At 35.8% G+C, this 72,089-nt stretch overlaps 4 protein-coding genes across 7 annotated transcripts; 1 reads left to right on the top strand and 3 right to left on the bottom strand.

The window, feature by feature from the left end:
- The first annotated feature begins 27,177 nt into the window (after window positions 1-27,177).
- On the top strand, window positions 27,178-32,865 carry LOC142543373 (vesicle-associated protein 2-2-like). 2 transcript variants are annotated; one of them, XM_075650594.1, is made up of 9 exons: window positions 27,178-27,405; window positions 28,073-28,133; window positions 28,570-28,640; window positions 28,781-28,862; window positions 30,538-30,653; window positions 30,761-31,021; window positions 31,417-31,647; window positions 32,031-32,108; window positions 32,586-32,865. In XM_075650594.1, the coding sequence occupies exons 2-9, from the start codon at window positions 28,085-28,087 to the stop codon at window positions 32,697-32,699; spliced, it is 1,002 nt and encodes a 333-aa protein (XP_075506709.1). In that variant the 5' UTR covers window positions 27,178-27,405; window positions 28,073-28,084; the 3' UTR covers window positions 32,700-32,865. The 2 variants fall into 2 exon arrangements, with proteins under 2 accessions (XP_075506709.1, XP_075506708.1); XM_075650593.1 differs by having other exon boundaries at window positions 27,183-27,405; window positions 31,411-31,647.
- Window positions 32,866-34,454: 1,589 nt separating this feature from the next.
- Window positions 34,455-35,273, bottom strand: LOC142543372 (uncharacterized). The gene has a single exon (XM_075650592.1). It carries the CDS (start codon window positions 35,196-35,198, stop codon window positions 34,632-34,634), a length of 567 nt encoding a protein of 188 aa, XP_075506707.1. The 5' UTR covers window positions 35,199-35,273; the 3' UTR covers window positions 34,455-34,631.
- A 121-nt stretch (window positions 35,274-35,394) lies between these two features.
- Window positions 35,395-41,419, bottom strand: LOC142543371 (sodium/hydrogen exchanger 1-like). Of its 3 annotated transcripts, none has more exons than XM_075650591.1 (16): window positions 41,362-41,419; window positions 40,899-41,045; window positions 40,192-40,442; window positions 39,931-40,049; window positions 39,305-39,402; window positions 38,453-38,509; window positions 38,333-38,379; window positions 38,059-38,253; window positions 37,917-37,963; window positions 37,725-37,791; window positions 37,508-37,608; window positions 37,295-37,396; window positions 37,035-37,173; window positions 36,891-36,953; window positions 36,631-36,714; window positions 35,395-36,280 (listed from the first exon to the last, which is right to left on the bottom strand). In XM_075650591.1, the coding sequence occupies exons 3-16, from the start codon at window positions 40,363-40,365 to the stop codon at window positions 35,894-35,896; spliced, it is 1,680 nt and encodes a 559-aa protein (XP_075506706.1). In that variant the 5' UTR covers window positions 40,366-40,442; window positions 40,899-41,045; window positions 41,362-41,419; the 3' UTR covers window positions 35,395-35,893. The 3 variants fall into 3 exon arrangements, with proteins under 3 accessions (XP_075506706.1, XP_075506705.1, XP_075506704.1); XM_075650590.1 differs by lacking the exon at window positions 41,362-41,419 and adding an exon at window positions 41,170-41,330; XM_075650589.1 differs by lacking the exon at window positions 41,362-41,419 and having other exon boundaries at window positions 40,899-41,157.
- Window positions 41,420-44,868: 3,449 nt separating this feature from the next.
- Window positions 44,869-49,523, bottom strand: LOC142543370 (putative serine/threonine-protein kinase At1g54610). The gene is made up of 7 exons (XM_075650588.1): window positions 48,394-49,523; window positions 48,014-48,298; window positions 47,569-47,886; window positions 46,115-46,342; window positions 45,893-45,993; window positions 45,632-45,749; window positions 44,869-45,362 (listed from the first exon to the last, which is right to left on the bottom strand). The coding sequence occupies exons 1-7, from the start codon at window positions 48,808-48,810 to the stop codon at window positions 45,057-45,059; spliced, it is 1,773 nt and encodes a 590-aa protein (XP_075506703.1). The 5' UTR covers window positions 48,811-49,523; the 3' UTR covers window positions 44,869-45,056.
- Window positions 49,524-72,089: the final 22,566 nt, after the last annotated feature.

The following is a 72,089-nucleotide window of genomic DNA, read 5'->3' as shown; positions in this document are numbered from 1 at the left end:
GAAAAGATGAAGTGTTGCTTGAAGAAAGGGACCGCACCCGCGCCTAGAGAAGCACCGCACCCGCGGTGCATGGACAGAAAGTTGGCCATTTTTACAGTAGGGTCACCGCACCCGCGGTCCAAGAAAGAGTGCACCCGCGGTTGATAGACAGAGAGTTGGAGATTATTTACAGAAATGACACCGCACCCGCGGTGCAGAACTAACCGCACCCGCGGTCGATGTTTATGAAAATGTGGATGGACCGCCGAAGCTTGAGCGCACCCGCGATTCATGAACTACCGCACCCGCGGTCATGCGTGTTACTTGAAAAATATGACACTTGCCCCTCAACATGCAAGATATATATATATGACTTGTACGTCCTTTCTTCATTCTCCAGCTGCAAGGAACGAGAGCAAAGTTCAGAATTCCTCAACTCTCATTATAACTTAGATTTTGAATTGCGAAAGATCGAGCCACCCGAATTTCGATCCGACTTCGGTTCCGTACTCCTCTTGTTACTATCTACAAAAGGATGTAAGTATTTCTACATTTCAACATGTTTTGAAGTTGAGATATTGGAAGAAATCAGATATGATTATTATTAGATGTTCTTGAGATTATAAGCAACGTATATTCGCAACCGGATTGAAGAACGGACATCTTATGATATTGTTATTATTTTTCAGCACATATATGAATGAGATTTTACAGATTTTGAGGTTAAGGAACATATTAGTGATGATTATGAGTTATTGTTATGATTATTGATGTTTGAGATGACCGGTATCGCAAGATTACGCCGTTATGCCGTTGAAATGTACCGAGATTGAATATTGATCCGTATGTGTATTGAATTGAGTTAGAGATTGATAGAATGCATCTTGAATATGTCGTTTCAGATTGATATTGACAGATTCGACAACGAGACTTCGACTGCTACGAACGACAAGAAGGTATAATGCATGTTTTGTTTGGGGAAGACACAACTCAAATGAGATTCAGTTTGAGTTTCCCAACAAAATCACAGTACTAGAATTATTGTTTATCTTTTGATATGATTGTGATTTGTTTATAGACTTATATTCAAATCTCTTGATATGATGATGTCTTGTTTATAGATTTATATTCAAGCCTTTGAGATAGGAGAGTCATTGGCAGACTTGCCAAACTAGATGTTCGGTGGTATCGACGCTTCGGATCAGATTCACTCCGATTGTAGACATTCGATACAGACATGACCGAAGTCTAGGAATAAGACGTACAGTTACCCCGATTGGGAGGGTAGGTGACAGACAATGACGTCTTACTCACATCGGGATCCCTAGAGTAGAGTCGAGTCGAGTCAAGACATGATTTGATTTGAATTGCATGATTATATAGATTGGTTTCATAGACTATGAGGCCCATTATTATTGCTTTGATTCATGATTTATGATTATGTATCAGCATGTATACATGTTTTATACTGGGATTTGTTCTCACCGGAGTTTCCGGCTGTTGTTATGTCTGTATGTGTGCATAACAACAGGTGGGGCAGGATCTGGGTCACGTCAGAGATGAGATCAAGATAGCGTGGTGACTACGGGCGCAGAAGATCACTAGTGATATTGTACTAGATTTGTACTACTCGTAGTTTATGGTTTGTATTAAACATTAGTGATGTGTTTGTAGTAAAACATGACATGTATATTATATGTGTTGTAATTAAATAAAGAAAGATATTATGCGTAGTATTTACATTTGAATTAATGTTAAAAAGCGAAAATTTGACCCACATTTTGAATAAAGATCCAATTAATCCCGAAAAGAATTGAGTTAGAGCCCGGGTCCCCACACATTCTTTCTATATGATCATTAAATTTCAATGGTGGCATGTCTTTAGCCAAAGTATCAGCAATCATCAATTCAGTGTTAATGTGTTTGATAAGTAACTTCTTATCTTTAACACGTTCTCGTATGGCTAAATACTTAATGTCGATATGCTTGCTTCGACTACCACTTGTTATTTTTAGCCATAAAAACAGTATCTGAATTGTCACAATATATTCTTAATGGTCTAGATATAGAATCCATAATTCTAAGCATCGAAATGAAACTCTTCAACCATACACCATGCGAGGTTGTCTCAAAACAAGTTACGAACAGCTTCCATAGTGGAAGTAGCAGTCAATGTCTGATTTGCACTTCTCCAAGATACAGATCCACCAGCTAGCATAAAAATATATCCTGAAGTGGATTTTCGTGAATCAATGCAACCAGCGTAGTCTGAATCAGAGTAGTCAATTACTTCCAAATTCTCAGTTCGTTTGAACATAAGTATATAATATTTGGTCCCTTGAAGGTACCTCATGACTTTCTTTGCAGCTTTCCAGTGAGCATACATTAAGCTTCCGACAGCAGAAGCATAAGGAATGTTTTTCATTTGTTCCCGCTCTAGATCATTCTTTGGGCATTGGCTCAAATTGAATTTATCGCCTTTCACAACGGGAGCTATACTTGGTGAACAATCTTTCATCCGATATCTCTCTAAAACTTTGTTGATATAGGTTTCTTGAAACAGACTTATAATACCTCTAATTCGGTCTCTATGTATCTTAAAGCAAATGACATAAGATGCATCGCCCATATCCTTCATATCAAAGTTTTTAGAGAGGAATTGTTTCACCTCATATAACAGACCCTTATCATTGGTTGCAAGTAATATATCATCCACATATAGAATAAGGAAACAAATCTTACTCCCACTGACCTTCTGGTATATACATTTATCCATGAGGTTCTCAACGAATCCGAATAAAGAGATAACATCATGAAATTTTAAATACCATTGACGGGAAGCTTGTTTCAATCCATATATAGATTTCTTAAGCTTACAAACCAATTGCTCACCATTACTAGAGAAAAATCCTTCAGGTTGTTACAAACCAATTTTGAATCTCTTGCCTATACAGATGACCGAAGAGTGAAGTTGATTGGGCATCACTTACAAGAAGTGGCCAAGAGTTGGTGGCTTACAGTGAAACGAGCCCTGGAGCATAGAGGTATCGATATTACTTGGAAAGTATTTAAAGATGAATTTTATCAACGTTTTTCTTTCCAGTGTCGTATCGAAAAGACAAATGGGCCGAATTCGCCAACTTGAGACAGGGGCAATGGAACATAGAGGAGTATGTTGCCAAGTTTTCTTCTTTGCTCCGATTTACAGCCACACGTGGCAGGAAATGACGAAGCGGTCGCCGATCAATTCATCAATGGTTTAAATCCAGACATTTTTACTTTGGTGAACACGGGACGACCTAATACCTTTTCTGATGCGCTGAATCGAGCGAAGGGAGCCGAGGCTGGCTTGATTAGGCAGCGAGGAGCTTCCTATAGTGTTCAGGGTCAGAGACCGCCACCGTTCGCCACACAGTTTCCACCACCTCCTCCTCGATTTGATAGTGGAATCAGTAGTAGTGGGAAGAAAGATTCTTTGAAAGCTAAGGGTAAGCAGTTCAAGAGAGCAGGGAGCAGTTCATCGAGCTCCAGTGGGTCAAGACAGAGAGGTTCTGGCCAGAGTACAGATATGACAGGTGTGTATTGCACTACTTGTGGAGGCCGACATGCCACAGAGCAGTGTCAAAGAGTGATGGGCAGATGTAACATATGTAAGCAACATGGACATTTCGCCAGAGTCTGTCCCCAGAGAGGTGCACAGAGATTTCAGAGTGCAGGGTCATCAGTATCAGTGACTCAGCCTGAGAGGCAAGCTTCGTCTGTCCATTCCTTCCAGCCCACGCTTACACAGTCCCAGCCTAGAGCCAGAGGTGGCCAGACAGTGAGCCAACCTCCCAGACAACAGGCTAGGGTGTTTGCACTGACCGAGGAGCAAGCCCAGGATGCGCCAGATGAAGTTATTGCAGGTAACTGTTTTCTTTGCAGTTATCCTGCATATGTATTGATAGATACAGGTGCATCACATACATTCATATCAGAACGTTTTGCATTGACACATGCATTGCCTGTAGAGTCATTATCTACTGTAGTGTCTATTTCTTCTCCGTTGGGAAGTGGTCTGATATCTGTGACTTCAATTAGACATTGCTTACTACAGTTTGAAGGGCATGAGATCGATTTAGAATGTGTTGTACTTGGTTTATCTGATTTTGATTGTATTGTCGGGATTGACATGTTGACTAAGTACAGAGCCACCGTAGACTGTTTTCACAAGATTGTCAGATTCAGACCTGAAATGACAGAGGAGTGGAAATTCTACGGTAAGGGTTCCAGATCTCGGATTCCCTTAGTATCTGCTCTGACTATGAGTAAATTGTTGCAACAAGGAGCAGAAGGGTTCCTTATTTATTCAGTAGATTTACTGAAATCGAGCCCGGCATTGGCAGATTTGCCAGTAGTACGGGAGTTTGCAGATGTATTTCCTGACGAGATTCCAGGGTTACCTCCAGCTCGAGAGGTAGATTTTAGCATTGAGCTCATTCCAGGTACCGTTCCTATTTCGAGAGCTCCGTATAGGATGGCGCCGATAGAGTTGAAAGAATTGAAAGCACAACTAGAAGATCTTCTAGCCAAGGGATATATCAGACCTAGTGTATCTCCTTGGGGCGCTCCAGTACTTTTTGTACGAAAGAAAGACGGTTCAATGAGATTGTGTATAGATTACCGACAATTGAATAAAGCAACGGTAAAGAATAAATATCCATTGTCGCGTATCGACGATTTATTTGATCAGTTGCAGGGATCATCTATCTATTTCAAGATCGATATGAGATCTGGATATCACCAGCTGCGAGTACGAGACATTGATATACCAAAATAGCATTCCGAACCAGGTATGGACATTACGAATTTATTGTCATGCCTTTTGGTTTAACGAATGCTCCAGCGGTGTTCATGGGACTAATGAACCGTGTCTTTCAGAGGTATTTAGATGAATTTGTGATTGTTTTTATTGATGATATTTTGGTGTATTCTAAGAATTTGGATGAGCATGCCAATCATTTGAGAATTGTGTTGCAAACATTGAGAAATGAAAGATTGTATGCTAAACTGTCAAAGTGTGAGTTTTGGATGAGACAGGTTGTCTTCTTGGGTCATATCATATCTGGAGATGGTATTTCTGTGGATCCGAGTAAAGTGGAAGCTGTGATCAGTTGGTCGAGACCGACTTCGGTGCCTGAGATACGCAGTTTCATGGGTCTAGCAGGGTACTATAGACGATTCATCAAAGATTTCTCCAGCATTGCGAAGCCGATTACCCAGTTGACGCAAAAGAATACACCATTTGTGTGGTCGGAAGATTGTGAATCCAGTTTCCTAGAGTTGAAGAAAAGGCTGACCAGTGCACCTGTCTTGATGATTCCTTCGGGTACTGGCGATTTCGTTGTATATTGTGATGCATCTCACAGAGGGTTAGGATGTGTTCTTATGCAACGGGGTCACGTGATCGCATATGCCTCTAGACAGCTGAAGCCACACGAGATTCGATACCCCATTCATGATCTTGAATTGGCGGCTATCGTATTTGCATTAAAGATTTGGCGTCATTATCTTTATGGTGAGAAATTTGAGATTTACTCTGACCATAAAAGCCTGAAGTATCTGTTTTCTCAGTCAGAGTTGAACATGAGGCAGCGTAGATGGCTTGATCTACTGAAAGATTTTGATTGCGAGATCAAGTACTATCCAGGGAAGTCAAATGCAGCAGCAGATGCCTTGAGTCGAAAGGTTTGTGCCCTATCCTTATCGACGATAGGTGTTTCGAATTTAGTTGAAGATTGTTGTTTGTCTGGTTTAGCATTTGACACAGATAGTAGACCATTGAGACTTGCCATGATTCAAGTTGAGCCAGATTTGATTATGAAAATCAAAGAAGCTCAAAGAACAGATCAGAATATACAGAAGTCAATTCAGATGATCAGATCAGGACATCAGTCTGAATATCAGGTACGTGATTTTGTCCTGTATGTGAATAACCGTATTGTAGTGCCAGATGTTTCAGAGTTGAAACAACAAATATTGTCAGCAGCACACTGTAGTCGGTTCAGCATTCACCCTGGTGGCAGAAAGATGTACAACGACTTGAAGACACAGTTCTGGTGGAAACAGATGAAATCAGATGTTGCCGAATATGTGTCTAAGTGCTTAAATTGCCAACAGGTGAAGGCCGAAAGAAAGAAGCCCGGAGGTTTACTTCAGAGTTTGTCTATTCCTGAATGGAAATGGGATCACATTTCCATGGATTTCGTGACGAAGTTACCTCGATCATCCCGGGGTTGTGATGCGATTTGGGTTGTGATAGACAGATTAACCAAATCAGCGTGTTTTATTCCGTACAGAATGACGTACAGACATGATCAGATGGCTGAGATATATGTCTGAGAGGTAGTCAGATTACATGGTGTGCCGAAGTCTATCGTATCAGATCGTGATCCACGATTCACTTCTCACTTTTGGCACAGTCTGCAGCAGGCTTTAGGTACAACATTGCACCTAAGTACTGCTTATCATCCACAGACAGATGGACAGTCAGAGCGGACTATCCAGACTTTAGAGGAACATGTTGAGAGCTGTAGTGCTAGACTTTGGCACTAGTTGGCAAGATTCACTACCGTTGTGTGAATTCTCGTACAACAACAGCTATCAAACGAGCATAGAGATGGCACCGTTTGAAGCATTGTATGGAAAGAAGTGCAGATCTCCGTTGTACTGGGATGATATATCTGAAGTTCCAGAACTTGGGCCTGATATGATTCGGGAAATGACTGAGAAGGTGAAGATCATTCAGAAGCGAATGAAGACGGCACAGGATAGGCAAGCCAAATATGCCAATATCAGACGTAGACTGCTTGTATTTGAAAAAGGGGACAGAGTATTCTTGAAGATTTCTCCCTTCAGAGGCATTGTCAGATTTGGCAAGCGTGGGAAATTGTCTCCTAGATACATCGGTCCAGACGAGATTCTTGAGAAGATTGGACGATCGAGCATATCGACTGGCTCTTCCTCCTTCTCTATCCGGGATACATGACGTTTTTCATGTATCGATGCTGCGTAGAAACATGCCAGATTATTCTCATGTCATTCGGCCCGACGAAGCTGAGCTGGATCAAACGTTGAGTTATATTGAACAACCGATACAGATTCTTGATCGGAAAGAGAAACAACTCAGAACAAAGACTATTCCACTAGTGAAAGTCCAGTGGAATCGTCATGGCACCGAGGAAGCGACTTGGGAGACAGAAGCAGATATGAGACAGAAATATCCCGAGTTATTCTCATGATGTGAGTATTTATTCAGCTTTTGATTTTACTGCTGTTTGTACATACTTTGATTAATTGATTTCACGTTCGAGGACGAACTAATATCTAAGAGGGGGAGAAATGTAATGCCCTAGATTGTATGTGGATAAAATGAAAAGATGAAGTGTTGCTTGAAGAAAGGGACCGCACCCGCGCCTAGAGAAGCACCGCACCCGCGGTGCATGGACAGAAAGTTGGCCATTTTTATAGTAGGGTCACCGCACCCGCGGTCCAAGAAAGAGTGCACCCGCGGTTGATGGACAGAGAGTTGGAGATTATTTACAGAAATTACACCGCACCCGCGGTGCAGAACTAACCGCACCCGCGGTCGATGTTTATGAAAATGTGGATGGACCGCCGAAGCTTGAGCGCACCCGCGGTTCATGAACTACCGCACCCGCGGTCATGCGTGTTACTTGAAAAATATGACACTTGCCCCTCAACATGCAAGATATATATATATATATATATATATATATATATATATATATATATATATGACTTGTACGTCCTTTCTTCATTCTCCAGCTGCAAGGAACGAGAGCAAGGTTCAGAATTCCTCAACTCTCATTATAACTTAGATTTTGAATTGCGAAAGATCGAGCCACCCGAATTTCGATCCGACTTCGGTTCCGTACTCCTCTTGTTACCATCTACAAAAGGATGTAAGTATTTCTACATTTCAACATGTTTTGAAGTTGAGATATTGGAAGAAATCAGATATGATTATTATTAGATGTTCTTGAGATTATAAGCAACATATATTCGCAACCGGATTGAAGAACGAACATCTTATGATATTGTTATTATTTTTCAGCACATATATGAATGAGATTTTACAGATTTTGAGGTTAAGGAACATATTAGTGATGATTATGAGTTATTGTTATGATTATTGATGTTTGAGATGACCGGTATCGCAAGATTACGCCGTTATGCCGTTGAAATGTACCGAGATTGAATATTGATCCGTATGTGTATTGAATTGAGTTAGAGATTGATAGAATGCATCTTGAATATGTCGTTTCAGATTGATATTGATAGATTCGACAACGAGACTTCGACTGCTACGAACGACAAGAAGGTATAATGCATGTTTTGTTTGGGGAAGACACAACTCAAATGAGATTCAGTTTGAGTTTCCCAACAAAATCACATACTAGAATTATTGTTTATCTTTTGATATGATTGTGATTTGTTTATAGACTTATATTCAAATCTCTTGAAATGATGATGTCTTGTTTATAGATTTATATTCAAGCCTTTGAGATAGGAGAGTCATTGGCAGACTTGCCAAACTAGATGTTCGGTGGTATCGACGCTTCGGATCAGATTCACTTCGATTGTAGACATTCGATACAGACATGACCGAAGTCTAGGAATAAGACGTACAGTTACCCCGATTGGGAGGGTAGGTGACAGACAGTGACATCTTATTCACACCGGGATCCCTAGAGTAGAGTCGAGTCGAGTCAAGACATGATTTGATTTGAATTGCATGATTATATAGATTGGTTTCATAGACTATGAGGCCCATTATTATTGCTTTGATTCATGATTTATGATTATGTATCAGCATGTATACATGTTTTATACTGGGATTTGTTCTCACCGGAGTTTCCGGCTGTTGTTATATCTGTATGTGTGCATAACAACAGGTGGGGCAGGATCTGGGTCACGTCAGATATGAGATCAAGATAGCGTGGTGACTACGGGCGCAGAAGATCACTAGTGATATTGTACTATATTTGTACTACTCGTAGTTTATGGTTTGTATTAAACATTAGTGATGTGTTTGTAGTAAAACATGACATGTATATTATATGTGTTGTAATTAAATAAAGAAAGATATTATGCGTAGTATTTACATTTGAATTAATGTTAAAAAGCGAAAATTTGACCCACATTTTGAATAAAGATCCAATTAATCCCGAAAAGAATTGAGTTAGAGCCCGAGTCCCCACACATTCTTTCTATATGATCATTAAATTTCAATGGTGGCATGTCTTTAGCCAAAGTATCAGCAATCATCAATTCAGTGTTAATGTGTTTGATAAGTAACTTCTTATCTTTAACACGTTCCCGTATGGCTAAATACTTAATGTCGATGTGCTTGCTTCGACTACCACTTGTTATTTTTAGCCATAAAAACAGTATCTGAATTGTCACAATATATTCTTAATGGTCTAGATATAGAATCCATAATTCTAAGCATCGAAATGAAACTCTTCAACCATACACCATGAGAGGTTGTCTCAAAACAAGTTACGAACAGCTTCCATAGTGGAAGTAGCAGTCAATGTCTGATTTGCACTTCTCCAAGATACAGATCCACCAGCTAGCATAAAAATATATCATGAAGTGGATTTTCGTGAATCAATGCAACCAGCGTAGTCTGAATCAATGATATTTGAAACTCATATTAATGATTTTGGAGTATGTTATTGATTGGAATGAGTATGTTATTGATGTAGATAAAGTTTAATATCAATATCTTCAGGCTACATTAACTGGAAACGAAGAATTGAGGTATGTTGCGATCGGATAACATACGACAGGTATCTGTATTATATGATATATGTCGGATTGATTTGATTGATTGGAATGAGATTATGTGTCTATATGCCTTATTTGTTGATTGATGTGGCATACATGACATTGAGATTGAGATATCGATGTATAAAATAAATGTTTTGTTAACACACATCATTTTATGCATACATCGATACATGACATGCACGTTGAGCTATGATCCTTGGATACCTTGATATGATTGGATTGGATTCCGGGGTTTGTGAACACAATCGCTATGCCGGTATTATATGACCCGTAAAGCATAGACAATTGTGGCCCCATATGATTGGATATGAGATTTGGGATTTGATGGCGCTTTGCCGACGCTATCATACGAGTATCCCATATTGGCCGGTGTGCCAGCTCGAGCATTGATTTGATAGCGATTCGATTGATTCTGACATGTGCTCAGTGGATGGGCATTTGACCCGATACCTCCACGACATACATGCATTGCATACCATATATCATTGCTTAGATATCTGTGGTATATATGATTGGTTGTTCCATACGGAGCTTTGCTCACCCCCAAGGGGGGCTGTTGTTGTCTTTGTGTGTGGACAATGGCAGGTACTCCAGGATATCAGGAGACCGGAGAGGGTACTTCTGGAGGGAGCCACAGCTTGGGCTGAGGTTTTATGTTTATGTCTTGTTCCCAGTATATATGTATATGTATTTATATACCGGGGCATGTTCCGATGATATGAGTTGTTTGTATATGATTGATGTTGATTACGTGTGGGCATGTTTTATGAATTGAGATGAAATACTATTTTTAGTATTCAAGTAAAATGATTTGGGCTCATTGTAAAGAAAATTTAAACTCGTTTTCCGCTGTAATTAATTAACCCTAATCAGATTGCATTGTAATAACGATTAGGAGCTAAGGGCCCCACAGTAGCCAATTACTTCCAAATTCTCAGTTCGTTTGAACATAAGTATATAATATTTGGTCCCTTGAAGGTACCTCATGACTTTCTTTGCAGCTTTCCAGTGAGCATACATTAAGCTTCCGACAGCAGAAGCATAAGGAATGTTTTTCATTTGTTCCCGCTCTAGATCATTCTTTGGGACATTGGCTCAAATTGAATTTATCGCCTTTCACAACGGGAGCTATACTTGGTGAACAATCTTTCATCCGATATCTCTCTAAAACTTTGTTGATATAGGTTTCTTGAAACAGACTTAGAATACCTCTAATTCGGTCTCTATGTATCTTAAAGCAAATGACATAAGATGCATTGCCCATATCCTTCATATCAAAGTTTTTAGAGAGGAATTGTTTCACCTCATATAACAGACCCTTATCATTGGTTGCAAGTAATATATCATCCACATATAGAATAAGGAAACAAATCTTACTCCCACTGAACTTCTGGTATATACATTTATCCATGAGGTTCTCAACGAATCCGAATAAAGAGATAACATCATGAAATTTTAAATACCATTGACGGGAAGCTTGTTTCAATCCATATATAGATTTCTTAAGCTTACAAACCAATTGCTCACCATTACTAGAGAAAAATCCTTCAGGTTGTTTCATATAAACCTCTTCCTCCAGTTCTCCATTGAGAAAAGCTGTTTTCACATCCATTTGTTGTAAATCTAAGTCAAAATGTGCAACTAATGCTATAATGATACGAAGAGAATCTTTCTTAGATACAGGAGAAAAATTCACCTTGTAGTCGATTCCTTCCTGCTGAGTGAATCCTTTAGCTACGAGTCTTGCTGTATACATTTCAATGTTGCCTGATGAGTCTTTCTTTATTTTTAAGACCCATTTACATCCAATGACTTTTACACCATCAGACAACTGAACAAGATCCTAGACTCCATTAAATTCCATAGAATTCATCTCTTCTTTCATAGTATTAAACCATAGTTTTGACTCATTACAATTCATGGCTTGTGAAAATGTTTCAGGATCATTTTCGGCTCCGATGTTAAAGTTCGATTCTTGTAAATACACAACATAATCACTAGATATTGATGATTTTTTTATTCTAGTAGATATCTTAAGGTTGTTTGGTTGATCTACAATTTGTTATTCATTAACAACTTGATCTACTGGAATTTCATCAACGATTTGTGGAACTTCAGTAACTGGTTGTCTAATAACCATTTGGTCTTGAAGGGTGTGAATAACGACCAATATGTCATTTGAATAAGAGGGTTGTGAATTAATGTGAGCATTCTCAAAAACTATGTCAAGATCACTCCCACTAATCAAGTCATTTTCAAAAAATTTTGCATTTCTTGATTCCACAATTCTAGTGTTGTGAGATGGACAATAGAATATGTACCTTTTAGATTTTTCGGCATACCCAATGAAATATCCACTTATAGTTCTTGGGTCCAGTTCTTTTTCATGTGGTTTTGTAAACTCTTATTTCAGAAGGACAACCCCAAATGCATATATGTTGCAAACTCGGTTTCCAACCTTTTAATAACTCAAATGGAGTCTTTGGGACAGCATTAGTTGGAACTCGGTTTAATATATTCACACCTGTCTTAAAAGCTTCAGTCCACAAGGATTTAGGAAGTTTTGAGCTACTAAACATGCTCCTTACCATGTCCAATAATGTTCGGTTTCTCCTTTTAGCTACGCCATTTTGGTCCGGAGAACCAGGCATAGTATATTGCGCAACAATCCCATGTTCCTGAAGAAACTTCGCAAATGGACCAGGTGTTTGTCCATTCTCAGTGTATCTACCGTAATATTATCCACCTCTATCAGTTCTCACGATCTTAATATATTTTCCACATTGCTTCTCTACTTTAGCCTTAAAAACCTCAAAGTCTTCTAGTGCTTCGTTTTTATTAAGAAGCATGTAGATATACATGTATAGTGAATAATCATCAATGAAGGAGATGAAGTATTTCGGACTTTGCATGTCCATATCTGGAGAACAAATATCTGAATGTATGATTTTTAATATTTCTGTACTCCTCTTGGCACCCTTTTTAGACTTATTGGTATGATTTCCCTTAATGCAGTCCACACAATTATCAAAATCAGTAAAGTCTAAAGTAATGAGTACTCCATCATTTACTAATCTTTTAATTCTCTCTATGGAGATTTGTCCCAATCTCCGATGCCATAGTATGGAGACATTTTTATTTATAACACATATTTTAATACCTCCTTGAATATGCATAGTAGTGTTATTATTTTGTAAAGAAGTAGAGAAAATATCATCAACCGTTGTACCATTTTCAATAAGATTTGATTTATAAAACAAATTTATTGATTTATCCAAAAATTGAAATGAATAACCAAGTGGTACAAGTTTTGAAACCGAAATTAAATTCCTAGAAAAACTAGGAACATAAAATGTTTTTTCTAATTTTAAAATGAAACCACTATTCAATATAAGGCAGCAATTCCCAATAGCCTCTACATGCGAAGACATCTTGTTTTTTGAATAGATGTTCCGCTCATTTCCTTGAGGTTTCCTTAGGTTTTGCATACCCTGCAAGGTATTTGTAACATAGATTGTAGAATCAGAATCAATCCACCATCTGTTATAAATCATATCAACCATATTAGATTCATAACAGACAAATGAAATAGGAATACCTTTCTTTTCAAGCCAATTTTTAAATTTAATGCAATCCTTCTTCATGTGTCCAGTCTTTTTACAGAAGAAACACTTGGATTCTTTTTTGATGTCAGGTTGGGGTGGAATTATTCCTTGCTCTTTTTCTTTGACTTTGGCTTGCTTCTTATACTTTCCTTGTGTAGTCATAAATACATTATCACTCGTTTCTATTAACAACCTTCCTTCCTCTTGAACACACATGGTCATTAATTCATTAATTGACCATTTATCCTTATGTGTGTTGTAGAAAATTTTGAAGGGTCCATATTGTTGTTGAAGAGTGCATAAAATGTAGTGCACAAGAAAATTTTCAGACATTTCCACTTCAAGTGTCTTTAGTCGAGCCGCTATATCCCGCATTTTCATTATGTACTCTTGCACACCTCTCACACTGGTGAGCCTTAATGAAGAAAATTCCATAATTAGGGTGCTTGCAAGTGCTTTATCTGAAGATTGAAACTGTTCATCAATAGCCTTCAGTAATTCTTTAATATTATTATGCTGATCGACAGAACCACGCATGCCAGCAGAGATTTTGGTCTTTATGAACATTACTCAGAGTCGATTAGATCGCTCCCATTTTTCATAAAGATCAACATCATCCGAACTGCTATTTTCAGTAATAGCAGATGGTTCATCTTTCCATATAGCATAATCAATATCCATCCATCCCAACTGAAGAATAATTCTTTCTTTCCATATTTTATAGTTATCGCCCTTTAGTTCGAGAATGTCACATTTCATATCAGAAAAACTCGTAGGTTGCATAACTGCACAAAATATCATATGCTTAAAATTTTGATACAATATCATGTTTTACCAATGTAATTCATGTTTTAAAAATCTAGTGACATAAAATTTGCATGTAGGATAAAATTTAAATTCAATAAGATTTTTTTTAACTTTATGATAAAACTATCAAAATGTATTTTCCTTAAGTCCTGTGGGTAAATTAAGAAAAATATAATTTGCTATTTTAACCTAATTAGTTATATAAATATAATAAAAATCCATGTGGGGTAAAATTTATTATGTTTATATAATTAATTACAATTGATGTTCATTGTGTGATCTAAATCCACTTAATGCATAATTTTTCAAAATTAAGGATGTTGTGGCTATTTCTCAATTATTTAAAATTATACGGTTCACCAGAAAAAATTTTGGCTTTACTTTAATATTTTATATAATAATTATTTAGTAACATAATCAACATTTTCCAAAAGTACTCCCAGGAAAGATAGGTAGTGCTAAGACCCTTTAAATACCTAACTCCTAGACAGAGCAACGTTCCTCAGGGAGACCAGTGGCTAGTCAAGGAAGTTTAAACCGATCTATGAAGAACTCCCCTAGATCATGTTTTCTCATGTCATCTTATAATTATTATTTACTTTAATTATCCACATTTATGTGAATCTTTATAAGCCAAATTTTTTCATTAAATAACTTTATATTCACATTTTTACTTAATATGAACAAATACGTTTCTCATGAGTTTTTCTTTTCAATCTGAGTAGTGATAAAGTGAGGATCACATTTACGTGAAAATGTAGGCTCCTCATCAGTTTTTCTCTTTTATCAGAGTAGTGATAAAGTGAGGATTATTTGTTCATTTGTGAACATCTGAAATATTTTATTTTATAATATTATATTCAAATCTTACTTGATTTGTTCATTTCAAATTATAAACAACTAAATATAATTTAATATGAACATAATGTGAATATTGATGTACCAATTATTTTTAAATATTATTTGCATTTTAGATTTCAAGAATAAATGCAAACATAATATTAAATTTGCATGTACACATCAAACACTTATCCATAATATTTGACATTATATAACATGCAAAAATAATATTTAAATATGTATTAGAAATTACGTCGAACTTGAAATTATTTTAATATGAACAAATTATTTGACCAAATGCTATATGTATACCGAATTATACATATAACTTAATAACATATTAATCATTATTTATTTATTTATTTATTTATTATTATTATTTAAATAATAAATAAATTCTTTATTGACAATTGATTCAATTGTCAAATTGTGATCCCGCATTAATTAATTGTGGGTCTCGCATTAATTAATTATTATTTTTTTAAAAAAAATAAAAAATATTATAATAAGAAAAGCATTACAGAGACTTTAATAAGATTCACATAATATGTTTATATCATATTAAATGCTTCAATATGTGAAGACGGATGATTTCTATTCCTTTATATCAACTTCGTCTTCTACCTTTTGTTAAAAAATTTTCAGAAACTTTCGTAATGGTTTTGGAAAACCAGAAAACCGAATATAGTCATTTTCAAGACTTTAAAGAAGAATTTCAAAGTGCAACAAAATTCTCAGGTAAGTTATTTTATCCGACCTTCAAGTTTTATTTTTCTTACGCAAATTCCCTAAAGCAATATCCGATTTTCAGAAAATAAATTTTCAAGGCAGAGGTATCACGGCTCTGATACCAAATGTCAGAATTTTTCTCAAAAATCATGTTTTCACGTACGTATATATAAACAAGATAAATAATATGCGGAAGAGAATCGAGAGTTAACTCCGGCCATTGAAAATTTGTAAATTCTCAGCTTTTCCTTCGATTGAAGTCTTCTAAGTACTTCACACACTCTATAGATGATATATAATTTTCTTATGTGGTGTGTGCTTAGGGACCTCAATCGCTGCTATTTATAGGCATCTCATACCATCAACGAGTTTATTGTGGGAGCTTGATTGTTAAAAGAATAGGTGTGTGCACGTCTCAATTTTCTAAAGTTGAGGCGGCGTACACATCCTTTGGTCAAAAGATGTAGGCAATGGCCGTCTTCCAATTCCTACACGATACTTCTTTCCGGTATGAGCCATTTTTCTTACAGATTATACTTCGAGCAGCATCAGCAGGAGATCAAGCTAGGGTTCTCACTTTTCTGGCTTCAATCGATTGAGAGGCCACTTGGGCTAGCTGGTACGAGCTCCGCCGACCTACTTTCCGGCCGCAAGAGGCAGCAAGAGAGCACACGGGAATGGTGTTAGGCACTGGAAATAATCGAGAATGGTTGGAGGGGAAATGTGCTTCTCTGTTCTTTCTTTTCTTTGTTTAAATCTTTTTACCCAAGACCTCATTCTATTTTGGGATGGCTGCTACATCGATGTTGATTATCCAACAATTAACGATTTACAAATCATGAAAAAATTGAGAAAAACGGAAGTGTTTGAAGTATTTATTAAAAAAAAGGCTGAATATAATTTATTTATTTTATCTTTTTTTTTTAAATTTGTTTAAAAGCTAATTTTTTTCATTAGTGTATTTAAATTTTTATTTTAATTTTCTATATAATAAAATTTATAATTTAATTAAATAAAAAACTTACACGACCCAATCTCACCCAACTCAATCAAATCCACAACTCTCTGGCTAACAATGAGCCTACAAGATATTCGTCAGCAAGAAATCGAACGAGAGAATCATGTATTGGTAAGAATTCAACTTTTTATTTAGAATTTTACTAGGTCGAACTCAACCCATGAATTCGACCAACTCGACCAAGGAGAGTGGATCGAGGTGTGAAGACTCGACCCAGCACCTTGACCCACATCTGGGTCGAGCTCTTCACACTTGAGTCGATCTTGACCCATGTCCGAAGTTTGGGTCGATCTCGACCCTGTTCTCGACCCAAACAAAGAGCTCGACCCAATTTTTTAAATGAACACTATTTAATTTAAATTTTGACAATTAATAAAATTTTTGTTTTTTTACAGATTTACTTCCCCACTAAACTTTCAAGGAATCAATTCTTTGAATGTAAGTTAACTTTAGGATCAAAATACATTGAGATTTGTAAGAAGATTGTATCATTTTTGAATGAGAAAGAAATAGAATATTTGGTCCATCACACAATTCGGTAATTTAATTATATGTGCTAAGGATTATAACAATTCAGATCAATTGTGATGGTTTTTGATGATTAGACAAACTTATGACAGTGGATGTAATGAATTTTGGATAATATATTTTAAACAACCTTTACGGTTTTCATTGTTAGAATATTGTTTGTTAACTATGCTAAATTGTTTGAAATTTTATCATGTGATGCCTGAGGAAGATGAATTTAGGTGGATGTATCTTGGTGGAAGAGACAATATATGTTTGGGAGATTTCATAGTTATAATGGATGAGTACGAGAATGACTTAGGGGAAGAGATAAATGTAGAGAAGTTGAAATTGGCTAGTCTTTTGTTCGTGGCAGGTGTATTGGGTAGACAAAGAAAAAATAAAATGACACAATTGATTTAGAATGGATTAAATTAGTTAATAACTTTGATAGTTTTATTAATTATCCGTGTGGTAAAATAGCTTTCGAAGAAGTACTTTATGAACTTAGAAAAGATCTCGAAAGTAAGTTCAGAAGCTATGAAAATTTGGTCGCACGCCGTGAGAATGTCCCAGATTTCAATGTGTACGGTAGCTTCCATATAAGTGGATTTATCCATCTTTTACAAGTAACTAAATATTGTTCATTATATAAAATATTGTTGTTATTTTATATCATACTAATAAACGTATTTATTTTTCTTGCTAAATTTTGGTCTATGAATATTTTTCAAGCAATTGCTGAAATTTTGTTAGACTGTCAGGAATGTCCCAATGTATCATTACCTCGGATGTGTCATGTGGTTGACTAGGAAATAGAGTAAAAATCATCCCCCTTCCATTGATGATGTGAACAAATCATTTAAAAATATATATACTAAGGTAAATATAAAAAAATCATTTTATTTACTTTTTGTGTTATACAATACATTTTTTTGTTAACTGTTAACTAATTTTCATGTTTAATGTTAATGATTAATATATGATATTTTGGGGATGCTCATTCCTACCATCGATGAGCTGTTGTCTGTGCATTATATGACTGACAATTTTGTTGATTCTAATAATGTGGTAATCAATCGCATTACAGAGTTGATTAGCCAGTGTATTAAAGTAATGTATAGTCAAGATACATTGGGCGACACAGAGGATGAAGTGGGTGTACAGACTGAGGATACATTGGGCGACACAGAGGATGAAGTGGGTGTACAGACTGAGGATCAACAGTTTCCCCGGCCATTCACATATACATATTCCAAATCATCTCGAGAAAAAGTCTGAAAATCTTCTCGACCATCTGGTGGTCCTTCACAAACGAATCAACTATCTCCTCCATTGACTGACATGAGATATACATCTATGCATAGAGATCATACATATCTTGTAGATATGTATAAAGTTCGTTTGACAAGTTTGAAGGAAAAAGTTGCGACGATACAAAAGGACCAAGCCAATATCATAAATCAACTGAAATATATGCAGACATATATCTCGAGTTTGAAGGATATGTTTGAGAGATTGCCTTCAATGAAAGCCAATGTTGGTAAGTTTTATCAATATTTATATGATTTTAATTGTTAGTATGAAAAATGAAAAAATTGTATGTATTATTCTCTTAGATTATGGCGAGTACATGAAGAGACTTCATTTGTGAGGACAGATGAGGTGGATCCAAATACACCACTTGTGAGCGATCTGTCTTTGACTCGTGTTTTTGAAAAAACTTCGGGCCATAAGTTAAGATTATTCACAGTTGAGGAAGAACCTATGATAGATGAGAAACTGCATCATCTTCTTATAAATGATATGATGTCTATGTCTTTTGAGAAGAGAACTAAAATGTTCGCCAATAGATCGTGGGCTCGAGTTCTTATTGAGATTAATTCTTGCATGGAAAATACGAGGATATCTGGGATGTACTCGTCCTACGATAGAACGTGGGTTCTTGAATTGGGGACACCTGCTTGTTGGTTGAATGACACATTGTTTTTTCTTATTTTCTTTTTTGTTTAGTACATTGAGTTAGTAATCAACATGTTTCATATTATCACTTGCAGCGTATTCAACAATTTTGTCGAGGGTTACTCCAATTACAAAGGACGTACTCACATTTAATGTCACAGGACATGTCATTAATGGACGTCAATTTTTATCAGTTTGTTTCGAGTGCTTCAATGAGGACATGCAGAATAATATAGAATGTTTGATGCCTTATGTGAGAGCAGAAATTGGTGAGTGGCCAACTATTGCATGGAATAAAGCCAAAATAATTTTGATATCCTTTCATCTTCCAGGACATTGGGTTTTGTTAATAGTTTTGCCTAACATTAAGAAGATCACAATCATGGATTCATGACCGCAGCGCAGATAGGTCGGACAAGACATTACTTAAACTTATTAACCCTTTGTCGCTTATGCTTCCACACATGTTAGGTGTCAGTGATGCTTCTGAAAGATGGAGCATAGTTAGGCCCCCTACATAAAAAATCAGGTTAAATTTTTTAATTAAAAATTTATTATTTCATTATGGTTTAGTGTATATCAATGTACATTTTATGTTTGTTTGTTTTATTGCAGCGATGAATGTGGAGTTTACTATTTAGCGGCAGCAGCTTATATTATGTTCAAAGAAAATGCCTATCAATTGAACAATGAGAAGATTGAAGAATTTATGCATTATTGTTTTTGTTGTATTTAGGATAAATTATGGTCATTGGATTAAAACAATTATATGATATTTTATATTAAGTTTGAGTTTAATTTATGTGATACATTTAAGAAGTTTTGATTAGAATTTTGTAGTTTCAGTACACTCAATCTATTTTAAACAATGAAAACAATTCATTGGGTGGAGGACGAGGTCGTGTGGGTCGAGCCAGGGGTCGAGTGGGTCGAGCCACACAAAATCTCTTAGGCTCGACCCACACGACCCAATTTTGGGTCGAGCCTAATAGATTTTGGGTCGAGACTGAACATGGAGGTGGCTCGACCCCGTCATGAAGGCTCGACCCACGATCAGTGCACAAGTAATATGGAGGCTCGACCCATTGAGATACATTAAACATTCAGTTCATATGGCTCGATATACATTAAACATTCAGTCAAGTAAACATGTAATGAAATTTGTTATGAATTTTTTAGGTTCTATTGTTATGAAATTTGTTAAAAATTTTAGTGGAATTATGAAAACAATTCATTGGGTCGAGGACAGGGTCGTGTGGGTCGAGCCAGGGGTCGAGTGGGTCGAGTCACACAAAATCTCTTAGGCTCGACCCACACGACCCAATTTTGTGTTCGAGCCTAAGAGATTTTGGGTCGAGACAAGCTCGACCCATCGAACATGGAGGTGGATCGACCCACGCTACCTCGTAATGAAGGCTCGACCCATTAAGATACATTAAACATTCAGTTCATATGACTCGAGATACTATAAACATTCAGTCAACTGAACATGTAATGAAATTTGTTATGAGTTTTTTAGGTTGTATTGTTATGAAATTTGTTAAGAATTTTAGTAAAATTATGAAGTTTTTTAAGAATTTTAGTCGAGTAGAAATTCAACTCACATTGCTAGAGTAAAGGATACATTCTTCTATTATTATTATGAATTTTTTAACTAATATACTTAAACTATAATATATAACTCATATTAAAATGTTTACACAAATAAATTTTTTTTATATTTATGTTCTAATTATATTTAAAGTGAATTATATATTACAACATGATCAAAACTCAAAATTCCTCAACCCTACTCGACCCAAATCTAAACAAAACCCTAAACCAAACCCCAAACACCACCACTCGACCCAATTTCCATCAACTCGACCCAAAATCGACCCACTCACACCCACACGACCCAAACTTAAAAATTGATCGCAACAAATTACAATCTTGTTCACTCGACTCACTCACTACCCACTAGACCCAAACTTAAAAATTCATCACAAACACATTACATATTAATAAAATCAAATTGATTGTCTTTAAATTCAAACAAATTACATATCATTCAACCCTATCTTCTACCAAATTCCCCAATAAATGGAAATATGTTCTGTTTTTTTCTTCCACGTCTTCTCTTGATCACATGTGGCAGTACTAACATGTCATCAAGTGGCCACTCGTTCTGATTCAGAACATGATAAATTGGCTCAGAATAGGCTAAGGATCATATCATAACAGAATAATATTTTGAGCACAAGGAATAAAAATTAACATCATAGAAGTAACTCGCTGCAATTGCATTATAACATGGAATCTTGTCAATATCAAATTCTCTACAAGTACATCTCTTAGATTCCAAATCAACAATCTCACTGTTTGTAGCACTTTGAACATCGAACTCAAGACGGCCCAACTCATAAACTTGATATCCCCGACCATTATTAAACCTTTCATGCAGAATCAACTCAACAGTTGGAGTGAAATTTATTGTTGATGTGATGGATGCATTTCGATACCTTGAAAACCAAGATGTAGTCAATGTCTGCAAAGAATTTAGTAGTGCAATGATTGAAAGTTGTTTTTTTTTTCACGCAATCTTGCATTTATAGATTCAACACCATTTGTTGTCATAATGTTAAACCGAGATTTTGGGATATATGCTCGAGTCCATCGATCCAATGAATTACTTTCATCTAAAAACTTCACAGAATTGGGATATATTTTCTTAAACTTTTCGTACTCCACATCAAAGTTGGTTCGCTTATAAATTTTTCCTAAATGCATAAACATTTCGGTACAACTCTTCTTTTTGCAACAAATTTTCATACTTTCTGACAAGTGCCATGTACAATGGCCATAATGTGCATTTTGTAAACATCAGCAACTGCAGCAATGATACCCAGATGTCTGTCTGAGATAATCACTAACTCTTCCTCATCAACCACTACGTCCAAGAGTTTCGTCAAAAACCAACTCCATAAAGCAATGGATTCTACATCAACAACAACCCAAGTCAAAGGATATTGATGAAAATCTCCGTCTTGTGCTGAAACCACAAGTAAAGTACCATCATACTTTCCTTTCAACCATGTACCATCAATAGATACGACTTTTCTCATGCATCTATATCATCCTGCACATGCGCCATATGCTAAAAACAAATAATTGAATCTATTATGCTCATCTACTACTAAATCTATTATACTACTTGGATTCATTCTCTTGACCATTTTCAAATATGAAGGCAGAATAGCAAAACTTTTTTCAGGATCACCTTTGAAGATATCATGAACAAGTTGCTTACCTTTCAAGATTTTGTAATAGGTAATGTCAACCCCCTTATCCCGCATCAGTCATAACATATTTTGGTTGAGATGTTTTTTGTTGTCCCCGAAAGTTCTCTACCAACATATCACAAATGACATATGAGCTTGCTTGTCGATGTTTTTTACGTATTCCTATCAAGTGACAATTGTGTGTGTTGCAGTATGTACGAATCACAAAATCTGTTGAATCCTCATGTTTTGAAGTTCAAATTCTCCAGCTGAAACGTTTAGTCACACAATGAACCAAATAGATATTTGGGGAACATTTGACTACTTTCAAACTCAAAAGACGAGTTCAAAGAAATTTTGAATAGCACTTTCTTCACTTCAGTCCTGTTTGAAAATCTTTGACCAATAAATAGTTTGAAACCATCGGTAAATGAATATGTATCATTGTTAGCTTGAACATGAGTCTCAGTATCATGAGCTACACTGATGTGGTAGATGTAAGTTTGTTGCATGACATCATTATCATTCACATGCACTGTATCTATGTCCTCCATATCATTTTCTCTGCTTTTCACATCATTCTCTTCCATATTTCAGTTGAACATGAAGTATTTATATATTCCAATACATCATTATTGGTACAATGGTCATTTGAGACAAAAGTTCTTTCAAAATAGTGATCATACATATTTGTTTCATTATCGACACAATCATCATCCAAATGAGTCACATTTAAATCCGCTGACATGATATTTTCACTTTCAACAATATCAAGAGAAACAATATTGAGTTCAAATTCGACATGAAGTACATGTCTTTTTTTTTTTTTGCACATCCAAAATATAAGCATGCTTTCAAATCATTATCATTCTCAATATAAATTGGATGAATATTGCAATGCTTCACATCAGGAAGATAACTTAATTTCAATTTTTCAGTGACGACTAGATTCATAATTCTGTATATCTCTCTTTCTATATATTCCATAGAACAAATATCAGAATCTAAATGAATCGTTGCCCACTTACCACTCGACCGTGAATGTCATTTAAATATATTATCTTCTTTAATTTCCCATTCCTCGTTGTACTCAAAGACAACAGCGGTTGGCATAACCTAGAAACATAGATAAGACATATTATTAGATCCAATTTTATATTAGAGACAAGATTATTTATTAAAAAGAATATACTGTGTGAAGTGTACCGAAAAAAGAGTGCCTAGGCGCTACAAACTAGCGCCGCAGCGCCTGAATTTACGAAGTTCAAACGTCTAGGTGCTAACTATACAGCACCGCAGCGTTACCTCAAAGATATCACAACATGCAACACTCAGACCCATGAATTGCAATACATACACATCACTAGATCCATGAATTGCAAGCTAACATCATTCGACCAGAGCTCGACCCACTCTTCACACCGTGTGAAGAGCTCGATCGAGGGGTCGAGCTCCACTCCTCACACCGTGTAAAAGCTCGACAACTGCACGACACTCGATCCAGGTGTGAAGAGCCTCGACCCACCTGTGGGTCGAGAGTGATGGGCGAAATTTGCCTGAGATTTGGGTCGAGTCAACACACATGCTCGACCCACACACACGACCCACACCTGCTCGACCAACATACGACCCACAAATCAGCACAAACGACCATGCTCGAACCCACAAAAATTTGCACACTCGAACCTACACCAGCACACTCCATCCATCTCTTCGACCCACACGCTTAGCACACTCAAACCACACTACCGTGCTCGACCATTAATATTCACGCTAACCCCACCCACAAAAATTATAACAAAAAACAACCAGAACTAAGTTGAAAAAAAAAAACTAATTACTATAACATAGCATTACAAGTACTTACTTCTCTTACAAATCTTCAAATTTTCAGTTATTTTTTGATTATTTTACTGTGAAGAATATGGAAGAACACAAAAATAACTAAAATGAAAATCGACACGAGACCAATTAAAAAATATTTAAAAAAAAAAGTGAAATCTAACTAAGTAATTAATGAGCCAATTAATGATCTTACCTAACTAACAGGAGTCAACTCCCTTTCTTCGATTTAAAAAAATCAATCCCTTTTATTTAATTAAAAATTAAATAAATCATATATTTTTTATTCACCCCAAATCATAAGAAGATAAATATTTCAAATATATCATAAAACATTCCTACTGACAGACCATTTGTTATTTCATCACACCTAAATATGTACATCAATAAATGTTACACAAATTAAGCACTCTAAAATAACACCTAAATATGTATATATCAATAAATGCTATGCAAATTTTAGCAGTCATTTGGTACAATAGACTTAGAGCTGTATTGATAATATATCAGCCTTCATTTAATGTTCCTTTCGCAAATTAAGAAAACTAATCCAAACCCAATGCTTGTTACAAATAACTATTTGGCCATTAAAAGGAAAGGTATCCGGCTCTTATTCACAAAATATTCTGTTCTATTTAGTGTTTCAAACTCTATTATACTTATTTATACATAGTGTTAAATGCGTTTAATTTTCGATACTTTGTGCAAACAAAACTTATTTGAACCTAATGTAACACAATTTGATATACCAAGTGAAATATAGGATTTCATTCGATGGAGCTCTGAAAAAAATCTATCATAAAAGAAGGAAATGTATAATTGTTGTATCATTTTAAACATAATCCAAACACATGTATTTTATAGACCATTGGAATATCAATGTTACGAATGCATTACTAACTTACGCTCTGACTCAAGTAGCTTGGGATACATTAAATCCGTGTGAATCAGCAAAAACCACCTTATGAGGCTAAATTACACATTTTATCATTTCATTTGGGTACATAGTTTTAATAAATGGACGTTTTATAGAGGGTTTTAATTTATTAAGCTTGTTTATGTAACATTTAAGTTCTAAATAATATTTTTTTAACTTTTATAATTAAATATAATAGTTTACATTAAACGTACAAAGAAAAAAATGAAAATAGCCAAACACGGCTTTAAACATCGCAAGCTGGTGCAGCTACTATTCTGTAGTGCAACAAATAGTTAGGTACAACCTCTCCACGTAGATACTGCGCCATACGGTTGTACATTTTGGATCCACCAAACTACATCAAATATTATTATTTTTAAAATATTCTAGAAAATTAATTGTGTTTAGATAAAAACTTAAATAAGACGGTTTCACGAGTCGTATTTTGTGAGAGGATCTTTTATTTGGGTCATCCATAAAAAAATATTACTTTTTATGCTAATAGTATTATTTTTTATTGTGAATATCGATAGGGTTGACCCGTTTCACAGATAAAGATTCGTGAGATCGTCTCACAAAAGACCTATTCTAATACCATAAATCCAATGTCATTGTCATTAAAACATTTTCCTATTTCCTAATGTGGTATGTAAATATAGCATGAAATTATTAGGATAATTTATACTAACAATAATATAAGATATCAATTGATTAATGCTTGTTATGATATCATAAATTATGAAGAAATTCAATTTATCGTAGAAATCGAGTCAAATAGATAATTAAACAAAACAAAAATTAATAGTGATATCTCTTGCGCCAAACAATGTTTATTAATTACTAGTTATTATGTACACGCGATGCGTGTGTACAATTTTTTTATTATTATCGATGGACTAAAGTGTAATTTGATAATTTATGGAGTGACTAAATTGATATTTGAATTGTTGAAATAACAAAAATAAAAAATAAAAGTGTGTGTTGAAATTTAAAAAAAACAAACAAAATAACAAAAAACAAAAGTGTAATATTAATATCACATAAGGGTAAAATTGGAAGAAAAAGTTGGTATTCTCCTAGTAGTTACTATCATGTGCTCAATCTTAATAAAATAGAATAGAAGAATATATATTATTATTATTTGAGAGACACAATAAATTAATTAAAATTGAATTTTTTCGTGACTATTATGAAATATCAATTGCATGTTTAATTCTGCGTAGTAACTTCTATTGTGATATGATTTCATGAATTTATTTGAATGAAATGGGCCAACTAGATTAATATTTAAAATGTAAAGTAATCTTTTATTATAAAATGTAATATTTTTTTTATGAATAAAATCGATTTGTTGATTCGAAAATCCCAAATCAAAGGTTAGCTCTTCACATCTCATCAGATTTGACCCCCTTTCATTCATTTATATATTATATTTTTCAAAATAATTTGAATACACTTAATTTAATTTTCTTAAGAGTAGATCTCTTGTTAGTTATCCGTGAGACGAGTCAGCGCTACTGATATTCACAATAAAAAAATAATACTCTTAGTATAAAAAGTAGTATTTTTTCATAGATGACCCAAATAAGATATATGTCTCACAAATACGACTCGTGGACCGTCTCACACAAGTTTTTGCCTTTTCTTAATACAAGATTCATATCAGACAGTTTCACATATTTTCAATCTAACTCAATTCATGAAAAAATATTATTATTCATGATAGTTATAGATCAGATCGACTCAATAAACATATGAACCTAATTAATTTCTTTTTCTGAACAAATTAATGTAATTAGCAGTTAAATAAAATTCGGTGGGGTGTTGAGCTTCACAGTTGCACGTTGATGTCACGTAGCTTGTACTCCTTCTTCACCCACCGAAAGGCTAACCTTTGCGGTCATTTTCTAATAGCGTGAATTTTCAGATCACCAACTTTTTCTGGTCTTCTCTCTGCTCCAATTCCTCAGTCGTCATCTACGCCAATGCCAGTTGCATTTCAAATTTCAGTTTGAATTTGAGTTCGGATTGCTGAAAATTATTCTCCAATTCGAGGTTCGTGAAGTATATCAGCACCTGGTGAGTTTCGTCTTTCGTGATTCTCTCTCATTTTGTTTGTGGATGTTTGTGTATGGTGCGAGTGCTGTTCATTCGAAGAGGATTGATTTTGTGCTGTGATCGCGATTTTTGTGCGTCGTGCATCTGGTGTGCTGGTGCTTGTTACTTTGTGGACTTTGATGTTGCTTGATTCAGTTTCGGTTCTGAGTCGTTTTAACTTTGAATCTACTGTTGAAATGGATTTTTTTTTTGAGTCTCCGTACTTGTTTTTGGTGTCTATGAAGTTACGGTACACGGAGATATGCGCACCTTTTTGGCTGGTTGGAATTGGATAGTTGGATAATGAAGTGCATTAAAAGTCTGGCACTTGGGAATGGAAGAATATTTAAAAAATTTATGAATTAATGGGACGCTCTTTACTTAGAATTAGTTTTCGTTATAAATTTAATTAGTCACGAGTATCTTCAACAAATTCCTTGCAATTTCGAGAAAATTTATATGTCAAAAAACATGTTTTTTTATTTCGGTTCTTTCTATTGAAATCAAAAGTTTGATGGTTTTTACACAATGATTCAATTTACTTACATTCTAAACTATATATTCTTTCAACAAGTTTAAGGAAATGGATTATCATGGAGTTTTCTTATTCTTGCTTTATTAAGTTTTATTCAGTTTATTTTTTTTTCAGGTGAAAAGAATTATGAAAACTCAGCTTGTAGAGATTTTGCCTCGGGAAATTAAATTCATATGTAAGTTTGCAAATGCTTGATGATATGGATTGGATAGTTATAGCACAATTGCTGTTTCGCGTGTTCGTTTTCCCTTTAATTTGTTGCTCTCATCTACATGTTTCAAAGCAAGGTGGTAAACTATAAATTTCACGACAACTTATTAGTTGCTGCATTACTTTGATTAAAATTAAAGTGTTAAGAAATCTGATATTGATGTTAAAGAAAGTAAATTACATTAATCGAGATATCAAGCTTATGTTCTTCATGTTGAAAGCAGGAACCCTTCTTTGTACCGATATGATTAGTAATTACGCTTTCTTCATTTCACTGGACTGACTTTTTTCTCTGAGAAATTTGCTAACTGATTTATATCCTGCTTCTCCATTTCAATTTTTCTATGCATTTGATGTACATTCAAAATGGTTGCTGGTCTGATGCTCCGTTGTCTCTTTAGTTGAGGTGAAGAAACAGAGTTCGTCTACTGTTCACCTTACCAATGTCACCGAACAGTATGTAGCTTTCAAGGTTAGGTGTTTTCTGATCCTGTTATTGTATCCTATCTTTATGAAACTCAGACATCGTTTTTATGATTTTTTTCTTTCGATGTGATTATAAATCCTTTTTAATTAGATATAAATAAAAATGGCTGAATGATCGCATTACAGGTGAAGACAACATCACCTAAGAAGTACTGTGTGCGACCTAATGTCGGTATAATCAAGCCAAAATCTACATGTGATTTCGTAGGTACTTTAGTTTGCCTTATTCATATTTCACATTCATTATTTTTGATCTTTTGTGTCGTGGACTGGGGGATGGGTGGTATAAAGGCTCTATTCTATGTTCATCGGCGATGATTTATATGCACAAGTTATTTAGTTGCTGTAAGAAACTTAAGTTCATTTGAGAATAAGTATTTCTCTTCAAAATAAGGAGTAGTTAAGAAGAAAAACTCTGCTTATTCGGGTGTGGCTTTACCTGAATTTAATGGTGGTAGCATTGTTAGTAATTCATATAAGCTTGACATATCTGTAAAATAATTTTATATATGTACCGAAGAGAATCCAACACAATACATTGGATATTGTAAACTGTGCTTGAGCTGAAGTATCTACAGTTTACCCAACGACACATGTTGATTCTTTACATGGACAGTGGTCTTCAACTTATACGGAATCTTTACAGGAAGTTTGATCTGAAGTAATCTACAGTATGGCGACCTACTCTGACTTTTTTCCTAATCAGTGGCAGAGGTGTCGATCCTTATTTCATGCTGTAGGCGGTAGGTATATCTAGACTGAGCCAACCCGAGGTTTTATTGATAGGGAAGGTTTATATAACTGATTCTAGTGTTTTAGATTAAGCATGCATGAGTGAGAGTAGCACCGAGATGAGTGACATCCTAGGAAGTTCTCGTGCGTCAAGTTGTTGGCGTTGGGCCACTTGATCTGGTTGGTTAGGTGAGTCGTAAAAGAGTGACACCAGATTTTAACTGGTGATACTATCTCTGCTGGGAACATGGCCGGCGGTTGAGAAAATGTGATATTGATATCTAAGGGATATTAGACAAAACTAGCAGATAGACACGCATCATCTCGGACTCATGGGCCTAACAACATCCATTAGTACTGAAGTAGGTGCACTCTACGCTGTCACGGATATAAGGAAATAAAATTGCACATTGACTAACAACTATAGCTTTTGGCCTAGTGATATGCGTTTGATCCTAACAATTGGTATCAAAGCGTGGTCACGAGTTCAAGTATCCCAAGAAGCATATTTCTATACTTCTTGAGGGGAATGTTGTGTTAAACGTGCGTGAGTGAGAGTAGTACTGCGTCGAATTTTCTCCTGGGAAGTTCTCATGCGTCAAGCTGTGTGCATTACGGCATTTAATCTGATTGACTACGTGGACTGTAAAAAAGTGATATCAAATCTTAATAGGTAATACTGCTAATTTTTAAAAGAGTGATATGGGCCGACAGTAGAGTGATAGGGCTGACAGTAGAGAAAATGTAAGGCTAATTTTTAAGGAATATGAGACAACACCACAGATAGACAGCACCATCCCGGACTCATGGATCTAACAACTCGATCCATTAGCACCCAAGTAGGTGCACTCACAAATATAAGGAAATAAAGTTGTGTATTGACTAACATGTATAGCTTTTGGCCTGACAGTAAGCACTTTATCCTAACAAAGAGTATCACAAAATTATTTTCGAACAATTCATCACACAAGACTTTTAATGTGGGAATCTGGACATGAAGAATATAAGATGGGCGCATGTGAACTTTTTCTGCATTTAAACATGGAGAAAATAAACCATGGAATTATTGTTATCTTGGCTTTTTTGATATACTGCGACGGTTTTTCAGCTCAGTTTTTGGGTAGTTTTTGACATGTACATCTCTAATGCAGTCACAATGCAAGCTCAAAAAACAGCTCCTCTTGAGTTGCAATGCAAGGACAAATTTCTGATTCAGAGCACAGTGGTGCCATTTGGCACAACGGAAGAGGGGATTACATCTGACATGGTACCATTTTCCAGTAGTTTCTCGTTCTCTGTTGCTTTACATGTCAGAGTATTGGTGGAAAATGACGGGTCATCATGGCTATTTTGCCATTCTTTTTATTCTTGCAGTTTGCAAAAGATAGTGAACATCATATCGAAGAGACGAAGATCCGGGTTGTTCTTACTAGTGCACCCAATTCACCCGGCAAGCTACCAGTTCATGGAATTCTCAAGCAAGAAGAATCTCATGAGAGTTTTTTGCCAGAAGAACCCCATTCACCTGTTCTGCTGCCAGTTAATGGAATTTCTAAGCAAGAGCCATATACTGACCAGTCAGTACAAGTGGCTAAATTGCAGTCTGGAGTTGAAAATTTTCCACCTCCTAATATGGTGAGACATTTCGACATTGCTTTTTTCATGGATGATTAATGACAATTACAGGCTAAGGTGCACTATCCTTTTAGGGTCAAGCATTTTTTACAGTAGTGAAACATAATTATTTTGATGATTTTGCAGTTCCTGCTGTATTAAATATGAACTTGAAAACAATAAAATGCACTTGTCTCTTGGCACCTTGTACCATCTCTTAAAATGTTCTTATATCAGTCAATTCCTGTGAATTATGGCCTTTCTTTCATGGGCATAAATTATTTCTTTTATTTGCCTGAAAACTCAACTTCAAAATTTTATAGCATGTTTTTTAGCAGGACAGGTTGGTAATTAAATCAAAGAGTGTTACCCCATTAACCTCATCAAAGTATGAATTATTTGTCCCTTAGGTGCAGTCAATTAAGAAAGGGGATGCAACCAAGATTGTTAATAACCTGGAAGAGTCTATATCACCGAAGATTAAGGACAGTGTGAAGTCAGTTCCTGCCAAGAGTGATGAGTTCTACCCTGATAAGAATGACGAATCAAAGCAGGCTAAAGACGTGGAAGCAATGGAGTTCAAGCTAACAACAAATATCAAGGAGTTACAGTCGAAGATTAGTTCCTTGGATTCAAAGCTAGTTGAGGTTAGTACTTAATCAGGTAATGTTGAAATTTGAGGGTCATGTCCTTTGGATGTGCGGATGGTTCATTCGTGGGAACTTTGTGGTAAAGGAGCATCGTCTTACATACTAGATACTCGGTACATACTAGATACTTGAGACAATATTTATTTTATTTTCTAAAATATATATTTTTTAAAATTCAAATTTTAGTAATTAGTAATATGATTAACTTAAGGTACATTCCTGATATGAAATATGTGATTTAACTTGAATAAGTTATGAATAACGGTTAAATATTCTGGTTTTACTAAATTCACACATCCAAGTATAATGGATGGAGACTAAATTAATGTTCGATGAGTGGATCTTTGAAATGGGAGTGGTAACATTTTTTTTTTTTACAGGCTGAAAGCACCATTATGAAGCTAAAAGGAGAAAAGATTAATACCATTTGTGAGACGGAAACCCTAAGGCAAGAATTGGTTGGTGAATCTAATACTCTATTCCGTCTCTTCACATCTTCCTTCTAGTTTTGTTTAGTCTGCCCCTAATTTCCGTCATGACTGAACAGTAAATGAAACTATCTAATGTTTATCCTCATTATCGTCATCATAAATCACATTGGTCTATTGTGTTTTTAGATACCAACACACACATGACTATGGACCGGAAAGATGTCCTGGTCAATTTTGTTTTTTTGGGGAAAATATTTCGCATAAGTTTGAATCTTTTCATTAAAGGGGGCTGTTTTTTGCCGACTTCGCAATATAAACCATGACAGAACATAGAGAGATTGCTTCTCATTCTCCTATGGATAAGATGGCCATTCTGCATGGGTTTAGACCGAGAATGTATGATTATTAACTATACAGCATCGGGATTGTCGTCAGGAGGATTTCATAGCCTACGTCCTTCTTGTTTTAGTAACTTTGCTTTCTGGTATTTTTTCCTTCTCGCAGGCAACGTCAAGGGGAAAGAGTGGTGGAAGAAAAGTTCAAGTTGGTTTCCCACCACTATTTGTATGCATGATATCTCTGATTAGTCTGATGATAGGCTTCTTGTTTCGAGCTTAGCAGGATATATTTTTTTTGCACTGGCATTGGTCTAGATATCGATTTATTTGATTTTACCAGGTCGAGGGGTGTGATTTTGTGAGACACTTGTTAATAATTTTAGTTGAAACTTTGAATATGGATATGTAAAGAACTGATTTTATCGAATGAAAGAAGGAAAATGTCATGTGTTGGGTAAATGTCACTCTGTTAAAAGCATGAAATAAATGATGACATGCCATTACAAAATATGGGAATAGAATTATGAAAGATCCATTTGGGGTTCTTCAAAAAGCTAGCCGGGAGAAAACCGATCATCTCCCCGCTCAACCACACCCTCATGGCTGAACTTCAAACCGCAGTGAGACCAAAAATCTTGCTACTACGCTAACTATATTCCAAATAATTATCGAGATTATGGACTTGCAACTAATTCTACCTCAAAAGCCTCTCAAGGACATTTAATACAACTTTTTTATGTCATGAATGAATAATTAGAGCGTGAATTTTAAATTGTGATAACTAATACAATTCAATCCAACCAACGTGAACATCTACACATCTCCTTCACACCAGTAATGAACAATTGGAATGTGAAGTTTAAGTCGGGACATCTAACACACTCCGTCACATACTAGCCAGTAATAAACAATTAAAGCGTGAAGTTTAAGTTAGAACATTTAATTGGAGCGTGAAGTTTAAGTGGGTATCATAGCGTGCAGTTTCAATGGGTAATCGATATAGGACAGTCCAATATATAATGGTGAACCTGACTCTGATACTATGTTGAAATTATGGATTTGCGTCTAACTTCATCCCAAAAGTTAGCTCAAGGTGGAGATGATTGTTTAAGTCTATATATACAACTCCTTAGAACTTAATCCGATCAATGTGAGACATCTAACAAGAATAAGATCTATGGAAAAATTCCAAAGATTATGTGCAATATAGGGCAAACTCAAGGCAGAAAAACTCTACTTGCGATTCCTAATACTATTGTGCTTCTCCTTGCAAAAGATGCACACTTTGTTCAACTCCAAAACGCAACCATTATTTTGGCTGCCAATTTAACCGTCAGCCCACAAACAAATTTTCTCGGTAAATAGTTTCATATTTCAATCAACTCTTCAAGACATAATAATCACATAATCGCTTCTTTCCCTACTTTTTATACTAATCATGAGTATTTTATTTCTTCTTTTTTTTTTATAAAGAAATCATTACAATTTTCAAAATTTACATCTCAGTACTATCTCAGAATCATTTTGAAATGCTTTTGTCGGAACTTTTGACGTCACCGTTATATCCTTCGAGATATCCATTTATGACATATACCTCGTCTGTTTTCAGCAGCAGAACCCTCAACAACGTGAGCTTTTGTTTGAAAACAAACCCTTTTATCATGTGATGGACAACCATTTTTTCACCATGTAGCACACCGGTGGAGCATATTCATTTCCTTGTTTTAATAGTCGTATTATACAAAACGGCGTTATTTCGTATACAGGTATAGAAAGTAAAATCTGACGCATTCATCCTAATACAGTGGAACTAAAATTTCCAGATTCAAACTCATATTTCATGTTATATGTCAAAAGAAAACACATCTGAAACTACCGAGTGAAAAATTCTCGGTAGAAAATGACGCCAAAGGGGGGAAAGCTTTAAAAAATTCACTCACAACTTTAATCACCAGAGATTATATCATTACTTGTTTCATATTTTCACCCGCTGCTCAAGATTTTTACCATTCTCAAGATCATCAACACATAAAGATAACATAAAAATATGTAAATATTCCCACATAAAGATGGATTCTGATTAACATTCAATTCCAGTAAGTCTCGTTACATTCAAAAGCCAAATCAAATTACATGCTATTACTAAAAATTTGATCCCTCAATCGAACAATATTCTAAGAACACCCCACAACTTCCTTCTAGACATGCCACCTTAAAGATCATCCTCCATCCTCAAATACTCCCCAATATCGGCATGCCTATGCACCACAATCCCATTAGGATCCATCTTCCGGCAATCCACCGTGCTCTTCGCCGCATCACCGAATCCCAATGGCACATCCGCCATGGAGAACACCACCACCCCATCATTCACCTGAATATTCTCCGTAATCCTCCCTACCCCGCCTTTCAACACACTGTTCCCGTAGAGAAAACTCATTTCAGAAGTGGGTTTCAACCAAACCTTGTGCTTTGCATTCGCAGCCAAAAGATTCAAGCTTTGGACCGTGAGATGAAATTTCCCCACTTTGGTGAATTTACCGATCTGGGTTCCAAGGGAGATTAACTTTTCACGCTTGATATTGGTGGCACGCCTGACCAGAGATTCGGATACATAGTACACCCGGGCTTTTTGGAGGCGGAAGCAGTATCGGCCGGGGTTTGAGTCCGGTCCTTCGTGCGATTGATTGTCTAAAACGATGTTTTTGAGGTTTCCACCGACGAATTTGTGGAGTTTGTTGAAGACTTGGGTGGTTTCCTTCTCGTCCAGTGGTCTCATCGTGCTCTGCTTCTCTCAGTTAGTTCACCGTTCCTGATTTGCGAGGGTTTTAAGGATTCTAGGGTTTTGGTGGTCCACAAAAATTAACGACAAATGGGCTTCTGAGGATACGAAAAATGGGCTTACGTTGGCCTTTTCAATGTCAAATTCAGTTCCGGCCCCAATTGAATTTTGGGCCGTGGGTCATCATGTTATTGACACCAATTCATTTTCAAAATATTTTAATAGTATTAGATTTTACATATTGCAAGTTCTTGTCATTTTCAAAAGACTAGCAATTCTTATGAAATCATTATTGTGATGTCAGGAAACAATGAAGCAATAGCTGCATGAAATGGCAATCGACATCCCCAAAACCCCACATTCCATACGTCTAAACCTAGCAAGATTCTTGACAATATATCAACACATAAATTTAGAATAATCTTAGACATGAGATTTAACTTCAGTTATTTTTGCTTGGAAAAAATTATTCCCCGAGTTGGAGTTCTTCAAGAAACTAGCAGGGAGAGAACCAATAAGCTCCCCACTCTCTGAGTCCGCAACACCTTCGCCGCTAAACTTCAAACTAACATCCCACTACGAGACCAAGTATTGCGATCTAGGCAAACTATATACCAAATAATAACTACTCTAGCAAAAAGCCAAAGCTGAATATGTGCAAAACCAGACAAACTCAATGCAGAAAAATATCCCTACTGTTGAGGTTCTGCTTGGGAAAGATGCGCACTTTGTTCGGTAGGTGAGCCTGGAGCATACGGAACGAAACCACGGCCACCGAAAACAGGACGCATGAAAGCATCATCGAATTTTCTCCAGTAGTAGTGGACAGTACGATGAGGGGTCCTCAGTAGCATCTTCAAACTGTTTGGATGGAGAAGTGTTCTTGGGCCACCTTCACGAGCTCCAAAACAAGTTTGCCCATTTTCGGCGAATAGTTCCGCTTCAGAATCCTGGTACTCGCCGAGAAGTGGGACCATGAAGGATTTCGGGGTGAGTTGCTCTGAAGAAATCATTCTGCTTAGATGATTTGACGGGGGCATCAATAGTCTCACTAGAGGCTTTGTCATCAAACCAAATACCTGCATGGTGTGTAGATGTTAAAGAATGTTTTTGGTAGCTAGTCAAGTAAAGAAATGATAGTGCCGAAATAGTAATTTCAATTGAAGCGAGTCATGAAAAATGAGATAAAGATAGACTATAAAGTTTTTTAATCTAAAATTGGATAGTGGATTTGCGTTAAATATTGATTCGTAATATATCATACTCAGTTATCATAAGATGCCAAGGAAAATGAAGAGAAATCTAAAAAAGTGCAGACATTCAAGTACTTATTTATTCTTTCTTCTATCTTGGCCGAATGGCTACCTATTAAACAGGCCAGCCTAGCAAAAGTCTAGCTCAATGTTAATAGAAGAGTAAAAGGTCTTACCACATTGCTGAAAAGCACCACCGTTATGGTACTTGTAATCAAGATAGCATTCCCCTGCAACTGGGTGTGACCTGCTCGAGTAAACTGCATGCGAAAAAATAATTAATTAGGTGTGCAAATTTTTGGAATACATATCCACTACTACCCATTATTTCTTATATTTGCAAGGAGGCGGCAATAGAAAATTTCCATGTAGCATATTGATTTGAAGACCGTTCCTGTTCCTGTTCCCGATTTAGTAGATAGAGCTGAAATTTTACCTGGTTGTAAGCGAGGGCCATGGAAACAGCACCTCGCATAAGACCGGCCCACCATATAGTAACCTGAAAGGCAAAATTAGCAAATAGATTTGCCTTGTGAATGAATGTATTGTACGCTAGAAGCAATAATTACTAAGTTCGTACCTGCTGCTTGAAATCAATTCTCTCATTTGGAGACTTCTTGGACAAATTAGACAGGAAAGATAAGGGGAAAACAAAGGCTGCTCTTCCGATCAAAGTTAATCCCAGTAGGGTTGCACTAACATAAATTGAAGTTTTAGGGCTGAAAAAGGAAGGAAAATGATAATGAACTCTGTTAATAATAGATAAAATCCAAATGATATAGTATATATCGTGATGATGTTACAATGAGGTGCATCTACACACACGCACACACCCCATACCTGTGGCTTACAAATCTCCATTTCTCGATGTCTAGAGCATCCATGCCAACATAAAGAAATATGAATATCTCTGCAACAAATGAAAGCGTTGCGAATGTGTGCCTGAAAAAGGATTGGAGATATATACATAATGCATCAATAAGAAAGGTAATTGTTACCGAGTAAAAGTAAACAACTTTTCACAAGGTTTTCAACTGTAAGGAAATATCATACTTGGTGGTAATTCTCGAGTTCTCGGTCACATTGTGCCAGGTGTAATGCGACATCACGATTCCGCAAAAGAATACAGTGAGGATGCCACTTAAATAGAATAACTGCAAATAAACTTGGGTCAGAAAATGATTTCACGCTTACAATTCAAGAAGGGATACAACTTATTTCAATCACAGACAAAATGCCAACTTCAAAAGACTTTTGTCTAAACACTTACTTCAGCCAACATGTATGAAAGGTAAGCCATAAGCATCATGATGGCAACCTCACGATCAGTGGAATGACTGTAGTTGAGCAGATAATCAGGCGTGAAGAACAGATAACACTATTTGTGGAGGTTTTAGGAATGCCAGCAATATCAGTTCACAAGTGATTTGTACAAGATGTTACACAAGTAAGGGACACGCACCTTCCTAAATAGAGCTTCTTAATGACGAATGCGCTAAGCAATCCAGTCTGCGGCAGAAGACAACTGTTAAGATCAAATAATTCAGAGTAACCTAGATAAATGATCCGGGGAGAGAGATAGAGAGATAGAGGGAGAGCCATACAATAACTCCCAAGACAGTGCTGGTGGTAAATAAATAAGTAAAGTTCCCAATTAGCTCCAACGCTACACTAGCATTAATATTAGACAGGTCAAAGTTCTGGACTGCGTTAAAAAGCACCACAGATGTTGCATCATTCACAACACCTTCCCCAAATACCAAACTGTACAGCAATGGTGTCTCATCCTGATTTAACACCTGCAGCAATGGATGTATTGCATTAGGCCAGAAGAAAATACCTCAGATCATCACACTGGGGACAGGCTGGTAAGGATACCTGCAATGTGCAAACTGAATCCGTCGCAGCGAAAATTGCTCCGATTGCTGGAAATAAGCAGATATTGTTAGAAACGGAGGAAACATGTATTGCACCCGTGGGAAAAGGAGAGAGGGCTACCAAGATAATCTCCAATTCCAAGACCAAGATCCATTTTCTGGAAGAAGACAATAGCGCCTGCCAAAAGAATTAAGAGATGTAGGAAACAATCAAACAACACAATAATTTATACTCCACAAACGAGAATAACCTTTTAGGCAATTTTATAATCCAAAATTTGTGTGATGGCTAGTCGTCTTATTTTTTCTGCCTCTTACTTGTTTTCCCTAGAAAAAATTTATTCCCAAGTTTTGGAAACAAGTATCACTTAAGTGAGCACAAGCAATAATACAAGTAAACCATGCTAGAGTAAATTGGTCCTCATGCAATAAGAAATAGTATATTGTGCTGAGGTGGCATTGCATTAAGAATCTAAAATTAGGAGGAACAATAATAATGGAAGATCAGCAGCAATTGAAAATTGAAATATAATGACATGTATATCCAACAGTATCGTGTTTTTACTGCATGCACTTTCTCTCAATCGAGAAATGTCTTCATCAAAACCATTTAAAAGGAGATACGGCATGACAACAAACTCAACCATAGAATATGAAAGTTTTAAGAGCATATTCTGCAATTGTAGCTATGTAAACTCTACTTCAAACCGGACTATTTTTAAAAATGGCAAAAGAAAAAAGGGACAAAGCCTAGTAAAGTCAAGCTAGAAGGGCATGGGATGGGATAGTAAACAAAGGGACAAAGCCTAGTAAAATCAGCATGCTTAATTTTTCTCATTGAAAAGGTTCAGCTCTGCACTTACAAGTATAAAAGAGAGGATGATGGAGGAATGGTAAGAGGCGTTAATATTTCCTTTTTAGCAATAATAGATTTCATTGACTGCATAAACTACAATAAATTATAAAACTGTACCTAACGATATGACGATGAAGGATACCAAGGTGCCTAGTGCTCCAAACATCATTATAGTCATGAAATTGCGAAAGAACTGTTTCTTCTTGACCTGAAACCTGATTACAGATTGAGGAAACAGAATGAAACTCGAGAAGACCACATTTAACAAATCTTTAAAGGTCTCTTAAACCATGTTGGACAGATTGGACGTTGATGAAATAGGGTCTTTATCAATTTTTACGTAAAAGATATGCCAAAATAATAACTCAGTTCAGCCTTCCCATGCAATGCTCTCGGTTGAAGATTTCGATCACGAAAGTATCATCCAGATACAACAATAAAGCCTTGTTTGGTCGGTTTCTCGAGTTCAACTCCAGAGCCCAACCATTAATTGGTTACAATTTCAAATGTCTCGCCCATACAAAATTTTTACTCTATAAAACATAATAGTCATGCAATTATTTCTCTCTCGCTATATATTTTTCCTACTAATCATTAAGCTATTTTACTCTTTCCATATAGTCATTACACCAGAGCTCTATCAAATACCACATCGACTTTCAAAATAACACCATCTCAAAATCCATTTAATTATCGTGTTGTATTTTGACATCAGAATGTTGAGTTCAAAACGTCTTCCTTACCCGGCATTAAAAATAATTGGTGGGAGCAGATAGAAGAAGAAGAGGTCCTCGCTGAAAACCAAAAGGTGCGAGCTCTTCCCTCCACTTATAAGTAGAATAAAAACTCCAGTGCATACACCCTGATTATTTAAATAAGTATTAATAATTTCAAATGCGAATGCACAAGCCAATATAAAGAATAATACCATTGCCCAAATCAAATATCTTCAGCATCAAACGTGCTAAGCAAAGCATCACCTGTAAACTCTGTCTAATACTTACTATTACGAGTGCAGTGATAGACTCATTCATCCAACGACTTTCCTCCAACAGATGACCAATCACTATACATCCGCACAAGAGTGTGACAAATAAGGAAATCGAAACCACCGAAGTGTGGTCAGATGATGACAAAATACCCCTGGTCTCTACCATAGTTCCCGATTCAAACCCCATTTCATGCGATTGATGATTGAAGGTATATATGCTCCAGATATTTTTCTTAGATGATTCAGCTTACAGTCAAATTATCCCTGCAAGGTAAAACAATACCCACATTTAATAATCACAGTAACTAATAAAAGCTCCCACTTTCACATGCACATTTCACAAATACATTGCATGTCTATAAGTCAAAACACAAATTCCGACAAGTGACGCAGTAAGTAGAGAAAGACGTGCAAATTTAAATCCATCAAGATGAGCGAACTGGAGATAAAGTAAACCCAAGCATGCTCGTTTGTTTCGTCATAACCTTGTCAACCTTTACGCATATAAATTCAAATAAAAGCAACATGGCCAAAATAAACAAGAAGGAAAGAAATTCAAATGAAAAAACGAAAACGCATAAAAACAAAAACTTCCTCCATGTTTTGCATCATCAAAACAAAATCATGATCAAGGAAAATACAGAATCGAACAACGAACATTAAACCATACGAAAAAAAACTATTTTCAGAATTACTTCGTCAACAGCACGGCAACATTACCTCTTAATTCTCAGGTTTCGAATTCCCGATGCAGCCTTAATCACCAAAAAATGCTTTCCCGAAATCCCTCTCGGAAAAGCACCTTTTCCTCTCCTAAACAAATTCTTCAAAGGACGAAAAATCCAGACCTGCTAAAATAATAATAACCTGAAAATATACAAACGCAGTCAACACTGAATTGAATCCGTCCTCTTATAATCTCTTAACAGAAATACAGAAACAAACAAAAAAAACAAATCAAGCACTGAAATGGAAGATATTTGAGACGAACTTGAAGCATGAAAACGGTTCGAATCTGCGTGCAATAATATCCAACAATACGCTTAGAAAATCACGGGATTCAAGCTGGAACGAAGATTTATAACTGTGTGTTGTATGTGAGGGGGGAAGTTGACACGAAACGAAGAATCCGTGAATCAAAATACGAGTTTTTATATGTGCGAAACGTGGAGATAATAATCACCGTTGATCGAAGAAACGATCGCCTGAAACTGTTGATGGCCGTTGATTTTATTTTGGGCCGAAGCGGAAGGGGATGGGTGCAGTTATGTGAATATATTATTGATGTTGGTGTCATCTTTAATTTTTTTAATTTTTGAGGGGGTGTTTACAAAAAATATTGAGACTTATTTTGATAAATTGAGTATCTATGATAAAAATGTTAAAAATCTAATAATTATATTCAGTCATTTTGTGTAAGTGTCTTGTGAAACTGTCTGATAGGCATATATTCGTGACATACTAAGTCTCTTATGAGGCTATGACCAGAAAAAGTATTCAAACCTAACGTAAAGGCTGAAGAAGCTTTAAAAACTCATATTCATCAAAGATGTTGGCTCGATACAACTTAAACTTTGACCACACATCGCTTAACTCCAGCTGATAATCATTTAATATATCTAAAATTAGAAAGTATATTGTGAGAATGTATCACATATATTTATCCGTGAGATGATGTATAAAAAAAATCGTGTTTTTTGCTTGAAGAAGGAACGGCTTGACGAAAAACTTAGTATTGGAAGAACCGATCCTACCGTCAGAGCGTCGAATGCTCAACCACTAATCAGTTCGCTCTACTGGTAGTCGTGGGATTTAGCCATTGAGCCAGAGTCGGTCCAGTTGTGATATTTGTTATGACCCTTGATATCAATGAATATTTCTGCAACATATATATTTGTTGAGATATCGATTTTCTCGTGTCCAAATCGCAGCGGAAGTTTAAAAAATTTTATTTTGACTTTCAAAATATTTGGACACTCATATGGTTTAAATTAAATATAAACATACAAAGGATGTTAGTATATATTTTTAGTGAACAATCTTCACTTGGCTCCAACTACTCCGGTATAAGCGGACGTAGCTCTTGTTGTAAATTCCTACGAACTTTCTTCAAGTCTCCTTCTTCAATCTTCGAATCAGGTCCACGAACGGATTACTAGTTCTTTTTCTAACTTGAATTAGAAATTATAGAATATATTTTACGTAGAGATAGAACACGAAGATGAAATCGACTCAATACTATTTATTAGCATTGGCCGAATTTTTCTTGCATATAAGAAAAGGGATTTCAAGAGCTTAGAATTTTTCTTGCAAAATTCCAAAAGTTTCGAATAAATCTTGTGCCAAAAAAATAATCAATTCTTATTATTTCTTTAATCCATCATTAACTTAATTAATCTAATTAATTAAGTTAACTAAAGATTCTAAAATCCATGCCCAAATCATAGCCAAATCTCGATTTTTAATACATATATCTTTTCAAGAATATAATGCATTAATTTATTTTGCTTTGTGTGCAAGTTACTAAAATCATGGTATCATTAATATTTTCATATTATATAAATCAATACTATATTTTATAAAAACTAAATGAGCTATATTTTAACTCAATTAAAATATAATTTAATTATTAAAGCCCATTTGAACTTTAATAAACTAGCATGATGAGCTTATACTCTTACAAGCCGATGATCCATGCTCACATTACATTAATCTCATCATAATCCCGATTGATAATCAAATATCATCGATGCGACAATTTCAACTTGTTCGTTATTATGATTCACACTTTAATTTCGAGATCACCAATGTCTAAATAAGTCAGGTACACCTCTTTGACTGTTTTAGCAGTCATGCTCTCAAAATTTCTATAAGCTTTTATAAACTTTATTTTTAAGCTTATCGATTGATTATATCAAACTTATTTCTTATAAATTCAACTCATTGAATTTATTATCTCAATGGGAACAAATAAACAAGTGCTTGTGTGACCCTCGATGGTTTAGGGACACAGCTAGTCGTTGGTTCACAACTCTTTGTGATTAAGGACAATTTCTTTTATTCGAGGCTTACCCTAATTTGCCAACATTTCATGCAGCAACATTTGATCATGAGAATGTCAAAAACCATTTTCTGATTAAATCCATCGAATCATGGTAAGAGCGTCTAGTAGCATCGCCTCATGATTCCCTATGTATAACTGATAGTGCCTACAAGAACCAGTCGATTATGATTAACGTACAGTACGATCCCTTCATCTCATATATCCTGATCGAATCTCCAACCATTGGTTCATCGAGGGTTGCATATTAATTTGATAGCTATGTGATACAATCATGAAATATTCATAGTGTCATCGCATGTACAACTAGGGAACTCTTTCCCTAATGTACATCTCACACTCTGGTCAGAGATTTCATGCACTACTATTTTGTTAGATCACATAGGATATCCACACCCGTAGGTGAGCAGTGAATCCCCGACTACAATAGACTGACTCCTACACATTTCGCAATTGCACCCAACATCGCCACCTTGTGACCCCCGCGGAGTTGGTAAACGAGTCAAAGCACAATCCTAGTATGTAGAGCTTCAGTGTTGTCCCGAGTCGTAAGGACTAATAATGTACAATCATAACCACAGAATTTTTCCTCTCGATGAATGATAACCACTTGGAAAGTCCGATGGAAGGTTGTTCAGTACAATCATCATATAATTACACATCTGCATGATTGGACATCTCTATGCCCTTACCATTAAATACGATACGCAACATCACATATGCTAGTCTCAAGCGGCTTTTATCCTTATTTTAGGCGACTGAATCGACTAGGAACAAATTTAGAATATACAGTGATTACAAATGAGTTTCAAGATCGAATTACGATTCATTTGTATTAAAGTATCTTTATCTATGCTGATTGCATGTGTATACAGATAAAGCAAAATGAAACCATAAAAAATTTAAATTATATTAAAATAAAGATTTTACACTTAAGTCAATAAATTCCCTGGTCAACCGTTGGTTTGCAAGACATCTACTCTAACAACATTAACGGCAAGGTTATACATATTAGTAGGAATGAAAAAAGCCCTGTGAAACACGCTCCAGCCAAAAAAAAAATGGTTTCAGGTAGAATCAATCTCATTCAAATTGCATATAAAACTAGACCTTCGTCAATAAAAAGAAGACAACATTTACGCTAGGTTTGGAATAATTAAAAATAGGATTTGGAATTGGATTTGAATTCCATGGATTTAGAATTTCATTGTGTTGTTTGACAAATTTTTTTAATAATGGAAAAAAATTCATTTCTGAGACATCAAATTACGTTTTTAGTATTAAGGATAATCGATGATCATAAGAAAAAAAAAATCTACATAATTTTTAAAATATATAAATATTTTCAAAATAATTTTGTCAGCTGCACGATAAAATGTGTGAATTAAACGTAGTGTTTTTTAAGAAAACAATATTTTAATTATTTTTAAATTCATGAAATTTTTTTATTTTTGTTAAAATTCCATTTAGTTATATCAAATTCCACTTAATATCAATCGCGTTTTAAAATTTCATCATACCAAACACTCAAAATGAGATTTCTAATATCAAATTACATGAAATCTATGGAACCAAACATACTTAAAAGCTTCAACAATGCATAAAAAAGGAACTAAAAAAAAACCATAAAAAAGTTCACCGGGATCCAAAAAATTCATATCAACAAGAAATAGCAGTAATTTTTTTTTAAAAAAAATAGAGAAATAAATTAACCTCTCAAAAGTGTACGTTTCCGGCTCAGATATCACACACAAAACTGCAATACCTGCACTTTCATGTGTTGATCTGATGATATATGTACGTAACATAACTCTATATTACACGGTATCTTTCTCCTTACTTCGGATATAATTCTTATCCTTTCGATAATCCTTCTTCGAGGGCTTCAACTTTCTTCTCGGAGCACCAACACCTGCTGGATCAGCCAATGGACCGGACCATGTCTGAATCGGATCTTTTGAGTAGGAGAAGTTCATGGAACTGAAGGGTACATCAGGAGGATCAAAGGTTGGATCGACATGATGTGACGATCCTGAAGGAAAACCAAGCCCCCCATCTTGGTGGGGAGGAGGGAATTTTTCGCTTTTGCTCTTCGCGTTTGAATGAGTAATGAGTCGCCGTCTCTGTTTCATTCGGTTCAAAGAAATTGTAAACAAAAGACAATACAATTTCACATGACAATGACATAGTTAAAAATCGATTCATAAATATATTAGTATCAGAAGCACACACAAAAATAGTTGCCAAGTCACAGCTCTGTGGTGGAAGATTTAGATGTTTTGAAATAAGGTGAAGGGCAAAAAAACTTGTAAATAAGAGATACACTAGTTAGGATGAAATTATGCATATCTAAAGAGGGGGAGAGAGATGTGTTGCACATTAAATGACCTACATCAATATTGGTTTGAAGCTCGGCATTGGCTTCAGGAGCAGCCATTGGCCGCATCCCTCGTTCACGAACACGGGCTTTCTTCCCACCATCGACATGAGCTTTACCGGTAGCTCTTAACCTATGACCGCATAACTCATATCAGATGCTTAACATAAAACAGATCTTAAATTAGCTCATCCGCCTAACAGTAAGAATGCAAAATATGTTGATGTATAAACGCACAAACTTTCTCCATTAGAAATAAAAAAATGTTCTGTAAACCTTCGAGATTCTTCATCACGACGCTTGGCATCAATTTCCTTACTTGGTGGATACTTTGGAAGGCTAGAAGGATCATATGCATAAGGTTTGGTTAAGAAGAACTGTACAAGTACAAAAAAGGATAGCCAATAATCAATTTGAATTATATTCTAAAGGTTATTTTCTTTATTGGACCGAAAACCAGTGTAACAAAAGATTGACAACAGAAGAAAGAGAGCTCACTTCACTCTCGAGTGCAGCTGTAGCCGTTTGACGTTCACTTGGATCAATGGAAAGTAAAGTATCGATTAAAGGCAATGAAGATTGGGGGAAATCCTTAAAAGTCTCCTTTATGCATCTTTTATAGGATTGTTGAGGTTTAAATATGGTTGCATGAGGAAGCCTCGACTTCTTCCAGTATTCTTCAGATGGAGAGCCGCATAGCTTGAAAATCCTGTGCAGTTGTTCCACCTGAGCAACATGTACGCATTCATTCGATAATGGATATAAAGCTGGCGGTTGTATAATACACAAACGTAAGTTGAAACATATCTTACATCTTAGAGACTAAAAACACAAAACTTCAAGCTAAGCTATTGCAGTGTTGTTGTATATGCACGGAACTGGGACAATGGGTAGGACAACTGGACAAATCAGTAGATTACTTCTGAGATACTCACAAATTACGATAACATGTAGACACCTGGTGGGATTGTGGAGCATCTAGACTCAAGCCCATTGAACCAAACAATCAATTATCGGGATTAACACATCTTTCACTAGATTTTTTCCCATACAGTCTGCCTAAAGCTAACAATTTGTGATGGATTTCTCTGCTGGCTATTACCCGTCCACATTATAATCTAACAGAAATTGCATGCCTTTACCACTGATTTTATCGAAAAAGAAGCTGTGATAAACCAAGACACATACTAGAGAGCATATTGTTTCATATGCGCTGAGGTTCTAAAAAACAGGAAGCATGATGAAACGTCCCAGTCAAGCTTAAGTTCTACAAGTTCAAGCGGGTTTAGTACAAGATTTATTGTAAAAAAACAGTTTTAGTTTTTACCATAATTTTGATTATCAAGTCAATCTTTAAACAACACACAAATATACAAAATTAAAGAAAAAATTCATAAATTTTCAAATTCTGAAAAACATAAGTCTCAAATTAACAAATAATAATAGTTTTAATTGTCTAACTCTTTACTCTTCATCTATCTCATCTTCCATGTTGTCCAATGCAAATTCAGGTTTTATTTCAGTGTCTATAAGTTTTTTTGTTCAAAATTTTATATTATCAATATTTATTATTTTAAAACTTAAAAGTTACCTTTCATTAAAATGGATAACTTCAAATTTTATTTAAAACGCTTATGTTTTTTCGCGCTTAATTCTGTCAACCTTAGACTGACCGTTATTTTCTTGCTTCCTCCAAATGGAAGCTTTTTATTTACACTTCATGCTTAATCGTGCTTTTTAAAACACTCCTCCATTACGAAATTTCCAGTTAAATGCAAAAGGCAAACCAATCAATTTCTCATGAACACGGCCATTTACGAAGGCGATCAAGAAAATTAAGAGCGAAAACTGTGATACTCTACCTACCATGAACATAATATGATCTTAAGTAGTACGTTAGATAAAAAATAAATGGTTACAAATGAAATATATTTAGCTGCTACAAAATGTACCTCTGTCCTCCCAGTCATGATGGGCTTTGCAGCAAATAGCTCAGCTAAAATGCAACCGGCACTCCACAAGTCCACCCCTACACCATACTCCGTGGCACCAAGAAGAAGCTCTGGTGGCCTGTACCAAAGAGTAACCACACGACTCGTCATTGGCTGCCTGTTATTAGGGTCAAAAGTCGAAGCCAATCCAAAATCAGCGATCTTGAGAACTCCTCCATCATCAATAAGGAGATTCGACCCCTTGATATCTCGGTGCAACACATGCCGGTTGTGGCAATGCTCAAGTCCAGACAATAACTGACGCACATAGCATTTCACCTACAACAATCATAATAAGATTAAAAAAAAAGACTTGCAGGATCAACTCCAACACTAAAATCCAATCAATAGAAACACAGAAAAGACCGTCGAGTAGAAACGAAGAAAAATGAAAATAAGATCCAACCTGTGGCTCTGTAAACTTGATTCCAGGGCTCGAAGCAAGGCCAGCCAAATCATGTTCCATGTAATCGAAAACCAAGTACAAACTACATGACATTCTTGATGTCACCAATCCTTGCAATTTCACGACATTTGGATGATCCAAGCGTCGCAAAATCAAAATCTCCCTGGCCATAAACCTCACACTCTCAGGCTCCAGATTGTCGAATCTAACCTTCTTCAATGCAACGATCTTCCCTGATATGGCATCTCTAGCTTTATACACATTACTATAAGTACCTTGTCCAATCTAAACACAACAATCGAGAACATAAAACACACAAAACATGAGAACATAATAAACTAGCAAACTCAAATGTGGTAGTATCACCAGCAAACTCTTACCTTATCTATTTTTTCAAACGAATCAGCACGTCGAGGAGTCCATCCATTGATAGCCTCTCCTGCCACAGCAGAGAGCCAAGATGGCCATCCAGCAGCCACTTGCTCACCCTGGATGTGCTTAGGGGGATTACTTAATCTAGGATTTGGCCTAGACCTCCTCCTCTCACCATTTTGCCGTCGCCTGCTTCTCTCTTTCCGCTCTTCCTCCATCGTATCCTCGCCATTCTGAACTTCACCGCTGCAGCTGCCTCCTCTTTCTTCCTCAGATTTACTTACTGGGTCAACAACTACTTTCTCTCTCCTCCCAGAAGGCACAGACAGATCTTTATCTCCTCCCTTACCTCTCCTCTTTCCAGCTACAACCTCGCCACTTGGCTGCCCAGAAGATGAAATCTCTCTCCCAAAAACACACCCCATATCTCGAGAACCCTAAAACTCATTTGTCACCACATCACACTCCTGTATCTCACCCAGAACCCACCAAAATAACACCAACCAAACAATCAAACTCTAAAGCACACATTCAAACTTTTAAATCAGATCAATCCGATACTCTCCACTCAAACCACTAGAGGGCCACAAGATTATTCGAATTTAAGCAACTAAACCAAATGGGCTGTGATTAATCAATCAAATAAACACTTAGAAGTGTACATAACAAGCAAAATTAAACAAAGCAATAATCTCGCAGGTTGCAGCACAGAGGAAAAATCGTAGTTTTCCCCCCCAAAAAGCAGAGTGGCAATAATAATACAGCTAAAGCCCACGATTTATGGAAGTCGAATACGATAAGCTAACTAGCCAATATACCTCCAAAAAGCAAAAACAATAGTATACTGATCAAAACATTAGTAATGACGATTTCTTTGCCCGATAGTTGTGCTCTTTTTCCAAGTGGGAATGGAAAAAAATCAGACAGTAAATTAAAGCTTGCAAAGTTGAATTCCCACTTTCCACTTTGGTCAAATATGGGAAAATATTGAAATTAATGTCAAGAATCGAGTGGAAAAACGATCAAGATTCAAGCTATTCAGATCTGCGTGTTTCCAGTATGTGATTGATCCGTAATAATTACGCTCAAGAATTAAAATATGTAGAGAGGAAAAGACTACATTAAGAGATGGAGAGAGTGTTGAATCTTAAGTCAAAAAGAGTTTCCTTTTTAGTTGTTTTTTATTTATTTTTATATAATTTGGATATTATTTTATTTGGGGGTTGTTGTTCCTATGTTTTGACTATATTATAAAAAATATTAGGGGATATTAATGTATATATATAGGCAGGGAAAAAGGAATGGATAATTTTTTTGTCTACAATAGCACACCATGGTTTCTGAACCTAATTGTTTGTTAAACTATTAAAATTTGTACATAATGAATAAAATATAAAAAAATGTTATTTTTAAAATTATAAATATATATAAAAAATCATCAGTTAATATATATATATATATATATATATATATATTCAAAATTTATCTTATAAATAATTAAGAATGATAATATATGCAGCAGACTGTTCGTCTGTCTTAAAATTTAATTGAAGTGTAGCGATGTATAGTTAATGTAATGTCTTGATTTGAAGATGATTTCAACTATATCAAAATGAATTTTTTCAGCGTGTTTATATCTTTACTTACATGAACTTCAGAAAACTTCCCAAAGTGTGTGTCGTTCTCTTAAAATTGGTTCAAGTCAAGGACGCGTATTTTTAAAGTTTTTAAAATTATGGACACGAGAAAAAAAAAAGAAGACAAGTCTTATTAATATGAATAATTTTTTTTAAGTTTCTCACTTTGGTATGTGTATCACCACTAAGCTTCTCTCAAGTTCGGAAAAAGTTGGTTTGAACTTGGTGTTGATTTCGCCTTTCAAACATAAGTTAGATTCAAGTTTGAATATTGTTTTGTTACCTTCTAATACATGACCCTTTTTTACATGGTAAAAACGGTCTCATGGGTCATATTTTGTGAGACGGATAACTTATTTGGATTATTCATGAAAAAATATTAATTTTTATGCTAAGAGTATTACTTTTTATTGTGAATATCAGTAGGGTTGACCCGTCTCAAAGATAAAGATTCGTGAAACCATCTCACAAGAGGGACCTACTCTTTTTACATTTGCACGTCTCGACGCATTTTAATTCGATATCAACATTTATCACCAATAATTTTTTTTTGTAGAATAACCAACATGTTTTTTTATTCTTTGTTTTTATTATTATGTATTTTGAGGAAGAAGGTTGTAAATCGAGATCTCGTATTCGAGACATCACATCTTTTATCGAAACAATGATAATACTAGATTAAAGATTAGTTAAAACATGCTATTTTTAAAAAACTACATAGAAAGTGAAGTTCAATAAAACAAAATCAAGAAAATTATCTTAAAGTTGACAAAAAAATATACAAATGGCACGCAACGATCGATCACGTAGGGCTTTGTAATTTGTAGAAGTTTATAGGGATTATGACTCCTCGATTTGTTCTCATTTTCACGTCTCCATTTTTATAGCGACTTATGCTTCAATCTAGTTCGTAAAATTTGTCCAATCAACGACTTTATTGTTTATTATTTTTTTACTTTACCAAATCCAATCCAGAACAAAAGCAAAACCAAACAGAAAACAATCTTAAAATTGACAATTGGCAAACTAAATATTGGAAAAAGAAGGATCTAGATTCTAGTGTGGCGTATTGCAAAATGGTAGGATTGACAAATCTTGTCGTTTGTCCCATTTTTTTTCTTTTATATAGAAAAAATTGATGGTGTTTTAACTTTTAATATTTCTCATTATGGGAACTATTTTTTTCGTATTAAACAAGTGGTTTTTCATATTTGTAAATTGCCAAAAATTCTAATAGAATCAAACAATTTAGAGTATTATGGGATTCTTGAAAAGTGACACAAAATGGGGACTACAAGTTGTTTTTTATAATCCAATTGTGAGTGTAAAAATACTATTTCCAAAGACACAAAGTGTGACATAGGGTGTTCATGAGGTGCAATTATTGGCTCTGCTGAGTAGAGCGATCGAACCATGACGTTTGGACTGTTATTATGTTTAAGATTTGAGTTGCACCATTATTACGGTTATAGCTTTCTGCAAAACGACAATCGTTCGATCCTACAATTGGTATCAAAGTCAAGGCCATAGATTCGATTCTCATTTATTACAAGGAGTGCAATTATTTGGAAAAAATTGTTGAGATGTAATAATTATCCCCGCGTGGTAGAGTGATCGAACTATTACGCTTGGACTGCATTGTTGAGATGTAATAATTATCCCCGCGGGGTAGAGTGATCGAACTATGACGCTTGGACTGCTATGCAGTTTAAAATATCTGAGTTGTACCATTACAATTACCTATAATTTTTGGTAAAGCGACGAATGTTCGATCGTACATAAGCATTTCATACCTCTTTCTTTTTCACCAAAAAGGTATTAAAGATAATAGACCATAGTTTCTTGTTTCTAGATGAGCAAACATTTTATAATCTTTTGCATGATATAATAGTATCGATTAAGCCAACTGAGGAGTACTTCAAAAATTAAGTTTAGTGAAAATATCTCTCAATTGGGATAATTTTTTTTAATTATATTTGGAGAAGTTTTCTATTAGAATTTATGACTTTGGTCTATGTGAAGATTTAATGTTTGAGAATTTCCATCTTTATATATTATCAGTATTTACAATTTATTTAAAATCAGAATTACCCACTGAGATTTGGTAATAATTTTCCATTTATAACGCGATAATCATAAATTTAATGGGTCAAATTAATACTTTATATACTTTTCATTAATCACCATAAAATTTTATGTATAATAATAATAAAAAAAATTTAAGTATTATTTTTCCTACCCTATTTATATTAATGTATTGAAGATGATTCTCTATTTTTGTTGGACCAAATAAAATATTTGTATACTTCGGCAGAACATAGTTTGGTGTCTGCATGATTAAGCATGCAGGCTTGGAATTATATCACCATGCTTGTAAATTATTATTATTACCATTATTATTGATGACCTACTTATAATTTCAAAGAACCATGCATGTTTTTTCGGTAACTATTGTAGCGGAAGATGGTTTTTTTTTATAATTAATTTTTTTAAAAAATTATTTCAAAAATAATTTTATTATTTTCACATATACTGTAATTCGTGCTTACGAAGCACGGATAATGCTCCGTGGAATTTAAATCCGTGCTTCGTAAGCACGGATGCTTTAGCCACGTGGAGCAATTCCCTCCACCCTCACCTTTCCTTATCTTTCGACTCTCCTTTCCTTCTTCCTCCTTCATTACTCTCACCTTTTTTTTCCCGTGCCTTTCGAAAATCCTCTCTTCTTCACTCTTCTTCACTGGATTTTGAGCTCATTTCTTACCTTATAACGAAGTTTAGAAGATCGACAACTTATTTCAAAATGACAGACAATCATGGTCCAGAAGATCCCAGTGTCATCTATTTTCAAGCGACATATATGTCATCTACAGTTTCTTCCGTAACCGTTGATGATATTGTCAAAGTGAAGAGATCAAACAATTTGATTTGAAAGTTATACACTGATAATTACATACACAATCGTGTACTGTACTTGCATACTTGAATCATCTGGGTTTTTATGGAGTTTTAGAATGTGGCTCACAAGTTTTTGATAATAATTTGATTAGCACTCTTGTTGAACGTTGGCGACGCGAGACATGCACGTTTTATTTTACATGTGGTGAAGCAACTGTCACATTACAAGATGTTTCAATCATTTGGGGTCTAACAATTGATAGTGAAGCAGTGACTAGAATAGATGTGTCACATAGAGTTGAGGAATGACAACACATATGTTTGGATTTGTTGGGATTTGTGACATCATCAAAACATTTGAAAGATGGTCATTTGTGTATGACTGCACTACACGACCATTGCATGTCTAACCTTGTTAATGATGATAGTTCAGAAGTAGATGTTGTGAAATATATTTTTTGTGTAGCGTTAATGATTATTGGAGGGATATTGTTCCCTGACTATCAAGGAGGGTCTGTGTAATGCCCGGAAATTTAATCCTAGTAATCTGTAATTATGGATTTATAATTTGGTATGATTATGAAAAGATTAACCGAGACACGATTTGAAGTAACGTATGATAATTTATGTGCGAGGACAGTGCCTCTCGCGCACGTGCGCGACGTGATGCGCGCCCATGCGCCAAATGGGCAGAAGACCTCGCGCATATGCGCGACATGAGGGCGCGCAAATGCACGAGCTGCACAGGTCGAGTCCAGAGAGCCTCGCGCATATGCGCGGAATTGAGGCGCGCATATGCGCGAGTGGCTGGGAAGACACGCGCCGAGACATACTGTCTCGCGCATATGCGCCGAGAAGGGTCGCGCATATGCGCGAGACGTGTTGCGCATAGAGTTCGCCATTTCCCTGATGCATGCATGATTGTATATATATATATATACACACAAATGTTTAATCCTTCAAAAACGAAAAAGTCGAAGGAAACTTTGGAGAAAATAGTCCGTGAATCTTAGGATCGCGATTGTGCAAAATCCGTCCGTCTGATTTTAAATCCGACTTCGGTACTGTAATCCTATCGACGTAGGCTACAACTGGACGTAAGTTTTGCTACGTTTTGACATGTTTTGAAATTATGCTATTGTCAGAATTGAATAGGATTCATATATGATGTTCTTGACATGTTAGACGTCATAGAATCGAAGTCAGATTGAGAAACGGACTGATTATGAAATTGTTATGAATTTTTAGGGTATATTGATTTATACCGGACAAAATTGAATTACGACTGGATTACGGATTGTATTGGATATTGGTTATGGATTGTAACTATTATCTGGTGATGTTGTATTGACGGGGATATTGAAATTGTACCGTTATACCGTTGATTTGAATTAAATCCAGATTAATCAGATTCAGTGTTGAATTGAGAATTGAATATTGATATTATGATTCTCAATATATCGTTTCAGATCTACAAAGACAGTCTTGAGTTCAGAACTGAGATTGCTTCAGACCGTGACTACAAACGAAAGGTATAAGTCAATGTGGTATCGGGAGATCGACTTAAGTCGGTTTAGACTTGAGTTTCCCTAAATCACATACTTTACTTTATTGCATCGATATTTGCATTGATTTGATCGATGTACTTGTTTTCTTGATTAATAGATAACAGGTATTAGACGAGTAATCTTGTGACAGAAGTGCCTGATAGTGGCGGGATCGCCACGGGCACATTGCACGATGTCACAAGATAGTGTATTGGCGATAGTGCCAAAGTCTGTCACCGGATGATTGGCTATCGATGTGGATAGAATTTGGGTTTCTTCTATTACTGTTGATCGATGTCGTATCGGTGTGGATAGAATTGGAGCTTCTTCTATTACTGGTGATCGATATTATATCGGTGTGGATAGAATTAGAGTTCCTTCTATTACTGGTGATCGATACCATATCGGTGTGGATAGAATCAGACCTTTTTCTATTTCTGGTGATCGATACCTTATCGACGTGGATAGAACTAGAGTTTTTTCTATTACTGTTGGTCGATATAGGAATGCCAACTTCTGAAAACCGAGATCCCTAGACTAGTATTGAGTCTAGTCTAAATTGTGTAGCTACGAGTATTGTCGACAGTTTGATATTAGTTATGTTTCAGATTTTGATACATATTGCTGTTACCTGTTACATGCTTTATATTTGTTTATATGATTGCATGTTTCGTTGATTTATACTGGGATTATATTCTCACCGGAATTATCCGGCTGTTGTTTTGTCTGTATGTGTACATGACAACAGGTGGGACAGGTTCAGGGTCACGGAGATAAAGAGAGAGATGGTGATTAGAGTGGCGGCTCCGGACTTGGATTAGAGATAGGGTTGGACACTTGATATTAGCTGTTAAACCTTAATTAAATAAATGTATGTGGTACAGAATTGGTACTTTTATATACTGAGATGTATATATGTTTTTATGTCACTACGTTCCGCATTATTTAAAAAAAAAAATTTAGACCATGTTTATTATAATTGATTAATTAGTCCCAATGATGATTAAGAACATGATTAGCGTCCGGGTCCCCACAGTCTGCTAGACTCATATTTTTGCAACTGCTAGGGGATATTGATAATCTAAAGTCTTATAGTTGGGGTAGTGCAGTTTTAGCATTTCTATACCGTGAGTTGTGTAACGCAACACGTATAGAGAAGACTATAATGGCTGGATCTTTATATATCTTGCATGTATAAATAATGTAATTTGATTATTTAACACAATATTTTTGTTACTTTTGTTTAATTATTTTTATTATTATAAGTAGATATGTGCATGGAGAATGATTAAATGTGTTAACCTTGACCAAGATAGGTTAACATTAGTTGTATCTCCCATTGATCCAGATGCTATTATTCAAGTTTCTTCATATGGTGCACATTAATATTTAAAATTTATTATGATAATATCATGTATATCTCTTATAATTTTTTGATATGTAATTGTATTTGTTAAATTCTAGGTGAAAAATTGGATTTAGTTACATACTTTCGCCTACACATGCTATAAGATTTATAAGGGATTCTCTAGATCGTATGAATCAAAATGGGGTATTAAAAATGTTTAGTATTTAATTTTGATTAAATGAATATTAAAGTTTTTATTGATTAAATGAATGTTAAATTATAAAATTTTTTTTTACAATTTAATTGGATTGTTTACCAGAAGAATGACTTAGATGTAAAGACGATTATTGATTCATACGACAACAAAATATGGCGATGTGTTTGTCCCCTTATTTGTTTTGACATCGTGGAGATGCATCATCCTAATCGGGTGATGCTACAATTCAGAAGACGACAATCAATTCCAGGGTCTGTCCTTGACAACGATGATCTGTATAATATCACAAGAACATGTCATCGAAACATAAATTGGAGAGATTATCATCAAAATTCAATTGAGTTGTGGAATACTGGGTTGAGATATGCTGCTAAAGAGGTACGACAAGTGTGATCGATGCAAACTGACGAAGACTACTTTCAATGGTATAATCGAATAATTTTACGGACCATATCACCTACGGTTAATGTCATTGGTTTTCAACCATATCCGTACAATATTTTTGTCGGGCAATTTAATGTCCTACAAAATTTCAGTACGCTTTCTCCTTTTTCACATCAGTCATCATTCCGGTGGGAAAGTGATATTGTTAGGCAACCAAGTCGGTTTGCACTACTGTTCCGCCAATTGAGTTGAATACTGCAGGACCCTCTACTAGTCAACCTGGTTTTTTCAGTGATTCGGGGATTGGTGACTTACATTCGTTTGGTCACCAGGATTATCAGACTCCATCTTGGTCAAATATTCAAAAAAGAAGATTCACAAATCTGCTGAATGTTGGTCCTCAGCAGCTTGTTCATGATATGCGACCACAGAGGAATGTTATTTCACCTATGACGTATCCAGGTTACTCAAATGAGGAAAATCCTAAAGATGTTGGATTTCATATAGGGATGAGAAGACGCAATCCACCCGCTTGTGGAACCAGGAGTCATTTGTATCATTGTAGTTTTGATGATGATTCTTCTAATTGATAAGAAATATATCATTTGTATTGTTGTACCATTTGCATTGTTGCATCGTATAAATGGTATTATTTCTACAAGTTGTTTTAATCGATTGAGGTATAGTACAAGATGTTTTGTCAGACAACAAACATTTTATGGCCAGTAAATTTCCATCAAATAAAAACAAAGAAACACAAGTAAACCAAATTGGAATTCAATCATATAAACAACCACGTCAAATCATCATATCCGCAAAACAATGTTATGTTTGAAGATGTATAAATATTTACACATCGTAACACAAAAAATTAAAGAAGCGAAACATAAGATGACAAATCAGAGGTGACATCTCTGTCCCTAGATTCGTCGTTCTTTGTCCTCGTGATCGATCTTCGCACTCCCGATCTTTGGCTCCTGCGTGTATCTTTTTCACACGCCATACTAGATTCTACTGTGCAAGGAATAACTGATCATGCAATGCGTCAAAAGTAATAAAACAAGAAAAGCATAGGATCACGTACCTCAAGCAGCGAGCATCAGGACTCGCTGTCCTCGCCTGACATCTCAACCTCCTCATCCTCATCATAATACTCATCATCATCCTCGATGGGTCGGTGTGAAAATGCTGGCGGTGTTGGAAATGGCTCATCGGAGGCACTAGTAGCAGGGAAGCGTTGCGCAAGCACACGATTAAAATCATGCACGTAATCCATGTGCTCGCGTGTCATACGCCGTTGTCTCATCCTAATGCGCTCTACGTCATCAAGACGCTGGTGTGAGGTCTGTCCCCTCTCTGCACGTGCCTGTCGTGCGTGTGGTGCCTGATGTGGTTCTGCTCCACTCCTTGAAACCTGGCCCGTACCGCTCTCAATCTGCCTCCATCTTTTATCCCTCGGGAGCTTTGCACAAGTAAGATATCGCCTTTTTTATGCAATACTGGCTCACTGTCATCCCATGTAACCCCAGCTAGGCGGCAGAGCTGCATGATTGTCGAAGAATGGGGCATGATAACTGTGGATGTGCCCCGTGCAACCTGCAAAATCGAATTCATGATCACCCGGCCTGCATCCACTGTCTTGTCGGTGATAATGCAATAGACCAATGCTGCTTTCGTATTTGTTAGCCGATGAACAGTGATAAATCGAAATATTAAAAATATCCCTTGAATCAAAAATAAAACTTAGCTTAAAGGTGTGGAGAGAGTTGGAGAGAAAATTATTGCGTCTTCTTCTTGTTCTTCACATTGAAAAGGAGAGCTTCCTTTCCGCCTCCTTTTTCCCCTAATGTGCGTGATATTGGTTTGGGAGGATTGTTTCTTCTTTTCTTTCTTCATTCTGCCCCCTCCCTTGTTTTTTGTGAATAGTAATCAAAATCAAAAGGAAAAAATAGGTCTTATACGTGAGATAGGTTGTGGCAAAAAAGAAAGATTGGGTCCAACAAGTAATTAGCCCAATAATCTAAAAATAATAACCTAATCACTAAAATTAAAAGATACTTAAAAAATATCCTCCAAGAATATCGAGTTTTTTTATGGAAATAACTCTATCTTATATTTATTTTCTGATATGAAAATTCCTCAATTCTCACTAGACTGTTGAGGAGTAGTCACAAGGTGTGATCACGCCTTGTCCAAAAACCACTTCTGAATTTTCCTGCTTCAAGTCTTCCACTAAGATCATATCGGCAACTTTAATTGTGATATAAAACCACTTTTTTTAGCCCAAATTTATTGCAAGAGCAGAAAACTTCCTTCTACAATAAAATCATACAAAAATGTGTCAATTAAGCATGTTGGTAGTGGTAACAATGAGAGAAATGACAACAAAAATACAAAATATTATGAGCCTATCCAAATCTCGCCACGAAGCGTGATCACGCCTTATCCAAAAACATCTTCAGAATTTTTATGCTCCACGTCTTCCACTAAGATTATATCGGCAACTTTAATTGTGATATAAAATCATCTTTTTAGCCCAGATTTATCGCAAGAGCAGAAAACTTCCTTCAACAATAAAATCAAAAAAAATGTGTCAATTAAGCACGTTGGTAGTTGTAACAATGAGAGATATGACAATAAAAATACAAACTATTATGAGACTATCAGAAATTTAGAACTCATTCGTCGAGGTTCAGAAATCACGTGAAGATTCAATTATTGACGAAAATTCAGAAATCACGTGAAGATTCTCAGAAAATTATTGAGAGAACGTGGAGCATTGTCCATGTTCGTAAGCACGGATAATGCTCCACGTTGGAGCATCTGTGCTTACCAAGCACGAATAATGCTCCACGTGGACCTATATCCGTGCTTCGTAAGCACAGATTACAGTATATGTGAAAATATTTTTTTAAAAAAATTAGTTTTGAAATATTTTTTTTACATTAATTATAAAAAAAGTCCCAGCTGAAGATATATAAATTTTAAGGGTTCAGCAGTCATTTTCATCATGATCTCCTTTGGAGTTGAATGTCACACATATTTAGTAATGCAATCCTAGAATTCATGTTACAATAGGTGATGATCACCTTTTCTAGAACAATAATAATTTTTTGGCTGCGATTATGGCCCTGCAATATGAGCGTTCGACAATTGATTGTTGGAGATTTAATAAAATTAAATTTATAAATCATGTGATTAAATCCATAAACACATCAGGAATTCATGTTGAATTATAAGAAAATATAAACAACCGTAAACATGTACCAGAATCCATTTATTGATCTAGTATTGGAGTTATGGGTCTTCCATTGAAAAATAGAATCGACCACCTTATTTTTGTCTTAGATGAGAGAAGAAGAGAGATATAGAATATATGTGTCGTATATATTCTGTGTTATTCTTTGTGTCTCGGGGACCATAACCTTATATAACCTTATCAATCTTCGACTCATCATAGAAAACCTAATTGGGATATGTTTCTACATATAAGGTGGATCATATTAATTTATTTAATACTTTGAAAATTCATAATTAATTAGATCACTTTATTGGGTTTTTTATTAAATAAATTGTCCATGTAAAATTAATAAAATTATGTGAGTCAATCAAAATAATTCCAACAATCTCCCAATTGGACCACATAAGTTATCCAGATATTGTACATGTAAAAACTGGATTGAGTTCTTACTATCTAAACCAAAATATTACTTAACAATTTGGTTTACCAATTATACTAATATTGACCCAACGCAGTCATTGCTACATTTAAAAACACTAGACCCATAAATTATCATAATATTAGCATAATCAATAACGTAGATCAAGTATGTATGTGTAGCATGGAAATATATAAATGTGATATAAGAAGAAAAACTCCATTTCCAACAGGTCGTCCTAATGACTCAAAAAATTCAATAACAGACTTTCAACCAAATGCTAAACCACAATGAAATTCATCATGTTGGGGATCGATATAAAGTTTAGAGGGGAGGGAGTGAATAAACTCGTTCCTTTGAAGGTCGTTTTTTCAAAGGGTGCTAGAATCCTGTTAGAGATTATAGCTTATCTTGTTCAAGTATATAACCAGCAGACCACAATATAGTGCGGAAAAGATTTGATGGTTTAAGGTGAATAAAGATAAAATAGTAGGCAGTAGACAATGGTTGTTTATGAAAGTTTGAAGATGAAATCTTCTACGTCTCCCCTTCTTCTGTTTCCAGAAGGTATCACTAAAAGACTTTGGTTTTTACAGTACAACATTTGTACACACCCACTTCAGCAGGACTTATCCTTTGTCTACTGAAACTCTTAGTTTCTCAAAACAATAAAACAAATACAACAAAGTTCTGGAAAAACTCTTTTCCATATTACAGACTCTTCTCAAAAATATAATAATGTGAATAGATTGTAGAGAGATTAAGAAACAGTCAGCAAAATATGATCTCAAAAGATCATATAACTATTGTGAAGCGTGTGCTGCTTTTCTGTATATTGAGCTTGAAGATGATAAGTAGTTCTAAGTGCTCAAATCGGCGTTCGTATATTAGAGAATATGATTGTTGTTTTTGATAACCTATAAACGTCGTTGATCTTGTGTATTTATAGAAGTCTTGAATCCAACGTCTATAAACAAAACGGCTTCTTTGACTTCTGATAGAATCGGCTTTATTACCTAAAAAGGTTCCTGCAAAAAGTTTCAGAACAATCAGTCTTGTTTCATATCACAATTGGTAAAACGTATTAAATGACTTTGTTCAGCATTAATGATGCATTTAATAATCGTACTTGGTAAAGTAACGGTAACATTTAATAGATGATCGAAAGGTTCTGATTTAGTAAAAGTCAAGTTCTGCTTCTGTTTATCTGAGCTGATAAGTACTCGAAGAGTACTGCTTTGTTAAGGCGATACGAGAACTTCTGCTTTTATACTATCTTCTAGTTTTACTTACGCGGTCTACTGGTTTTGACTATCATCACCACAATTAAATTAAGTCTATCAATTTCTCCTTTTGTGGTGATGCCAAAACCCAGAAATTAGTATGATGAAGAAAAACAAATATATGAAAAAAAAGATAGAAATTATAACCAAATAATTGATAAGTAAATAAGCAGTAAAGCAGAGTTCAAAAGAGTATTAATCAAAAAGATTAATCATCAGTTCCGATATCCTTGAACATTGCATCATCATCCTGAGGATCTTGGCTTTTGAAAGATGATTCTGCCTAATGATGACGTCCTTTAGATTTACCTTCTTCTGTCCTACCCACTGCTTCCCTCTTTTTGGCATCAAAACGAGTGAGTAATTCGTCCATTCGTCCAGTAAGACTGATAATGCTATCATTCATCATCTCCAAAAATGGGACTTGATTCGAAACACGATCATTAAGGGTCTGAAGAGATTGAGATTGGGACTCAATCTTGGCATCGATAGTTTCAAGTTTCGAATCAGTAGCTTCAACTTGAGTTGAGATTGTGCGAAGACACGAGTCATGATCAGAGACAGTTCGATTAACGTCAGATTGACTGAGCATGACTGGTCAAAACATTTTTCCTGAAGAGGCTGAATTCAACTTCAAGCTTTGCCAATGATTCAGCCGTGTTAATGACTTGTTTTGAAATGCGTTCACGGAAGAAGTTGGTAGCACTGACTTCACCAGCATGATTGTAGGACAACTATTTGACGATCTCTGAAACTTTTTCAATATTACGTCTCAGTGTATCAATCTCAGTCTCAAGATCAAAGCGATCTCCTTCTGTAATGGAGTTCTTGCAAGTAGACGTTCTGAAATTTCAGCAAGATGAGCAATATGAGCTATGTGAGCCGGTGAATCAGTAGGAGGGACAATCAAGGTAGTAGAAGAGGCAATTTCCGTTGGAGCAGTAGTAGTAGCAGGGGACCATTCAGCACAATTTCCTTCAAAGGCAGTAGCTTGGTCAGGAACTGCACTTGCTTTTGGTGGAGTGGCTTCAGTGGTTACCATTTGCGCATCAGCTGGAATGGATTCAGATGGAATGTTCAACAGAGCTTCCATTTCTGCTTGATGTTCTGCAGAAAATGTCTCCAAATTTGGCAGTAGTGAAGCAGCATCTGATCCTTCTGTCGGTTGTTCTGCTGGATGAGCTTCTGTATGAACCACATCATTAGCTTGAGTATGTTCTGGAGCAGTAGAGACAGTAACAGCAATGGATTGAATTACTTCATCGATTGAAGCCAATTCCCGAACAGAAATAAGAGAAGAAGATTGAGTAAGCAACTTCGGAGATGCAGGAGTACTAGAGACCTTAGCTTCTGGTGGAGCTGTAGTCCTTTCCTCAACTGGCTTAGTCTGAGCGAAGTTTGGAATGAAGCCTACTGAATACTGTACAATTCTTCAAATGTCTGTTCTTGAGCAAGAAGTTGCTCATTTATCATTCTCAATCGGTCAGTTAGAATATGGATCACATTCTGATCCTGAGCAGCAGTGAGAATCATAACATCTAAATTAGACTGAAGAGTCTTTAAAATTGATTCCAGCTTCTGTCGTTTCAGCTGCTCAAGAATGAAACTTTGTTGTCTCATTGCTTCAATCACATTTTCAGTTTTGGCAAGATCAAACACCTTCTATTCATTCTTTACCATTTTACGAAATGCACCTGGTGTTCTGAAGAATGTGAGTGGATGGATACTCGAACCTTATGCCGATCATCAAAGAATGTCATTCCTTCATTGACAGATTTCTCAATCTCTTCCAAATAAAGATCAATGCTAGTTAGAACGGATGATTTGGCGCCGTGAAATTGTGATTCTGCAACGAGTTTTCCTTTGCCTTTATCTGAAGATGAGATAGGCATCACGGGTCTAAAAGTAGAAAATCCTGCAGTAGATTCACGAATAACAACTCTAGACGAGGGTCTGAAAGTCGGAGCACTAGACGAGGTGGTGGCAAAAGAAGTGGCTGCTGGCTTAGTGACAGGAACAAATTCTTGCAAAGAAGAAGCAGCTTCTGGAAACACTTGTCTCAAGGGGACAGTGTCTAAATCAGCAATGGCTGTTGTTTTCTTGATGCGGAGCACCGTGCGAGCCTTATTCTTGCTTGGGGTGGCAGGGATAGATGCTTGGCAGACTCCTCAGAAACTCTTTTATCAGAATCAGTGGAGATAACCATTCTTTTTCTCTTGATCTTCTTCTGAGGTCCTTGAACCTTAGATTGAGCATCTCCTACCTCCTTCTTCAAGGCAATGAACTTAGCCACAGATGGCTTTGGCCTTAGAGCAAGTACTTTCAGCATCGGCCATTGTTACGTAAGAAGCGTCATGTTCAGTAGTGAAAGGAAAACCAGCATCCTTAAGCATTTTGCTGATCTGAACAGCAAAACCAGAACTTTTCCTCAGAACCATATCCTTCAAGATTCTAAACAAGAATCCACTCCAATCCCCCTTAAATCCAGAAGTGATGGCCAACATCACTTGTACCTTCTCCTTAGTCAATCTGTCAAACGTACCAGCTTTGACCAACACTGCTTTTGCAACAATATCAGCAAGCACTTGATATTCCATCTTCAGTATCTTTTTGAAGCAAGAGGGAGAGAGTTTCTCTCCAGAAGCTGAGAAAGTGACGAGGGCAGCCGACATCTCCTCCTTAGAAGTATCAAAAAAGTTAGAGACACCTGAGTATGGGAGAAAGAAGGTCGATCCCAATAGGGCAATATCAATTGAAATAGATACATTTCAGTGGGAATTGATGATTTTCCCTTCGTCAATTGTTTCTTTGGCATAGAATTCCAAGAGAGCAGTCTTGTAGATAACAGCTGGTGCTTCCAAAAAACTTCTGAGACCAGATTTCTCGATGGCTTTAAACATGCTAACCAGATTTTTGTCCTTGATTGTTAGAACTGAAGCAAAATTAACTTGATAAGCATTTAGAGTGTAAGCTCCAGCCATTTCTGCAAACAAAAAGAATTTGGAGTAGATTCTATAGTAGAGTGTGAATACGAGAGAAAGCAGTAGCTAGTATGCGAAAGATCTGAAAACGTAAAGGTGAAATGACTGAGAACAGACGGTTAAAGTTTAGAATGTACAGCCGCCAGTGAAACATAAGGACACGTGTCAATATGTTTACGGTTGAATTTGAAAAGTGGAGCAGAGAGAGTAAGATACGCCAAATTTTTTTTAAAAAATAACTAAAATAGGCGGGCTGTCCAAAACTGTTACTAAAAAATCAGAAGAGGGTTTGTCGTCTTATGATAATATCTACTAGAAATTATGAAGTACTGAAATATTTTCAGCATCTTGATAAAAACCAATAGACATATTGTTTTATCTAAAAGACAAACCTTCTTCTGCTTCTGATATAGCACGGAAAAGGAAAAGACAAAATAAAATAATATTCCCCCTCAATTAATGCAACTAATAAATGCAATCGATACGATATCTGAGGAAAAGATAGATGACTCTTGAAATTCGAGCATGATATGATCGGTTGGACGTCTTTTTAACTTCTTAATACTCTATATAAGTACATGCAAGCCCACAAACTAGGTTATGTACACAAATAACAAATCACAAATGGATGATGCGAAAATTCTCTCGAGTCTTCTCCAGAGTTTGATTCAGCAGAAGAATTGCAAGAACAATTTCAAACTTCTCGTAAGTTGATGTCTGAAGACATCTTTTTTCAAGATATGAAGACTTGGAAGAAATTCTTTGACCTGTAATATGAACAATCAGTTAGATTGTTCTAAATTAGAAGGACTAAGCTGATGAATCATCCATTTTACAAACCATGATCATGCAAAGCGAGGGGATTCCAGCAGAGCTTAGTTAGGTTCCTGCTGAAGTACTTCAAACTGCTGATATCAACAAAATGTAATAGATAGGACAATGTAATGCATCTGGTTTTAGGAATGAAATATTACATTTTGTCATATCTCTGTTTATCTACTGTTTTTATTTAATGCAAATAAATAAATAAATAAAAAGAAAGGATGAGAAAAACTTAGTCTGAATAATTTAATGCCAGATGACTCTTTGTCTTCCTCCTATCCCTTCAAGTCTTGTCTATAAATAAAGATCACTTCTGCTCATAATGACATTTGTACTCCAATGGATTGTGAAAGCAGCACACATGTTCCTCATCCTTTATGGACGCCTCAACGTTTGCAGGAATTAAAACGAGGTGCAGAAGACTTCATCTTTGCGGAGGTTATGTCCATTTGGACTATTGCTCATGACCTCAATTAATCAACATCCGAGAATTTCCTTCTTCTGCTAGATAGAGGTCACTTGCAAGGTGGTTCAAGAGTCTTGCTCGGGTTGATCACATATCCGAGCTAGTTAAGGAAGATGTGCTGTTACACATGATGGTGTCAAGGGAGTGGGAGTTGCTTGATATAGTTGCCAATTCCGAAAACTTTCGGAATATTAGGAGTCATGACTTGAACAATTGGTTTATGTTGTGGCAAGATGCTGTAGAAAGTAGTTTGAATCAAGTTGTAAGGCGTCGATTTTATTCTCAATAAAATATCAGTAGTTGCCTCAAATTGTCTCTTTTCTTTATAAACACACTGATATTAGATGAGTAACAAATAACTGATAATAATTAACAAACTGATAGCAGCAATATACTCAAGTTAAATCAATTAAACCAAGAACATTGCGAAAATAAGAAAACTTATTCTCAGGCAAAGACTTTGTAAAAATGTCTGCTGCTTGTTAATCAGTAGAAACATATTCCAGACGAATGTCCTTCTTCTGCACATGATCTCTAATGAAATGATGTCTGATATCTATGTGCTTTGTTCTGGAATGAAGTACTGGATTTTGCGTGATTGCTATAGCACTGGTATTGTCACAGAAGATGGGTGATTCAGAAGCTTGAACTCCATAGTCTTTAAGTTGTTGTTGTATCCACAGTATTTGAGAGCAGCAACTTCCAGCAGCAAGATATTCTGCTTCTGCATTAGACGTAGATATGGAAGTCAGCTTTTTACTAAACCAGGATATTAGCCTATCACCAAGAAATTGACAAAACCACTTGTGCTTTTTCTGTCTAATTTGCAACCTGCATAATCAGCATCTGAATATCCAATAAGATTGAAAGATGAATCATTATGATACCATAAGCCGACATTTTGAGTGCCCTTCAAATATTTCAGTATGCGTTTAGCAGCAATGTAATGTGACTGCTTAGGGTTAGATTGAAATCTTGCACAAATACAGAAAACAAACATAATATCAGGTCTACTGGCAGTAAGATATAACAGTGAACCAATAAGACCACGATACTGAGTTACCTCTACTAAAATTCCATTTTTATCCTTGTCAAGTTTAGTAGATGAGCTCATAGGAGTAGAAGTAGCAGAGCATATTTCCATGCCAAATTTTTTCAGTAGTTCCTTAGTTGCTTAGCCTGATTTAAGAAGATTCCAGTATCAAGTTGCTTGATCTGCAGTCCTAGGAAGAATGTTAATTCTCCTATCATGCTCATTTCAAATTGTTCCTGCATTAATTTGAAAAACTTTGCACACAATTTGGGATTAGTTGACCCGAAGATAATGTCATCAACATAAATCTGTACTAGCAGAATGTGCTTATTCTTAACTAGAGTGAACAAAGTTTTGTCTACTGTGCCGATGGTGAAATCATGATTAACAAGAAATTGTGAGAGCGTGTCATACCAAGCTCGAGGTGCCTTTTTTAAACCATATAGGGCTTTGTGTAATTTAAATACATGATTTGGTAAGAAATGATCGATAAAACCTGGAGGTTGTTCAACGTAGACCTCTTCTTGCAGTAGACCATTAAGGAAGGTGCTTTTCACGTCCATCTGATTAACTTTGATATTTTTGAAATCAGCAAATGCTAAAAATATTTTGATCGCTTCAAGCCTTGCTACTGGTGCATATCATAGTCTATTCCTTCTTCTTTTCTGAAACCTTGAGGCAACAGTACCTTCTTCATTTTGCTTGTTTCTAAATACCCACAGTGTTTCAATAACAGCTTGATGAGATGGTCTAGGTACAAGAAACCAAACTTCATTTCTTTTAAATTGATTCAGCTCTTCTTGCATAGCTTCTATCCAACTGGGATCCAGAAGAGCTTCTTCAATTTTCTTTGGTTCATTCTGAGAGATAAAAGCAGCATGCATATATTCATTAATCATTTGCCTTCTGGTTCTTAATGAAGCTGCTGGATTACCAATAACCAAAGATGGAGGATGGGATTTTCTCCAGACAAAAGGGTCTAAAGAAATTTCTTCCTGGCTTGATGGATTCGAATCAGGCTCAGCTAAAGCAGTAGCAGGTTCTGGAATGTTCACTTTTGGTTCTGGTAAATCCTGTGTCTGAACAGTTGGTTCTACCAGAGAAATGTCTTGTTCTGGATTTTGAGCATCTTCAACACTAGGTTCTGCATCATCTTCACTATCCAGTTCCAGATATATCCTGTCTAACCTGTTACTTAGATTTGACACGTTAGAAATTCCAGGAGCACTGCTATCTTCATCAAAGACAACATGAATAGATTCTTCAACATTAAGAGTTCTATTATTGATAATTCTGAAAGCTTTGCTTATTGCTGAATAACCAAGGAAGAGTTCATCATCTGATTTTGAATCAAATGCAGACAAATAATTTTTACCGTTATTCTGAACAAAACATCTGCAACCAAATACATGAAAATATGCCTTTTGTTGATCATTGTTCTGTTATGTGTATAGCATGCTGTGTTGATTGCTTCTGCTCAGAAGCGCTGAGAGATGTCTGCATCTGCTAGCATTGTTCTAGTGGCTTCTTTAAGAGTTCTGTTTCTCCTCTCAGCTACTCCATTTTGTTGAGGCGTTCTGGCAGCTGAATATTCATGATGAATGCCCTGTTCATCCAAATATAACTCAAGAATCTTGTTAGTAAACTCAGTTCCACGATCACTTCTGATTTTAATGACATAAATTGATTTTTCATTTTGAATCCTTTTCAGAAGCTTGATCAGTAGACTACTGGTTTGATCTTTTCCAACAAGAAATATTACCCAAGTAAATCTAGAAAAATAATCAACAACAACAATTGTATACTTCATTCTCCTTAAGATCATGATAGGGATTGGACCAAATAAGTCCATATGCAATAATTTCAAACACCTTGAAGTTGATTTACTACCTTTATTCTTGAAGCTAGATCTGACTTGCTTACCAAGTTGACATGCAGAACATACATGATTCTTAACAAAGTTTATATCAGGCAAACCATCAACTATGTTCTGCTTCTTGAGATTATTGATTGACTTGAAGTTCAGATGATTCAATCTCTTGTGCCATAGCTAATGTTTATCACTAAGAGAGGCAACTAAACATGTAGGAACATTACTATGATATTTATTCCATGAAAATTTGTATGTGTTGCCTTCCTTTTTTTCAGTTAATACAGTAGACTCATTAGCATTTTTAACTGTGCATGTGTGCTTCTGAAAAGCTATAGAGTAACCATTATCACACAGTTGGCTAATTCTAATCAAGTTGTAACAAAGATTTTAAACTAATAGTACATCATTGATAGTAATATTACCATGGATAATTTTACCCTTACTCACGGTTTTACCTTTTGAGTTGTCCCCAAATGTTATCTTTGGTCCGGTACAACTCATTACTTTTGATAGTAGATTCTTCTGTCCAGTCATGTGTCTGGAACATCCACAGTCTAGATACCATGTGGAGCTGCTGATTTTGGCTTTCTTCTCATGTTCCTGCAAACACAAATTTTAGTATCTGGTACCCAATCTATTTGGATCCAATCCTTATCAGTCCTTTAGAACCCACATTTATGCAATTCTAGGTGACCTTGTACTTCGGGTATCCAAAGAGGTGTGTGCAACAGAAGGTCTGCTATTTCTAATAGAATGCATCTTAGAATATTGTTCTTTCCTTCTGTTTTTGTTGTCTGGTCTGTATCTATTCTGAACAGGTCTAGAATTATAGTACTGGTAGTTTTTAACCTTCATAGAGGGTTGTCCTCCTGAGTGGAATCCTTTGCTGGATCCAGAACTCTGGTGAACTTTTTCCTTAGGTTCAACATAACTCAGACCATAATGCTTCCTTCTGTTCGTCTGATCTACAGTCCTTTCAACTCAAACAGTTGGTACTACAGGTTCATATACCACACTGGATTTGACAAAGTGAATGAATTTCCATTTGCCTTTATCCAGTTCTGGCTTAGCACTTGTTTCAGAAGTGCTTTCATTATTGCTGAATCCGAGACCACTCCTGTCACCGGATTGCTTCTGCAATTCTTGCATCTTCTCTAAAGAAACATAAGACATGTTCCATGAATTTATCAAAACAGATAGCTTCTGGTTTTCAGACCTCATTGTTTGGTAGTCTGCATTCACTCTTTCATTCTCAGTTCTTAACTTACTCATCTCAACTTTTAAATCATTGCAGCTGTTCTCTTGCAAACAAGTGAAATTACTGACTTGATCTTTTAAGTCTTGATTTTCAATATTAAATTCTTCGAATGATTGAGAAAGTCTGGAGTACTCTTCCACCATGTCATGCATTGCTTTAATCAAATCAGTTCGTGTAAATTCGTCAGATTCAAAGTCAAGTACCTCTCTAGATGTCGAGGTTGGTTCAATATCTGCCATAAGACATTTGATCTCTTCTGCATCACTTTCGCTAGAATGAATTTCTGATTCAGAAGACTCAAAACTAGAATCCGCCCATTTAGATTTGCTTTCCTCAGCAATCATCGCTTTGCGGTCTCTTCTGAATTTCTTGTCATTCCTCTTGTATTCATTTTTCTTCTGATCATCCTTATTTGGCTTTGGACAATCAGCACTATGGGGACCCGGACGCTAATTCATGTCTTAATCATTATTAATGTCAAATATAACAATTAAGAAAAGCGGGACAAAAAATTTTCTTTTTAAATTATAAATGCAGAAACGTAATGTATTCTATCTAATATATATGACAATATAAAAGTACAAATCATGTACTACATGTCTCTATCTCAACTAGGTTCAACGACTATACATCCAGTGATGAATCATATTCTGCTTCTGGGCCCGGATCTCCACGCTAACTATAGTCTCTCAAACAAGACAACAGCCGGATAACTCCGGTGAGAATTACATTCCCAGTATAAATCATGTATACATGCATTTCATATAAACAAACATAACAGCATGAAACAAATATTTATAACATGTATCCAAATCAGAAACATAAATCAATACAAACTCTGAATCACACTCCGTGATTCTTAAATTCTGATTCACGGACTTTGGCTCTTTCCATATCGAATATCAGTAATAGAAGAAACTCCAATTCTATCCACTTCGATATGACCAAACATCCGGTGTCTTGACCTATCCGTCACAGACTTTGGCACTTTCGCCAAATCACTATCCTGTGACAATGTGCAATGTGCCAGTGACGATTCCATCACTATCAGGCGCCCCTGTCACGAGATCAATCGTCTACGACTAGGCGTATCCGCCTATGACTCAATACATAAATCAATAGATCAAAGATATCAATTTCATTCAATTGCAAATATCAATGCAATAAGGTAAAGTATGTGATTTTGGAAAACTCAAGTCAAATCAAACTCGAGTTGTGCAATCCCACATCAACATTAATTTATACCTTTCTCTTCTCGGTCTAAAGAAGTCGAAGTCTCAAAGTCAAATCTGTCCATATCCAATCTGAAATGACAATATCGAATAGACTGTGTCAATATACAGCTCAATTCAAGGCCTGTTCTGATCAATACGCAATCAAGACATAATCTGATCAATGTCAACGATACAACGATACAATCTCAATCAAACGAATCTGACTAATATCAACCTACTGATGTTTCGACGACATAACAATACAATCTCAATAACTCTGTCAATTTCAACATCACAGATATAATAACACGGCTCATAATCAATATCACTACAACCCGAAATCTTAACAATAACAGATCATAATCTCAACTCTGTACAATCTCGCAATACCGGCGATACAATATCAGTATATACGAGTTGACAACTCATCTGATCCAAGTCTGAATAATATCAATATACCCAGCGATACAGTATCAATCAAATATCAATCCCAACATCTCATGATCGATAACAACATTATTCTGATGTCAAATGGGTCTAATCACAATCAAATCAACTCTGAAAATTCATAACAATTATATAAACAGTCCGTTCTTCGATCTGACTTCAATTATATACCGATCAGTATATCCAAAACACAATATATCAGTCACATCATAATTCCCCCAATATCATAATTTCAACGATATCAGAATTCAATAAAAATTACGTCCTGTTGTAGCTGTCGTTGCTAAGAACTCGGTACGGAAGTCGGATTCAAAATCTGACGGACGAATTTTGCAAAAATTGCAACTCTCCGATTCAAGGAATTTTTGAGCTTTTCTCCCGGATTTCTATCGATTCTTTCCGTAGTACTAAATGAGGAATGTAAAATATATATCCCATGCATGTATAGAAACGTGGCTCGCTTCTTTAAGAAACACGTCTCGCGCATATGCGCGACTACCATCTGCGCATATGCGCGAGACACAAAGTCTCGACGCGTAGCATCACAGCAGCTCGCGCATATGCGCGCACATCTTCCGCGCATATGTGCGAGGCTTTCTTCACAACTCTCGGGTACCCTCGCGCACATGCACGCACA

The sequence above is a fragment of the Primulina tabacum genome, chromosome 4 (assembly GCF_025594145.1).
Source record: "Primulina tabacum isolate GXHZ01 chromosome 4, ASM2559414v2, whole genome shotgun sequence".
NCBI classification, from domain to species: domain Eukaryota; kingdom Viridiplantae; phylum Streptophyta; class Magnoliopsida; order Lamiales; family Gesneriaceae; genus Primulina; species Primulina tabacum.
The sequence above is the reverse complement of the archived record's forward strand: the minus strand, read 5'-3'. Positions and strand labels throughout refer to the sequence as shown.

What these genes read in the sequence shown, in the direction of transcription:
- LOC142543370 (XM_075650588.1), bottom strand. Translation starts at nt 48,810, where the DNA reads ATGGGGTGTGTTTTTGGGAGAGAGATTTCATCTTCTGGGCAGCCAAGT. An exon ending in TCATGACTGGGAGGACAGAG is followed by an intron (nt 46,343 to 47,568) that starts GTACATTTTGTA and finishes CATGTTGCTCAG; the next exon opens with GTGGAACAACTGCACAGGAT. An exon ending in AGCTTCAAACCAATATTGAT is followed by an intron (nt 45,363 to 45,631) that starts GTAGGTCATTTA and finishes CGAATGAAACAG; the next exon opens with AGACGGCGACTCATTACTCA.
- LOC142543373 (XM_075650593.1), top strand. Translation starts at nt 28,085, where the DNA reads ATGAAAACTCAGCTTGTAGAGATTTTGCCTCGGGAAATTAAATTCATA. An exon ending in TCGGGAAATTAAATTCATAT is followed by an intron (nt 28,134 to 28,569) that starts GTAAGTTTGCAA and finishes TTGTCTCTTTAG; the next exon opens with TTGAGGTGAAGAAACAGAGT. An exon ending in ATCTACATGTGATTTCGTAG is followed by an intron (nt 28,863 to 30,537) that starts GTACTTTAGTTT and finishes TCTCTAATGCAG; the next exon opens with TCACAATGCAAGCTCAAAAA.
- LOC142543371 (XM_075650591.1), bottom strand. Translation starts at nt 40,365, where the DNA reads ATGGGGTTTGAATCGGGAACTATGGTAGAGACCAGGGGTATTTTGTCA. An exon ending in ATTCAGTTTGCACATTGCAG is followed by an intron (nt 38,254 to 38,332) that starts GTATCCTTACCA and finishes CCATTGCTGCAG; the next exon opens with GTGTTAAATCAGGATGAGAC. An exon ending in GCACTGTCTTGGGAGTTATT is followed by an intron (nt 37,964 to 38,058) that starts GTATGGCTCTCC and finishes CTTCTGCCGCAG; the next exon opens with ACTGGATTGCTTAGCGCATT.
- LOC142543372 (XM_075650592.1), bottom strand. Translation starts at nt 35,198, where the DNA reads ATGAGACCACTGGACGAGAAGGAAACCACCCAAGTCTTCAACAAACTC.